This window comes from Gavia stellata, chromosome 8 (assembly GCF_030936135.1).
Source record: "Gavia stellata isolate bGavSte3 chromosome 8, bGavSte3.hap2, whole genome shotgun sequence".
Lineage (NCBI taxonomy): Eukaryota > Metazoa > Chordata > Aves > Gaviiformes > Gaviidae > Gavia > Gavia stellata.
Window position 1 is genome coordinate 14,654,387 of NC_082601.1, and position 72,089 is coordinate 14,726,475.

The 72,089-nt window shown below is 41.0% G+C and overlaps 1 protein-coding gene across 3 annotated transcripts; it reads right to left on the minus strand.

The window, feature by feature from the left end:
* Positions 1-509: 509 nt before the first annotated feature.
* RALB (RAS like proto-oncogene B) lies at positions 510-54,636 on the minus strand. Of its 3 annotated transcripts, none has more exons than XM_059820189.1 (5): positions 54,602-54,636; positions 9,415-9,571; positions 8,731-8,939; positions 5,757-5,934; positions 510-3,621 (listed from the first exon to the last, which is right to left on the minus strand). In XM_059820189.1, the coding sequence occupies exons 2-5, from the start codon at positions 9,526-9,528 to the stop codon at positions 3,502-3,504; spliced, it is 621 nt and encodes a 206-aa protein (XP_059676172.1). In that variant the 5' UTR covers positions 9,529-9,571; positions 54,602-54,636; the 3' UTR covers positions 510-3,501. The 3 variants fall into 3 exon arrangements, with proteins under 3 accessions (XP_059676172.1, XP_059676171.1, XP_059676170.1); XM_059820188.1 differs by lacking the exon at positions 54,602-54,636 and adding an exon at positions 28,796-28,806; XM_059820187.1 differs by lacking the exon at positions 54,602-54,636 and adding an exon at positions 27,649-27,703.
* Between the last annotated feature and the right edge of the window lie 17,453 nt (positions 54,637-72,089).

Sequence of the window (72,089 nt, forward strand, 5' to 3'; positions counted from 1 at the left end):
GACTTAGCCCCCGTTATAATGGGCGCTTGTCTCATACATGTTTGCTCAAACTAGAAGGAAGACTGGAGCACTCGAATACCCACAGACAAGCCACATACAGAAAATTGCATATGGCAGGAAACAGCTCCCTGACTTTATATTAAGCCATTATGTAATATTTGAATGCTTAAGTGCAAATGCATAGTCAAGTCTCACATGACCTCCAGCTTCAAACATCCAGTTACTTGCCTACAGCCATGCTCCAGAAAGATTAAGAGCACATTATACTGATGAAGAGAAGTCTTGGTCTTTAATTACCCAACGTGCAAAGGCTGCTAGAATATATCAGCTTCGATACAGCCTTCAGTTGTCTCAACTACACAGCATGGCTAGCAGGCAGCCACACACTCCCTCTTGCCGAAATCCTCTTTGTTTGATGTACCTGATCTGCAAGTACTCATTTACATTAGGTGCCAAAGCTCCCTTTGCTCACAGGAAGCATTTTTCTGTGCCATTTTTTGTTCTCTCTAGTTAACCCACCTGATGCTGATGTCCATTGATGCCCAGTGAAACACATCTGGAAGTCATTCATTCAAGGACCCTCAAATTGTATTGCCCTATTTAGAAGGGCATACATTCAGGCACTTCCACCATATGAGGTGAAGGCAACAGGACTCCAGTCCAGGGGAGCAGTTTTATTGCCTTCCTGGTGCAAGTCAGAATAATTGTTGCCTACTGTTATGAAGTAGCTGCCTTGTTTATCATGTTTTCAGCTGTAACTGGAAAGTTAAACTGAAGTTTGTCACAAGTACAGAGAAATACTTAAAAGCTGCTGTATTTAGTCTCCAAGCCTAGTCTTTCTGGAAAAGGTGACAAGCACAGAACACTGAAGAAATGCAGTATCAAGCCATGAAACAGCAAGCACCTTCTTCCAAGTAAGCCCACCTCAGTGGTAGAGCTTTATCAGTTAAAAAATAACCTGAGTGAGAACAGCACATGGACTGTAAGAACATCAGTGGGAGATTCACTGTTCTGAGTAGAAATTCATTTGTCTTATCAAATACTGTAAGGTACTTTAACCTTTAAAGCAATCAAAGGTCAAAGCATGCAAGTCTCTTGAGCCAATACAGCTGAGCTGCTCATTGTGAGCTTTGCCAAGTTCATTATTCATATAGCAATGAAAGCTTATTCAGTTTTAAGGAAAGCTTAGTCAGTTTTGTTAGTCACATTTTACAATCCACCTCAGAGGGGCTTGACCTAGATAAGCTCGTAATGTGAACTCAGCTGTCATTTATCCTTTAGGTTAATTAAGGACTTAACCTTTAGGTGTCAACTAAAACCAAACCTAAGTGAGTTGCCTTCCTCCAGAAGCAGACATTCATTTGCTGTATGCACAATGTGCACTCAAAAATGGACTTTATCCATGGAAGTTCAAGAGGAAACTTTGTTAGAAGTGTTACAGCTCCAAGTATCCCATTAGGTGCTTAGGCTTTAGACACAGGTGATACAGCTCAAGTGACAAGTTCTGTAAGCCAGCAGGCTCCCAGCCTCTGCTTCAAAACTGTATTGTCAAACTGGGTTTGTAATACAAATTAATTACACTATTCAAAGAGAAATATTTCCAGAATTGGTTAACCATTCTTTCTGCACATACAAGTTAAAATTAACAAAGAAGGAATTTAACTTGACAAGAATGAAGATTACAGCACCTTTTATTTAGTACAGTTTCCCCAATCCAATGAGTTGCCTGACAAGTTGAACTAGTTATGGAAGACAATGAGTTTGTGCTAAGTCCTTGTGAAACCTCAGAGCAACAGAGGTTCTGATGTCTAACACATCTTAGGTTTTTTTTCAAAGTTCAGAGATAGAATGCACAAGAGCAATCTAGTACATGTTAAATAACATTTTTCAACCTCAAATTACAATACTATTTACTGAACAGTACTCGCTACTCCTTCACCTCAAGAAAAAACACTATTTGTTAATTTAGTGCTGTAGTGTGCTTCATTGAACAACCACATAGCATATTCCTTTCACCAAGTAACTGTGTTTTAAGCATGCAGTTAACAAGCAAGATACAGTCACTGCTTTAAGTCTCTCTACTCCTTCAAAACAGAAGATAGCCGTAATTCATTGAGAGACTCCAGTCGGAAGAGACAGTTACTTTCCACAACAGTGACAGAAGGGGTTTTTGGCAACTGCACTTAAACCGCATCAGAAAGCTCAGTTCAGTCAGCTGACAAGAGGACCTGCTAAGTACTGACTTTTCCATTTCTAGTCTGGGTTTTGTTGATCAATACATGACCACCATTGCATAACTGACAGCAAAACTCAACATGCATCTCCATGTGCTAGGTTGCTGTGCATCAGAAATAGTACATATAAAATTAACAGTGAGTAACAGATGTGGTAACTGCTTAACTTCATTTGCTTTGACACCATACAACTCACTAGCCAGCTAATCATTGAGAGGTAGCATGTATGCCTCACCTATTTCAAGTCACGATTGTGTGATGTGACCCATCCTTACTCAAAGTTTTCATCTTCAGCAAGACAAGAGACAGATGGAGATGTTCCCACTTTTCCAACATGATCACAAGTGTTCCAATATAAACAAAACCAATGAAATCAACACTTTGATTTTCCACCATTCCAGTACCAGTGAGGGGAAGGATGATGGATGTAGAGTGAGTGAAATTGAGTCTAGCCACTATACATGGAAGAAACCCAGGACAGCATTTCAAGAAGATTGTGACAATATTATTCCTTTTGAAGAAAGTCTTACAGTCATTTTCTCACCCCATACCACTAATTTAAGGATGAGAAGACAGACCAGCAGGGAATGCATCTAGCCAGTATTTAAATATCAATTTTTGCATTGCCTAAATAAGTCTGAATTGAGTCCATAGGCTTGATTCATGAATGCTGTATTGACTAAACAGAACAGGGAAGAAAGTTTGTTTTGAGTTGACTCTCAAGTGTCAGTTGCTATTTCTTACATGGAGTGTGTGGAGGAAGCCAGCAGATTTCAGTGTAAGAAATATCAGTGACAACTAACAGAAGATGGAGACTCAAACCCTTTACCACATGTCATCTAGCTTTTCTGCAGTTTGCATCACCAAGGAGGGCAGCAACAGTGGAGAAAAAATGTTTGAACCTGAACAGCTGTGCTTGTTAAGGCCAGTAGAGGTTCAAGAGAAACATATTCAAAGAAACATTACAGTAAACTAGGACATTAATACGAAAGTACTTTGTATAACCAAGCAGAAGGATTGCAGTTCTGAAACTGTTTCTAGTTTTGAAAGACACTGGGAAGACGGCGCCCATTTCAGTTTAAGTAGGCATAGGTTTTGTTGGATACCAGAAATGGTTTCAAAGTTCTGTTTTCACATTTTGAAGGTGTGATATGCAAAACAAAAGATCAGGGAGTCAATACAGACTTCCTTTCATGAATCCAGCCCTATATCCTTAGTGGTATCTTATCCATGCCACCTGTAGATAGATATTTACAGTTCCCAAGCATCACAGTAAGCAACATCTTTCTTTAAAGCTTTTCTTGTTCTTGCCACTTTTCTTGCCATTCTTGTCTTTGTTTTCTGACATTTTCTTTGCTCTGATTTCTCTCATTAAATCAAAGAATACCTAGGAGGGAAAAATAAAGAAAGATTAAACAAAATCTTCCACCAGAAAGCAGATAAAAATACTGTATTCAGCAGCAAATAAAGATGTAGCACCACACTGTACCTAATACAGCAGGAATCTAGACACAGATACCAGTGACAAACTCAACATAGGAATTATGTAGCAAGTCAAGCAGTGGCAAGAAGTTGGACAATCTTACCTGTCTACTGAGTCATTCAACAGCCCTGTTTTAAGAGCTTTTTGTTGAGTACTGGTCTTGCACAAAAGTAGTTCATGAGAACATTTGTCTGTGCCTAGCAAACATTTCCAGGCAAATCACTCTTCTTAACTATGCAAAGCATTTAGTCCAGCTCTTTCATGTAGTTACAAGCACACTCTGCTCAGTAGTATTCTGCCCATTTTATAATTAAAAAGCTGCAGCATTCAAGTGACAGTGTGAAGCACAAAAAATTCTCAGACTATGTTTTAAGAAAGATTCAGAGAAAGTCATTACTCTGTTTTCTTCAAAATATAGCTGATTTCACCCCTGTATGCCTGATGCCCAGGTGCACACCATTTAAGATGCAATAGCTGTTTTACTGTAGAGAGCTATTGGAAAAAAATATTTTTAGGATCACAGGACAAGAGCTTAGTGTCTCGCTCTTGAGTTAGGCTTTTTTTTAAATGAGGAGCTACACAGGTCTTTGATACTTGGAAACAAGACCACACTACTGATCAGAAATAGAATAGTTTATAATTCAAAACCCTCTTAAGGTTTTTTTATTTTGCTACAGTGTCAATGCACAATCACAATGGTTGATAACTTGTCTTAACATACACAAAACAGTGCTTGTATAGAGGATAAGTAGTATGTCACACAAGGTAGTGGAGAAGGCCTATGAGAGCACATCTAGAACACCATGCTAGTATACTCCAGACACTGCTACATTGCTGTTAATCCAAACTGATCAGAAAGCGAGTTAAGTATAAAACAGGCTAGGCATTTTCTAGTCACATGAGACAGCTCATAGGCAAAAGCAAGTCTAGGTATTCATGTTTTACTACATCACACAGTTTATACATCTGACAGCGTGACTTTTAATAACATTCCACAAGTCAGAATGGTTCTTTACCAAGTTTAAATTGTGCTATGTCCTTTATAACCAAAAGGTCTCAAGTCAAGAGTTCCATATACACTGTTTTAACCAAGAATAAGATAAATGAGTTCCTATAGGTAACTTACGCACCAACAGCATTTCCATTAGTAAACTAATATAGACTAGAAGAACAGGAAGCTGTCTACAAGAACTTAGAGTACAGCTAACTGCAAATGTTCTTTGTCCAAAAAGAGGAAAAACTGCTTACAATTTGTAATCTTTAAAAAAGCAGATTACCAAGCCACACCTTTAAAGTCCTTAGGGGGCCCAACGGTAATTTCAGACCATCTTCTATGCATTTATGAAGTAAAAAAGGTACCCTCTTCTTTAAGAAACCCCCACTACACACAGAATGAAGGGGATGCTTGAAACTGATTTTTCCCTACTGGGCAAACACTCCATAGTCACAACTCATCTCTCTTCTGGAATAACCCACCACCACCGTTTATGCAAGAAGCCAGCAGCAGAAACATGCTGAGAATGTCTATGCTGGTCTCAGACAATCAAGTTAAAATGGAACAGGGACACAGCAAGAAGAGTTCTTCTCACAATTCAAAGTAGTTTTGGCAGAAAATAAGAATGAAACCTTTAACATTAGCCACACCATATGTAGCTTTGCAGGGAAGGGGGAACAATTTGTAAGTGATTATAGCTTGCTATTTATTGCTGTTACAATAATAGGACACAGCCTATAAACAAAATAACATACTTCAAGGAATCCTTAAACCCATTTACCCAATGTACTACTGGAAAGTTATTGGTTCAGGTACAAAAAGTTAAAACAAGACAATAGCATTAACTTGTACCGGGTCTCTGGCTCCTCTAAGCCAGGTATTTGCTTAAGTGTACGCATTCCAGTAAGTTCATTGATTTTTTAAAACCTAGGCTTTCAGAAGCCCAACTGTGGATTTGCTTTTGTCCCAGCAAGAGTCAAGAATTAGTCACTCAGCTACTAAACAAGTAGTAACGTTCTAATTGAGCAGATGCCATTTGTCTTACCTTATCTACATTCGCTCTAGTTTTGGCAGAGGTTTCTACATACTGCACACCCCACTCCTCTGCCTTACTTCTAGCCTCTTCTACAGGTACTTGTCTGCGCTCTTCCAAGTCAGATTTGTTTCCCACTACCAGCAAAGGGATTTTATCTTCTTCAGCCTTCACACGCAGGATCTGTTCCCTAATGCATCAGGTATTCAAAATAAAAATCTGTGTTAGTAGTAGCAAAGACCCACCCTTATCAGGAGTGGATCAAGTGGTGTTTACAACAGTACATTTCCCAACAGTTGAACACACACTTTAAAATTATTCCAAGTTTAACATAGTAATGCTATAAACTTTACACTAATAAAAGCCTCACACTTCCAAGAAGGCAGTTTTACCATTTAGTTGGTAAGTTTACTACCCAGGCTCTAATAAAGAAGAACTGTATGGCAGAAGAGCAAGTCACAACAGGAGTTCACACCTCAGTGAGGAAAAGAGCACAAGTGCCCTGTTTGGCAAGTTTCACCTTGGCATTTAGTCACGATCTTCAGTTTCCAGTCTACATCCCACCTCAATACAGGTCTGAGCAACATCAAGGCTTTGTCAAAGCAGTAGGTTGGGAAGAGCCTAAGTAGCTGTCAGAGATGATTCTTAATGGCTACCTAAACTTTACACAAAGGACAGAGTTACTAAATAGTGCTGAACTAAAATGCTAGCCACCTTACTCCTTCAAAGACTCCAGGAAAATGTTTGAACCATTGGCATTAACCCAGCTATCCTTTGTCATTCTAAAAGGACCTACCACCATCCAGGAAAGGAGACAGTGTGATGCATGTCAAAGTCTGTGCTATTATTGAAGTAAAACATGGCTTGAAGCTAGACTGACACATGCTGCTGTCCATCTAGGACGCTGGAAGAACTGTACCAGTCTACAGTTATTTTTAGATTGCTTCATTTTGTTATGAACAAGAGCCAAACTAGGCATGAGCATGGTGCTGCACCCCCTCATCCCACTGAGTTACCACACTACTTCAGATGCTTGCACTTTCCATCCACAAAATACCTGAATGTATGTAGAGTACATGAGAATCTAAAATAGTGTTAACACTGAAGCAGACATCCTGCTGCTGCATTCAGCTGTACCTTCACACATTTTCAGATTACAGAGGCACTGAAAGCAAACACTGAACGCATAGCATCAGCTGAAGAGCTAGGGTTTAAAGACAAGCCCATAGTTCATTCAGTACTCAACTTTTTCATGGTTTAAGAATCCTGGAAGTTACAGGATCAATAATAACAATCTGTAGTTTAGCCCATGATGCTGGTGACATACTACCCATTCCCCCCTCCTTCCATGGGAATAGTTTTCCAGGGAGCTGGTTCTTACATGTCAGCCTAACTAAATACTCCATTTAACTAATTTCACTGTTTGTTTACTTCTGACCCATTGAAAAGCAGGAGATTCTCCATCTCAAAGCTTTTAGGTCCTTCTTGCTCGTCTTTAGGGCTAGCATTGCTTTTTCATTGTTTTGTTGTGCTGGAATCTTGAACCAACACACAGTTAACCTAGTTACAGAAGTCTGACAAAAACCACAAACTGCTAAGATAAACACTCCTACTCCTTTTCATGCAAAGCCTTAAGCCTTGGTTTAACCTTATATTTCACTTAAGCACACAAGCCAAAACCCAGGCTGGGTACTTTCAAGGGTCTCATTTTCTTCCTGTTTTTGAGTGGTATCTGACTTTTCCCTCAATTTTATACTAGGAACAGTCCAAGTACTCAGTTTCACAGTCGTACAACAGTACAACTGTTTAGCTCCTTTAAGTGCTCCAGTTAAAGCAAACTGAGCAGAACAGCTCTGCTTCTGTCCCCTGTGGCTGTCAGCCTTTTGAAGTCTAGCAAAGTCACAAAAGTATTGTGACAGAGGAACAATATTTTTATACCTCTTAAGGTTATGAAGTCTCCTACTACTGTTGGAACAGTATAATATATTAAGAACCTGGACCAAAGTCCTAGAGTGCAAGGGGAGTTTGCCATAGCTTTAAGAAAACCCTAGAAACAGGTGTCCACCTTAGCACTAGCATTACCAATTAGTATCTGTTAACCTTGTACCACTGAAGCAAAGTGAACATAAGCCAGACTAATAAAGAGCTTTTATTCTGGCAAACGTAAGGCACTCTTAATACTTTCCCTATGTTTTGGGAAGTTTTATAGCTGTCCTAGAGAATCTCTGGATTACCTTCTACACTGAGACAACAGCTATTATCAAATAAGAGTTAGAACACTTGCCCCAAAGAACCTGGCTACATGAGTTCTGAGACTAGAACAATGGATTGAACACCTTGTTTTGGGGGGTTTTGGGTTTGTTGGTGTTTTTTGGTTTTTTTTTTTTACACTACACAAGCAGTTTCTGTGCTCAGTCTGGCACTGATTTTTTTTACAATAGAACTGCTAATCCCAAGAACAAAAATGGAAGCATTTACTACTAGTATTTGTCTTTCTAGGAATACATCTGTCTACAATAGTACTGCTTGGCTGCAAACCCTTATTTGGCACCAATCCACACCTGAGAGTGGAGGCTAATCCTTCCTTTCCTTAGAGCACCTGCTTCTAGCAGTAAGCAATACAGTGTCTGAAACCTGGCCAAAAGGCAGACTTAATTCCAAAAGTACTGCTCTAAGGTAATTAAACTTCACATCCACAAAGACTAAAAATTGGCTTGAATACGCATGTTTTAGGAGTCCAAGAATCTGTTACTTGCCTGAAGTTGCTGCTGGTGTAACGTACTCAGAAGTTGAAGGCATGAAGACAACTAGAGCCAGAGGCTGGATACCGTGGTTTAAGTTACCAGTTAGTGAGAGCAAAACAGTTGGGTTGCCACTTTTGAAAACGGTAACAGACAAAGGATGAAGAGCTATAGCTTTTAAAAAGAATTGTCAGAGCAACATAGGAACCAGGTATTTCTCTCTGTCTGGGAGAGAAACTACTTACCGAAACTCTGCTGTTGCTGTGAAGGATTCATGCTCTGTTATTGAGAAGACTAGAAGAAACCCTTCCCCACTACGGAAATAGTTATCTCTGATAGCTGCATAATCCTCCTGTCCTGCTGTGTCCAGAATGTCTATCTGAACTTCTTCGCCATCCAGAACTACTTTCTTTCTGTAGCTGTCAGCCTTGGTAGGTTCATAGTCTTCTACAAACTGAAGATAAGAAAGGGATTAGTGTTCAGAATTACTGTCAAATGGTCTCAGTATTTGCCCATATCCTTTCTCTTTCACTTCAGTGACATTTAAATTCCCAAAAACCTTCTCATGATTCAGTCAGCTACTAAGTTCCACTTTTTTTTACTTTTACTATAAAAAGCAAGTAATTTAAGCACTTAATACATCAAAGAGCCAGTCTGCCTAGTCAAGAGAAACTGTCTTGCTACATGAAACACCGTTCAGCAATTTCAGCATAATTTAATGGACAAAGACACAGTATAAGCTACCAGGAACCTGGTGGCATTATCTAGATCTCCCATATCAAGAAAAATCAATTGCATGTACTTCAGGTACGGGTATCTGAAGCTTCAACAGATGTAGATGACAGCATCCAGCTGTTGAACATGAAAACCTGCTCCATATTACACAGACATATACTTTAGTCCATTCAAGCTGAACCAAAGCTACTTACCTCATCATACATAAATTGAAGAGTGAGTGCAGATTTGCCTACACCTCCACTGCCAACCATAATTACTTTATGGAGGGCCAAGGAACTCTGGTTCTTGCTCTTGCTGGCAGCCATTATCCTGCTTGCCACAGATGAAGTGCCAGGCAACCAATCTGATCTGCAGAGAGAAGAAACAGTCACCATCCATGAGATTGGTGACATCATGGTAGCATGCAGGTAAAGCATCTCACTAGCACTGAAAGAGCAGATTAAAACCCTGCCCAGCAAGCCTGAAGAATGGGCCATTTTAACGCACTGGCAAGCAAACCATGTCACTGATGTCTACAATATGAGTAGGAACAAGGTATTAGAACAAATAAAAAGGTATTTGTGACAACAGTACCATTAATAAAAGTACCAAAGGTTTCTCAAAGCAGCTACTAGCTGAACAAATGTTCTTATTTGTAAGCCCATCCTACATGACTGCTATCTAGAGCAGCCTCCAAAGAAAAAACCTCACTTTCTCAAACAACATGAAATTAAGTGTTTTTTATTGTTCTTGTTATAAGGCTTTACACCTTTCTAAAATATTTCTTTAATGTTGATGCAGCTTAGTTTCAAGCTGGAAGCAGAGCTATAATTTATATCTGCTTATAGGTAGAAAGATTACTTTTGATCTCTTCCCTATGTAGGCTAAGAAAAAAGCAGAGATACACAGTAAACTTTGGCAGGAACAAGTTGCAAAAGCTTCCAGCAGAAAGTCTTATGACATGGCATTAGCATTTATTTTCTACTCTTCCTGCCTTTTGATGCTGCAAATCTAATTTGCTTTTGAAAAAAATAAAATCCTGCTTTACTGCAAGAAATTCTTAGTTCCTATTCTTCTGATGTTGCAAAGACATGAAGAGTAAGCTTCAATAGACAAGTACTAGCTAACAAGCCTTTGTTTGTGTGTCATGCAAACGCAGTAATTAAGTGCTGGAGACCTCTTAAAAATACTGCTTTTTTTCTTTAAGAGTAGCTGGACACAGTAGTTGTGTCAGAAACACAAGCATCAGCTGCCACACCCTGATTAGCACAGAGCAGCAGCTCTAAGAACAGCACAGGGACAAACACAGAAGTGACCAATACAAAAAGAGATGTGTCACCACTCAGGATTCCCACACTGAGAAAAAACCCAGAGATGCATACTCCAGATGCATGATGTTTATAAGGGGTGCTAGTGAGGACACAAGTGTCACTATCCAGCAGGACAACTAAGGGCCCAGCCGTTCATATCCTGGCAGAGTGCTGTAAGGATAACAGACCATTCAGGGAACACTGCTATGGAAAGTGGCTATACCAGCTTTGATTTACAGAAGTGCCCGTTATTCCAGAAGCAACAGGCCTACCAGGAATCTCAAACTTGCCTGAACATCACGGTTACTCCAGAAATACACTGGAACTGCCATATCACACCATCAAGTTCTACTGGATGGAAATACAAGGCCTACAGTAGAAGCTATAGAGCACTATATTGTAAAAACCTTCAGGATAACTAGCTGCCCTGAACAAAACTAACTAGGAACTAAAGGATTGTCAACCTATAAACATGCCATGGGATTATTTGACCTGGAAAGGACCTTTGGATGTTGCTCAGTCCAAACCTCTCCCTTAAAGCAGTTTGCTCCAAGCAATCTAGTTTATGTGCCCTGTGTTTTGAGGCTGACAATTCCCTCACCAGTCTGGGCAACCTGCCCTGCAGTACACTGATTGTGAAGATCTTTCCCCCTGTGTCATGACTTGATGTACTGAAAAGCAACAAATCAAACTAAGTTGTCATTGACTACTCATACAAGAACAGACATGCCAACAATCAAGTGCCCCCAGGACAGCATTTTCAAACATCTGAGCAGTAGTATTTTTCCATGCAGAGTATGTTACTCACACCTGTTTGCTACACACATTGGGTACAGTAATGCAAATTAATTATCTTTAACCATTCATTCTGGGATAAACACTGGTAAGTGAAGACATATTTTCCTCTGGTAATCTTCTATATTATGTTATGCATCAGCTCCCTCATCCAGGACACTCATTAGTACAGAAACGGGATGTGATAACTCATACTTTTCAGAGATTCTCCCTGTACAGCACAAACACACATTTGTGTTGGGGACAGTGAATTCAGCCATTACCCCAGAGATTCCAAACTAGAAGAGGATTGCAAGCTTGATTTTTAGTTCTCAGTCACCAGAGAGGCAAAAGTGGAAGAGAACAGAGCTCCCTGCTTGGGAAGTGTAGAAAAACTGGGAGAAAACACAACAGGTAGCATCTGAACTCCAGAAGTTGTTGCTGAAAGGCTTTCTTTGCTTATGGTCCGCATGTTCTACAGATGACAAACTAGAATTCAGCTTGCTTGGACATAGACACCTAAGGCATAAGAGCTACAGACTGACTACACAATGAGATAGCTTGGAGATTAAGTGTTCCAATAACAACACAGCTTGCTCTTAGTAAGTTGTAGAGCAGTTTATTTTGTCTTAGTTCAAGAGTGATCTGACTTTGACAGTATAGATAAGCTGCTTTCTGGAGAAGGCAAGTGACCCTCAGCAACTTTTCAGTGTAATCATGACTGGTTTTAACCTTTGAGTATTTCTTTAACAAACATCCTAAGCTTATTGTAGCTGCTGTGTTATTTAACACAAAGCTTTCAAGTTAAACATTTTTCTGGCAACACAAGCTTAGGGCAACTTAATAGGCAGCAGCACTAAGTCCACTGTGCCTATGCAACTGCAATAGAAAAAAATTTACTAACAGACAAGAGAGAAGATAGCAACTTTCTCCCTCCTGTCAATAGAGATACCACATCTTTACCTGGTCATATTAAAAGGAATAACTGCCTTTTAGGTAAAATTCTGACCACCTTGATTCAGTACAAGCTCATCATAGATGTAAGTAGAGAGAATATTTAAATTCTTCCTTCTCCATTCCACCTTGACACCAGCCAGTAGAAACTGCAAGGTCAGCCTTCAAACACAGTATTGCCTGACTTGTAATCAAAGTCTAAACAACACCCATCCAATAGCATATAAATTCACCATGTGATTGCATCTAAAGCTAGCCCAGCTCTTAATGACCAAGGTAGTTAACTTTCCCTACAGAGCTGTTACAAGTGCCACTTGAATCTTTTAGAGTATCAACACTATATGAACCCTCTAAATACAGGAATCTGCTCACAACACAACCCCGATGTTGTATACCCTCAGTGAAATGCCAGAAGCTTCACACAAGGCATCTCTTCTTTGGTGGCAACAGAGGGAGCATGGCCCCCTCCAGCTGCAGAATAGCCAGGCAGTACAGAACAAGGCCAGGCTGAAGCAGTGTGGTACAGGATTGACACAGGCAGCACCAGTGTTTACAAAACAACAGCACATCAGTGGTTCAGAAATGAGCACGGTGAGATTTTAATAGGAATACTCTAACAAAAAACAACAAGAGAATTCACTGGAGCTGTTTGTTTACTTGCATTTCCACCTCTGCAGCCCAAGACAGTTTACACACTATGGTTCAAAGCTCACATCTAACAGTTCCTTGAAGTTAAAAAAACAATTAACACAAGTGGAAGCTCTCTCCTCATCTTCAGTCATCTCTGAGTAGGCAAGGATGAATTTTTATCCTATTCTGTAGATTAAGCATCCCTGAGGCAGTCAAGACACTGACATTAACTCATCTGTTCCTTATAGAAAAGGAAGTCTTGGGAAATCCAACCACCTCTCATAAAAAAGTAGCAGCATCTAAAAGAACCTGTGATGACTGCAGTTGCTTTTAAAACATTATTCAATTCCCTTCAGTTTAAGTGAATGTAAACTTAAGGCCAAGTGTCTAATACACCTGGCTGAAGAGCCCACTCTGAGAAAATGTCCAGACCAGTCACCTAATTCTGTGATAAGTATTCCCTCCTCTCCCATATTGTTCTTTGCTCACTGGGAAGTAAACTGTACCCAAACAACAAGATTTACCATCCTCTGCCAGGAAGAGAAGCAATCCAGTCAATGGCAGTCATTCAATCCACTTAATTTCCATCTGTCATTCTACCCTCAGGTTTAATGACACCATGTTGAACTTTGTGTGTTCAGTGTCATAAGCTGTAAAAACCCTTTTGAAAGACTTTTTGGGGGTTTCTTCTGGTTACAGTTCATCCTGCTTCAAAGTAAAGTGCTAGAGAAAGCCCAGGTCAGAGCATAAACTTTCAGGCAGTCTTTCATCTTTCAGAAATTAGAAGTAATTACCTGCTTCATCTGCTTTAAAGATAAGGATTAAGTCATTGACTTGATAACTCTGATTTTTTTTGTAACAGGTTATACAAAGCCATATGCACAATAGGAGCTTTGTGGTGCTACTGAAAGATCATAGAATCATTTAGGTTGGAAAAGACCTTTAAGATCATCAAGTCCAATCGTTAATGCTCTTCAGATCAAGAAATGAAGGTTACACCAACAGACAGGTTGGCCACATGAAGCACAGCAAGATCTACAAATCAAACCATAGTGATTACTAAAACGCTGTTTTGACTTAGACATCTGAAGATCTGTACCTGGCCACAGGACTAATCAAACTGTGCCACCCTCAGTAAAAGAAATGTAACCCTAAGCTCACCAACTATTTCAGCCTCCCTTGTCTTACCTGTTTAGATTATAACATCTCCAGGTTAACTAAGGCCTCCTGCTGTAGAGAAACCTGCACAATGTTGTGTCATGCTTGGCTAGTCCCTTGAAACTGAGCACTTCAAGGCATTTTTTTTTTTTATAAACAACAGCTTTATAAACTCCGAACTTAAGCATCAGTTCACTAGTTTCTCCATCCTCTCCTCAGCCTAAAGAGTTAAACTGTTCAGAACATTGATAAACAGGATTAGTTTACCTAATACCAAGATTCAGAGACTACTACTTAATAACTACACATATTTCAAGCCAGGTTGCATTTTTACATCCCTTTCACCTCACCTGCATTAAGACTCCACCGTTGTACAGTCACTTAAAGAAAGGAAAGAGCACTTGTCACTTCACAAGAAAGGAACCCATTTTGCTACAGCCCACACAAATACATAGGAAAAACCCATGAGAAACTTCACTGCCCACCTGTTTTCCAATAACTGTTCTGTTACTGTAAGACCCCTCAAAGGCTTAACTGGAATTGCTTCTAGTTCTTCCAGTTCAGTGAGAGATTTAAAACCAAAATAAAGCTCTAAGCTCAAAACTGCTGAGATCAGCCCTTGTTCTTTCACCATGCAGCTGATATCTTTGGACATTTCTTTTCATTGCTATCCTGCCACTGAAAGCAGCCATTCTTTGGATTTTAAAACAGGATTCTAGAAACCCTTAGCCCAATAGCTTGACAGAGGAGTTTTGTTAAACCCTTCAGATACCTACTTTTAAAGGAAAATCTGGGTATTCAACCTATTAAAGATTTAATTATGATGTCATCAAAAGCAAGCACAGAAAGCACAAGGTTTTGCAACAGTATTTTAGTGATCCTCATTTATCAGAATATGAATTAGAGGCTTTGAGGTGTATGGTTCTGCGATATGCCCACAAGAATGCAGCCACAGAAATTCCCTGGATCACAAAACTAATTAACAATCTCACTGAGCTATGAATTGTAAGAGCTCCTCAGCTGTTCTGAGGTTATCCAGAAAATATTTAAATACTGAAATTCCATTAGCTTTCAATTGACTAAATGCTCCAACTGGTAATTTAACTATAAAAAAAACCAGTTTGAGATTAAATAGCATATTTAATGTAACTGAAATTTTTATGATATGCAGGCTAAAAATAAAAACGCTACTGTATCTTCTTTTGCTGTGCTAATATCTTACCTCTTGGCATGTCTCCAGTTACTGGTTTTCAAGCTAAACAGAGATTATGATGTGTTTGGCAGAAATTCCTGCTTGGGATATCCTGTATCCTTCCCCACATACTGCTGGGTGTTTCTCCCTTCTCAGTTGTCACTAAAGATTTTTCTGGGCCATGCTTAATCAGATCAGGGAATTCATGCAGCTTGAGATGTCTTGCAGAGCAGGATGGGGCAGCAGTTTCACAGCCCCCATTTATATCATCCAATGCTGCTATCACTATCCTCTCTTCCTCAGTCCCCTCTGCCCTGGCTGTTCAAGGCCATCTCCTCCTGTAGGAAAGCCATTCAGCATGGCTGACTGAGTCTGCCAGTCAGATCAGCAAGGTCACATGCCTCAGTACCACTGCTGATGCGAGGGAAGAAAAACAGTTTGTACAATGGAGGCCAAAGAAGGTAGAACTACTGCAGCCAAAAGGTTACTTATATTGCTGCAGAAACAGGGAAGGTCCCTGACCCTGTTCACACTATGCTCCTTAGACAGGTGTGCTGGTGCAGCTGACACCCTGCTGCAGTGTCTGGGCTGAGCCCTAGAGTGAAACCCAAGCCTGAGACTGGCTTTTGGTAATCAAGCATTTTCTCTGTGCAAGATCTATTAGTAGACTTGCAGTTGTAAAGATAAGGGCACTGGACAGGAAAGTAGAAATGCATTTGGAAAACTTAATACTTTATAAAATCAGGAGGAAAAGTAAGAATTTAGGGTGAGGAACTACCTTACTCTGTACGCATGAAATGTATACTCTTTACAGACTGGATCCTTGTTGGAAGAAGTGGCAGCCATACCCCTTTCCATGTTACAGGAAAAACTGCAGAATTAACACATTTACTTGATACACTGAAAGTTACAAGCTTACACTACAGTAGTTTCAATCAGTTAGAATTAGTTACTAATCCCACCCAAAAACCAGAATTGTATCTACATTTGAAAACATCGGCTGTCACAGCTACTCTCTAGCAGCTGCTATACATACACTGCTAGTTAACAGGCACAAGAAGTAAGCCCAAGACAAGTAAATTCACAATGTTGCAGCAGTTTAAGGTTAAACCAGACAATAAAGCCAGACCATGATTCTTTCCTATCTCTTACAAGGCTGGGGAAAGGATAAGCACAGGTTGAGGAACAGTTTTAATTCAGGAATTGTATTTCATCAAATTAATTTGATTAGAGTGTTAGCTTCCAGAAGAAGTAAGACTGCAGCCTGTATAATGAACTTGTACTGCAGGAGAATCCTTAGACTTGCTCATCTGGAGCATACCATATGCAGTATAAAAGCAGTATTTTAATTTACTTGTGATCAGGAGTCTTCCCTGCATGCATACACGAGGAAGCAAGCATTCCACACTGGCACTGGGACCCAGAAATCACACTAAAATATTCTAACACTATCAATAGCATCAGACATCCAGCCACTGGATGCCAGCCAGTTAAGATTAAGAATTCCTGCTAGTGATCCTAAGTCTTCATGCCATATCTTACTTTTCAATATTCCACACATTTGCATGCAAAGTCATCTTCAGCTCTCCTCTTCGATTAAAATTGTTTAATAAGATCAAGTGATCTTATTAAGAGTGGACTTACTATACAAAGGCACATGCCGTTATAGAGAGTAAGGTCATGAAGAACAGAAGACTCCCAGATGCATTGCTACCTTAACCAATCATTGCCCTAGCAACCTACAAAGTCTAGCACACTGTTCTTTGCTACAGGTTATAGCTAGACTTGGACAACCCTACCTTTTAAGGCTATCTTCAGATTCGGGTCACCAGAACAGCGATCTATTTTAACTATGAAATACCTGTATATAACTCAGCACATTGGCCCCCTGCCATCCCTGCCAAGCACAGCCCAACTTCGCTTATGAGTTTTCAGAGAGATGCATCATTATAGCTTAGAAAGCAGTCTGACAGCAGCAGGTATTTACTTGCTAGATAGAATTCTTAAATATATGCCTTCTCACATCACTCAGTAGATGATAATTCTAGATTATTCATTACAAATAAATAGACAATATCTTACATGTTAGCTATACTTTCAAGGTAATAACCTTGCTTAGAATAATCTTGATGTCCAACAAAAACTGGAACTAAATCCTATCCAAGTCTGCAGCAAGGTTGCATATTTGAACACAACCATCAAAGATTTAGTCACACGAAGGACTCATTCTGGTCAGTCTGAGCATCAGAAGAGTAGCAGTTTAAAGCAACCCTTTAAACTAAAGTCAGGTCTTCTGCCGAACTAAAATACAGGCAAATGCATACATATACCTGTTCCTAAGGGACTACATATCTGGGTTTTTTTTAGGATTCCCTTAGAGTGAAAGAAAGATATCTGAGTAACTTGTTTCTCACCAGTACCTAAGTAAAAAGTACTATTTAAGGGCAGTCCTTTCTCTTCTTAAGGCACTGCAGCACCCAAAAATCACTTGCATCTATGTTTGACTAAATAAGGCTGCAAAGGTCATGATATAAAGTTAAAGTATTAACAGCCAGTTAACAACTGTATAAAGAGATTATCACTGCATGTAGGCATCCCAACACAGTACTGTTCTGCTATACTGCAGCCACATGCAGTTCATAAAGCCTTGCAGATCATCTTAGTTAGAGCTTGATTACAGACACTAGAATGCAAGCTTTACTTCTGCTGCTTCATTTTGGTCTTGGGGCATCTTTACACTGATCTGTATAAAATGCCCATTTCATTACAATTATTCTATTTTTGTCACAGGCACATAGTGTTTAGGTAGGTGTCTCCATTTCCCAGCCCAATAAAGCAGTGCCTGTTTCCCCCCCACCCACTCAGTCTTTAGAAATGCAAAGACCATTCAACAAACAAAGGGAGGAATCATGGAAGACAGCATTAAAGAGACTATTAGAATAAGAGGACAGAGTTACACAAAAGCCTTTCCAATTTACTACCAAGCTAAGACTACGCTATGATACCGAGTTGATTCCTGCATAAAGAAAACACACAGCTCATCTCAAAATTGAGGCCAGGAAGTGGAAATGCAGCTACTTGGTTGTGCAGTAATGCATTTGTACAACTGCAATCCCCTAGTCACCTATGTAAGTCGTTCTAAGTGGACAGATGACACTAATCCAACTATGTTTGTACTAAATTCGTGTATACTAATGCATACAAAGCATTGGAAATACTTGCAAGAACAGAAGCTAATGGTTGTCTCCACTGCTGTTCCACTTTATCTGAACCATACTCTTCACAAGGTGAAGTCCCCTAGGATATGATGCATGGAAATAATCTACAGAGTGCTGTATCCCTACAGTCATTAGATGAGTCATCTCTACCCAGACTACCTCATGGAGGAAGGAGATAACTGGCAGTTTCCCCTACAGGATTCCTTATAGATCCTAACGGGGATCAACAAAAACAGAGACAATGTAATGGTGGGAAAACTGCCAATGCTCCAGAATGCATCAACTTCCCAGGGAGAGTACCATAAAAATCCATGTTAACAAGTCAACTGTGACATTGCTTAGTTTGTATTCATGCTGCTACAATGTCAGAAAATGCAACTCATGACTCTACCGAGGCACAGAGAGACCTAACATGATACTGTGCCTCTGTGCCTTCAGGAGATCATCACTATTTGGAAGCTTGAACTTCTGTCCTGAATGCAGCATCAGCTCTAGTGACACTGATGAATGCATGTGGAAGAGACAACAGCAACAAGGTGGAGAGATCTAGAATTACCCCTCCTCATAAGTACCTGAGCAGTTTGGTCCCCACAACATTGCCAATGAGAACAATCATCCTTTTAGAGCAGTAAGGAACTTGCACAACAGGCATCTTTGAGGATTAAGAGGCTACCACACTTGAGAACCTTTGTAAAACAACTTAAAGTACTGTTTATAGAATACTCTGCCTTTTAAAGCTAGGTTACTCCAATCATTTTGAAGTAATCAAAGTGAGAGTGTCCTCTTAAGTCCACAGAAGCTATGCAGCAACTGGAGACATGTTTAGGAGGTTTCTTACCTGTTCTGGTCTTTAGAGGCTTTTGACATTGTTTTCTAGAGATGGTGTGTACCTTTCTTATTAACAGCATGGTAGAATTGCAGTTTTAATGTTATTTTTAGATAATAATTCTTTTAGATTCTATCAGTAGCCTTGCTTCATTGGGTGCAACCCACCAGCTCTGCCATGTTATTGTAGCATCCTGTCCCATGTCAGTGACGAACTAGTTAAGCACAAACATGCTGCTTCCCTTCCCTAACCAGCAGCATTACTTCTCTTCACCAGAAGAAGCAGCAGGTACATCAAGCTCACAAGCATTATACACTCCCACAATGGGGCATGCAGCACCACCCTAAAGTAAAGTTTCTCCTGAGAAGTGAAGTCCCTCAAGGAAGGTCCCAGTCCGTCACAGTCCCCCTAAACTCTTGCACAAAAGGTTTAGTATTTAGATAAGGTAGTTACCAGTCAATGCAATACAGTTATTAATACTTTAAATTGCCTCACTGTTTCACAGATGGCACACAAGTATCATAGTTATACAGAGTTTTATGGGGGGAAAAAATAAGAAACCATCATCCCATTTTCCGTATTACTCAGAGCTGAGCAACTAGCAGATTATACATAACGCCAAGCAGAATATACTTTTTTTCAACAACACAGTGTTACCTGAAGTGGAAGTCATAAGACACTGGTGCCATTACAGCTAAAAACACTTCTTCTGTAGGAGATATCCAGCCAGATCTCTCCAAGCACTTTCAGGAAGCCTCTGGGTCTAGTATTAAGGCCCAGAAGACACATTGCAGACAGACTATAGCAGAAATGGATCTACCACACTGCTCTCATCCTAGCAAGAACTTGCTAGGAAACCTGATAGAAACCTTCTACAAGCACAAAGACTGAGTTAATACCATTAATCTGTATTACTATGCTAAGAGTTTGTCACTGTGGTGGTAACTGTCTGGTTGCCTAATTACTTAGGGCAAATTATGACACCATTTCTCACACAAGTCAACTAGGCTCATACCAGAGAAATGACACTCAGGCTACAGAGTTGTACAACAGCCTCACTCCCATCGACTTGCAAAGCATATTTCCACTATGCTTTCTTTGAAAGCTCATCCATGCAGGACCATGCTAGTCTTCAATACACAGCATACACCAAGTCCACCAAACCATTGCTAAGAGATAATGACATTTTTCAGATAGTTAATCTAATACAAATTTTTAATCAGATCTCTGGGAATATAGCAAATACAACAGACAAGTCAAATATCTCAATATCTCAGCTTACGCAATGTCTTAAGTGGCACACTAGAGTTCAAAATAACCCAAGATTCAAATCCGGTATCAGTACAAGGTTACACCACCATTTCAGTTCTCACTTCAGTGGATAACCTGCAGCTGTATAATCCACAAGGATGTTACCACTAACATTTATCTAGCAAATTCCAACAAATAGGGATTCAGCCATAAGCATGCTACAGAGTTGCAGGATTTAATTCTTCAGCTCTCATGAAATGTTACCCAGCCATGTTTCCTCCCCTCATCCCCTGTGCCCCGATCCTTGAGCTGTCAGAGCTAGCCCATTGGTTTTGCAAACATGGCACAGGACATTGCAGACAGAGGCCATGAGCTGCTACCACTGCTCCCCCAGAAGATGGATCTTGCTAGACCACGCTATCTTTAGTTTCCCCAGTGAACTGGATGCCTGGAATAAATTAGAAGCCCAAACACTTGTTTAGTTTGGCTTAGGTACTAGCAGCAGAAGCAACTGTCTCTGCCCATACAATTACACTTCTTGCTCCTTAACTGAAGTTAGTGTCTCAAATTCACCTCTCCATTTGGGGAAATGTACACCACTGTTGTGCTCACATTTGATGGAGGTAGGTGAATAATAAACCCCTACTCTCAGCTTACTCTTAAGCATAGAGTCCCACCTCCCCAGGGGCACTGGGGAATCATCATCTCCCTGTAGCCTCTGAAAGTACTACCACTATTTTAAGCACTCAACTGAAGGGTTCACAGATGTATACTATGAATCACTAAGCTCCCTCAATCAGGCACACCACACAAGTGCCAAGCACTGAATCTTTTCCCCCAACTTTCAATCAATGCATTTGCATCACACAAAGCAACAATAGTGACATTTAGCACTTCAGATAATTACTAGTTATCCATAATTCATCTGCTGCATTGAGTTGCCTTTAAACAGATTTCTTCACTCTAGTTTCCCCAGTCAGGAAGAGCGAATACCACACCAAGGTATCCAGCACATACAAGCAGCTACCTTTCTACTGGACTAAGAACAGATGTTTTAAATAACAAAAAGACAAGTAGTTTTCCAGTCTACTGTATTCACATACTTCATCTCAAAGTCAAAAGCAGTATTTCTATCTTTAAATAGAATCTGGATTATTACACCAGTACAGGGGTCACATGCAATTTCAGTATCCCTACTTTAAGTGTAAGTTAATAAAACTAAAAAGCTGTGGGGAGTTTCCCTCATGGGAGAAGAGCTATTCTTGGTCTCCCTCACAGAGAATGTTCTGCCTACCACTATGAAAGCATTTACAGCCAAACACATGCTCTCCAACCACAGAGCCTCCAGAGGGCTGTAGAAGGAAGAGTGGCACGATATAACATGCTTGTTGATAACAGTCTGCCACCCAAAACCATAGTTAACTCAGAACCACTTGACTTCAGAGAAATTAGGACAGATTTAGTTCAGTACACTTCCCTCTATGACCTAGCAAGTGACAGGTCACATTAAAATACAGAACCAATGCAGAATATAAACTATACATTTATCCTTGTGTGCTCTTTTGAGACATCTCCTCTCTCCACAGAGTACATTACTAGAATAAGAAACTACTATTCTGATACACAGCCAGCTCATCTCATAGCTCTCATGTCTTTCCTGGGAAATCAGCACAACAGGGTGCTTCTGTACACTAATGTGTGCTGCACGGGGAACAAAGAGGAGATGTTGGGGGTCTGTGTGTAGTTGCAGGGACCATAACTTCACTGGGATCACAGGCATGAGCTCGGATAGCTCTCATGGTTAGAGTGCTGCAGTGGATAGCTGCAGGCTTTTTAGGACAGACAGGCCAGAAAGGCAAGGCAGGAGAGCTGCCCTTCCCATGAGAAAAGCAAGAATGCACAAAGTTCTACCTAGGGATAGACGATGAGCCAGTTTATGGGTCAGGATTAGCACAGTCAGCAGACAGGCTCCAGAAGTGTCTTCCAGCCTCAGCAACACTACAATTCAAGTCTGTGCCCCTGCAATAGAGTTGCTTTAAATCTTATTTGCGGGGAGTCTTTGGAAGTGGAAGGCCTATTTGACCACTTGCACAAATAGTACAGCAGAGCTAAAAAAACTTACAGCAAGTCCTTCACAACTAACACTTAATTAGAAACTTTAACTAATATTTATTTACAAGAGTATAATAGGAGGCATGCTCATCAGATGATAGCTATTAATAGAAGGCAGTGATGAATACTTAAGGAAAGGGAGTGAGACAAGATCACTGCTTGATCCCTGTTTTACAAACTAAATGAAGATACAGATGTACAGTATCACCACCAGTCACCCTACTTATGTCGAATAGTTTTTTGAATTAGTTTGCTTACATTATAGCTTCAGAACAGATTCAACCTATAAAGCCTACTTTGACTTTAGTTGGCCTTATAAGACAAACTTAAAAGTAAATTCTCAATGAGCCTGCAGAATTGTTTAAAAAATTAAATTGCTTCCTAAAATGGGTTTTGAAAATGGGAAGGTAGAAAAGGTAGAATGAGAAATAGCACCAGTTTCAAGCACACATTCCTGTCTTTTGAAAGGCTATTTCTTTAAATCGCTTGGCTAGTCTATTTTATGATATGGTAGATAGAAGCAGAAGGCTACCATGAAAGTCAGTCAGTGAGACTTCTTGGTGACTACACTAATGAGAATTCCTTACCTACCGAAAACGTGATCTCACAGTAAGCCAAGAACATTAAATAGCAGAAGAGTACCATCATCGGGAGGAGTTTCTTACCGCAGCAGCAGTTTAGTGGAAAGGCTGTATCAGAGATCACTACATACTTCAGAAATAGTTCATTCTAATCAGGGAACAGCTTCCCCAATTAGCAAAACCACCTCTTTTCTGGTAAGCTGAGACAACTGGCATGCAGCTTGATCTAAAAACACTTCACTCATTATATGTCTGCTTTAGAGTGGTGCCCAAGGTAGTGCCCTGCTGAGCAGGGCAGCACTAACCTTATAAACCAACTCGTTTAAAAAAAGCCACTTTAGTGTTCTGCAACATAAGGGTCCAGAGTTCAGGTAGCTCCTACAATTAAACTTTTAAAGTGCTTTGTCATGTTTTGAATATAATCCTGTAATGCAGTATTCTACAATAATCTTATCTGTAAGGTGGGATTCATTTTTTTAACCTGTGATTTAAGCCACTAGCTTGCAAAAAAACTGTCATCAATATTAAATCTAAATTGGAAACATTCTTTAACACGGCCATCTACATGAACAAAACCATATCCAAAGTTGGGGCTAAGTCTAGGTCTCCAGTACTCTTCTGAAGAATGATCTTTTTCACTACAGGTAAAGATACATACAGAAAGAGCTAGAAACCGGAGAAATCACAGCATCTGCTTAACTCAGCATGTTCTCAGCTTTCCAGTTCTACACTTGGACTTCAGATGAGTTCTGCCACATTCTAAATTTAAGAGGAACATATTAAAGACTCCCGTTCCATTGCACTTTTAGAGGCCTAATACTAATATACATCAACTGACAGCAATACTAATTCACAGAGTAACAGTTGACAGGATTAAGGTTTTAACAAATGCTTTTAATAGCAGGACCAATTTTTCAGTCTTTGACTCATGATCCTGTGAAGATTCCCAGTCAGGACTGCATTTCCATTAAGTCTCATATTCCTGTAATCAACCATTATTTGCCCCTTTCTCAACCACTTCAGCAAGCATTAGTAAGGCTATGGGCTCAAGATCCCATATAAAACAGTTGAAAGTGACTGCTCTAAGCAAGCACTTTGTCACCACAAAGATTCAAATAGCTACTTACACAGCAGCCTAAATAACATTCTCACATTACATGACTTCATGACTCTCATTTTGACAGGTCTTGAAAAACACATTTGCACATCTCAGGCATAAGAGACAAAACAGATCCTCTAGTATTACTATTAAAGCAGTATTTGGAAGAACATGAAGAGACAAAGCATGAGTTATATGACTTATCTTGCTTAAATGACAAGATGACTTGATGTTTCTGGGGCAGGCATGGATAAAAGTTGCTTAGTCCTGTTTAACAGGCTAAAAGGAGCCATCAACAAAATGATTGCTCTTTGGCAGCTATCAACAAGTACTTTTAAAATATTTGCTCCATAGCCTCCCTATCAAGAGCCAGATATCAATTGTATCTTATTACAAAAGCAACAAAATTGATTATTACCACTAGGAGAGTGAAACACCCAAGATTGTTTGCTGACCTTGCCACTCCACACAATAGCAGGTAACAAGCAATGGAACCTTATCACCACTGCTTGACAGTGGTGCAGAATAGTTACCAGAGACATGAAGGTGGGTGAAGAGAGAAAACCCAAAGAACTTAAGGTTTTTATGAGCAGACTAGTACTTCGAAGTCAATACAGAAAGAGTTTGAGAACACAGTTACTAACCTGGTTGATAATTAGGATCAGCACCATTCTTAAGTCAATCATGCAAAAGTTACTTGAAGTCAGGCACACGGGGTGTGAAAAGCAGCAAGCACACAAGACCCACGCTCACCTACTTCTGTGGCCTCCCCAGCCACTGCCTTTCACTCAAACTCCCAGAGACCACTACTCCCATCGTGAGTTGTTTGCTCCAGGCACAAGACACCTACTGACCTTAGGCCCTGTTTGTTTGTCTTAATACCACTATGCACTTGCATTCCCATGAGTGCTTACTGCCTGCACAGCTGTTATGAGAAACATGCTCCTCCTTCAGTACCTCTGCTAAGAGGCCATTAATGCAGATTAATTCATTGTGTAATAGAAAGCAATTCACTTAATCAGTAGTCAGTCACGTGGAGTTTAAATCTAGTTAATAAGTTTAACTTGATAATTTCTTAAAGTGCAAGTATCCACAGCATGGAAAGTGAACAGAGTTTACAAAACAACAGGACAAGAACAATCTACAAACCAGATTCCCAAACCATGATGTTAAGGCTTGTTCTGCTACATCACTTGGCCACTTCTGCTCTGTTCACAGGACAATTCTGTTGCTTGTGAAGCCTGGTCTCCAACACTTCCCAGAGAAGCAAGCCATTTTATCCAGCATTTGGTCAAATAATAGTTAGTGCTTAATCAGTTAAGTTGCCACTGAAAAAACTTAGAGCCTGAAAGAGGCATTAGATTGCAGAATCTATATATCATTCAGGATTTCAGTGTGCACATCTGAGTTGTCTAGGCAGTGTCCCATCATTACTGCCTTGATTTGATCAAAGTGTCTCAACGGCTCTTCTACCCAGACATCCAGTACTACTGCACTGACAATTAGAGACAAGTTTGAGAGTTTTAAAGGGTGACCGAGAAAGGGTATTGTCTGGTCAAATTAAGCTTTCAGTTAAGAGGTTTTGTAAAGCATTCCAGCTAAATCTTTAAACTCGACATTCCTCTGCAGCATATACATAACACCAGTGAAAATAGGTTGGCTTCACTTTTCTCCAGGCACGCAAAACAGAATCAAGTTGGTCTACTCCAAAAGAGGTGTAGAACAATTTGCTACTAAAAAAGCTAATATAGGAAACTTATTTAAGGAATCGAAGAGCTTTCAGACTACTCCTGTAAATAAAATATTTAATACAGGAAGTAAATGTAAGAACCTCTACCATGGTAAGTTGATATCATCTGATCATAAGCAAAAAAAACCCCTAAGTTCAGTGTACAGGGGACAGAAGTGATTAAAGCAGTAGATAAAGCTATTTTAACAAGTCTGCTATAAGTGAATAAGCTGTAAAGATGCTACTGCCAAGTAAGATTGAGCTGTTGCTATTAAATTCTCTACAATAAAGTTATTTTCAGCCTTCAAGCAAACTACTTGCAAGAACCAGAAGTCTGGTTCCCAGTTGTTAGTTCTTCTCTCAGCTTTGATAATTTCAGCTTGGGAGGGACTTTAAGGCACCTAAAAAAAAGACAGCTTTTCCTGAAAATCATGGCTTTGAGGATGTCCTTGAACAGACAAGCACTTCCCTCCCCCTCACAAGAGAAACAAGGATCTCAGAACTAAAGAAGTAATGTAGAGAAGTAATGTTTGGACAGCTCAACAAGCAAAAAACTACCCAGACTGCAGACTTCAACTTTGAAAAAGGCAAGGCTGGTCCTAGTGCAGGTACAGTCTCCCTGCTCCCCTTCCCCTACAAAAATACCCATAGGTAGTCAAGACTAAGTCTCTGTTCCAGGATCAGAATTGATTCAACAGGGTCCAGCAGAAAGACCAAGTTAGGCCTCCACCAGCTGTTCAGGAAGCATGACTGGGCTGCTTTGTCCCACAACCACTCTCCGTGCCCTTCTCCAGGTAAGGTCACACTCAGGCACCACCTTCCTCCTCCAAGATCTACACCAGTAAGGCTGGAGGGAGAATAAATAGCAGCACAGAGAGAGCCTGGACAGATAACACAAGATCCCTCAGAAACTTCTGGTTCAGCCGAAACCGACAGTATCTCAAACCCTCCGTTTACCTCACACAGATGAAGAAACGTTATCACTTATCCCAGAGCAGCCAAGGGAAGGCAGAGAAGCCTGCACAGAAGGAATTCGCCAGAGAAAGTAACACTCAAGGCCAGCTTCTCCTCCCCCTCTCCCTCCCCCGAGCCCCACTTGTAGATACAGATCACAACAACCACCCAGCTCCGATGACTCCACCTCGGCCCCAACGCCACTGGGACGCAGCAGAAGTAGCCGAACTCACGAGAGAGGGGCTGCGGCGCAGCCGAGCCTCACCGGCTCCCACGCAGGCCCAGGACACAGGCTACACGCGAGGCACTGCTTCCCCCACCTCGCTCCTCACCCCCACAGCTTTCCGAGGGCCGAGGAGCCGCGTTCCGGGGCAGGAGGAGCGGCCGCGCTCCCCTCGCCCCACGCACCCGGGAGGAAGAGGGCTGCCCCGCACCCGCGGGTGACACCTCCCCTCCCTCTCCACAGAAAGGGGGGGAGGACGGGAATGAGGGGGGTCAGCCACATCCCCCGGCCGGCGGGCCCAGGCCCACTCAGGCCGCGGCCGGGACCCGGCGGCTCCCGCCTCCCCTTAGCGAGGAGAGGACAGGACAGTTGAAGTCCCCGCAAACCTGAAGCGGGGAAGGGGCCGGGGTCGCTCCGAGGCACGCTCCCTCTCACCTGGGGACTAAGACCCGGTTCCGCGCTGCGGCTCCAGCCCGGCGCCCGGCTCCGCTTTAACCGCCGCCACCGCCGCCCCCCGCGCTCTCATTGGGGTGCCGCCGCCCGCGCACCCCCGCCGCGCACTTCCGCCCTCGTCGGCGCCGCTCCCGCCGGGCCTGGCAACCCGCGAGCACGCGCCCGCCCCGGCACCGCCTCCTCCGCCCGCCCGGGGGTCACGTGGCGCTCACGGGCCAATCGGCTTGTAAGGCGGAGGGGGGGCGGGGCGAGGGAGTGGCCGCTGGCGCTGAGGCGGAAGGGCGTGGGGGTATGCGGGGGCTCTGCCGTGCAGTGGGTGCGCCTCCCGGGCACACCGGTTGTCGGCGGAGTGTCTGGAGGTGTGTTCGGGCTGCTGAGGTGGCGTTTGGCCCTGTTCGCGCCGGGTCCAGTCCTGTCAACGGGAGCAGCCAAAGAGCAGCAAGAAGGGGCTGCCCACCCCACTACTGCTTCTGCCTGTGAGGGAGAGGGGCCTGTGGGGAGCTGCTGTAACGTTAGTTCTCCCCACAGTCCTGTAGAGAGCCCTGCTGGGGAGGCCGAGCCCATAGACCCTACAGGCTCTGTTTTAACCCAAAAGAGGTTAGGAAGGGCTGTGTCTTAAATACATCACGTATTTTAGTGCAAATTCTACTGATGGCGGCAGAAATTAAGAATTCTGAGCTTAAAAGGCAAAGGAATGGAAATGCCCCTGCTTCTCTAAGTGTTGAGGGTGCTGAGTGCTTTATTTTATTAAATCGTTGTATGGCAATACTGTTGTGTATGTGTGCGGCACAGAGCAGTTTTAACTGCTCAGGAAAAAAAATGTACCGGCTATTTCCGTATTTACTGCAATTCTTTCTTCAAAATCTATCAGTCCCCGAATCCAAATTATCTCTGCCCAGTTCTAATGTTACCAGTCACTGTCAGACAAAGCTGTCTTGCCAATTACAAAGGAAAACATGCCTTTTCTCTCTGCTTTAATTTGGTTAATTTTTCTAGATTTAAATGTTGACCCATTTAAATTCCACACACTGAAGTTAGAGTGAATATGTTGGGTAAAATTCTTCCTTCCAGAAAAACAGCGCTTTGCATGATAACACCCACTTTAGGAAACGATGGAAGTCATTATTACCAGTGGTCTCGGGGTGTTCAGATCCTCTGGGACAGAAGTAACAGGTTAAATAGTTGTGTTAACGCATGCTTTCACATTGGGCCTCTTTGTAGCCTCCTACAGAAGAGAAAGGGAAAGAATTAATTACCTTCTACCACTATCTGTTGATGGCTGTGTGAAAATGTATTTCGAAATTGGAGAGCATAAAAAAGGCCTCTCACTTAAAGTAAATGGAAAGAAAAAAAAAAGCAAAAAAATAGCAATCCAGCTTTATCAAAGTGATAAGTGAAACAATGGCCTATTGCCAAAACAAAATAAAATGGAGGAGGAGGAACTGGAAAGCGATCTACTGTAACCTGTAATTTCAGCGTTGGCAAAAAATGTCAGGAATTGGAAAAAGGAAGTTACAGAGGCAGGAAAAAGTAGGTGTGTGGCTCTGAGAAACAGCTGAGTACTTCAGGACTGCATAAAAAGGAAGTATTTTCTGAATTTCTCCCGTCTTGAAGGAAACCAAGTTTTCTGCACTGTTGATATGTTTGACAAGGATTGACATCATACTTGCATCGTCATCAGTTTCTTCTCCTAACTCAAGCACCAAATTTTAGTTAACCCCTTAGGTGGAAAAGTGACTTTCTTTTTTCGGGTTTGTTTATTGGGAAAGGTCCCAATTCCAGTAATTCTTCCCTGCTGCATTATAGATTGTCTCAGATTAAGAACAGCATCAATATTCACTCTGCCTTAGAAGCTGGCAGACTGAAAGCGATTTACTATTTGATGCCATCCATGCAGAGAAGGAATAAGCAGAGAAATAAATACTGTCAAATGTGAAGGAATGTTGTTTCATAGCTAACGCTTAAATTATCCAAATCTTGGTATTTCTAGGATTATGCATGAATTGTTTTTAAGATAGATTTTGTGCATTTGTGTGTAGTCCTAAAAGAAAACAAGTAAAAATTCATTAGAACTGTTTCCTATTTACTCTGTAACTATGTGTCTCCATGGCCATCTTTCATGTCCTGCAGGCAATGTAGTGGGACCAGTTGCTCTGATGTGACTATTCACAGAAGATAAATATTTTCAGCAAATCATATCTATGAGATGAAACTACCAAGAACCTGGGAAGATGGGTCTTTTCAAACCAAACACAGTATTAGCCTGCTGCCCATACCACAGTGCTGACACTTCCCCTTTTCCCTTGTAAAAAAGGGTTGAGAAATTAACCACATCCATCCTGCTTTTGCAAATTGTTTAGGGGAAACCTACTTCTTTGTAGTAATCCAGTCATGAGAAAGAACATTTGTCTGATGCCACTTTTTGAATCGTTATGCATGTAGCCTGGGATATTCTCCATGGTTACCATAGGTGTTATAGATATATTTTTGCTTCAGTACTTTAGGAAGAAAAATTCTATAGAACAATTTAGGGGAGAAAATTCCTTTTGATTGTCATTTATATTGCATTTATTTTCTTCTAAGTGTTTTGCAGACAATAAATGTTCACTGTCTAAACAAGTAAAATTTCAGTAAAATGGAAAAATTTATCTCCAGCTTTATCATGCCATAATATGTTTTAAACTGCAAATTCTTAGAGAAAGGGACAGTATTTTTGATGCATGTATTTAGTTTCTAGCCCACTAAGAATGTAACAGGGCACTCTGTGTCACTGCTAGAGTCATGAACAACAGTAGGTGTGGTGGGATGACTGAGCAGCAAACATTTTTTCTTTGCAGAGATTAAGACTCATGCTTCCCTTCTGAGCAGTTCTATTTTGTAAGTAGAAATGTATTCTAGAAAGATGGTTAGCTGAAACAAGAATTAGCTGAAATTAGTTCTGGAAACCAGTAATGGGAAAGATGTAAAACCCAGGTGTATAGCTCTATTTGATTTTTACAATTTTTTTTTTTTAATTGTGGAAGTAATTGACAAAGAAAATCAAGGAGATGCATGTAAGGAATTAAATGGAAAAGATGGTAGTAGACCCATTCCTAGTAAGATGGGTGGTAGACCCCCAAATGTAGCCCGAGTGCTGCAGGGAAGAGGGGAGCTGTGCGAACTTTATGGGATGTATTGATCAGATCCCAAGGATTACCATATCCACCACTGCTGAGGGGAGAGAGACTAACATTGTTATCTCATCTCCCTCTTCTTTCTGACAAATTCTTGCTAGATGGGACTGGCAGTTGCCTTGGCCTCCATGTTTGTCATTTACACTTATACAGTGTTTGTGTAAAACCACCATCTGCATACCTAGTTCTCCTTTGACAGTGTTTTATAGCATCTCTGTCTTTTTTTTTTTTTTTTTTGAAGTGACTACAGGAGGAACAAGGTAAGGAGCCAGTTAGGAAAAATGTCTTTGAGGAACTATAAGGCCTAGCAGGCTGCAAATGATGGACAGAAGGAATTCCCTGTTCCTGCAGGGAGCATGTAGTAGTAGTCTCAGGGGTAAAAAGAAAGGTATATAAACTGATGAGGAACTTGGAGGGAGGATCTTGAATTGCAAGGGAATCAGTGCTACCTAGGAAGTCAGTCTTTGCAGATTTATTGATGTCCTTTGCAGTCTCTGGCAATAACAGAAATAAGAGGCAGATTCTCTTCTCTGCTGACATCTGAATGCTGAAGAGGGACAGCTGCAGGACAGGTACCTGATTCACAACTTTTACCCTAGCCTCAGTTCACAAAAGACTGAGAAAAGAACTGTTGCCAGTAATAACCACAGAGAAGTCAGGGGTCAGTGGAGAAAGAAGGGGTGCTGCCACATCTCCAGCACTGAGGCTGAGCCAGTAGCATAAGAACAGGCTAAAGCAGCAGGGAGGCTTTGTCCCTCTCTGAAGGAATTCTCAGTTACACACAGCCAGTCCCTTGTACCACCTCTGCAGCACAAAGCAATGGTGCAGTGAAGGTAACCAGACCCATAAGTTTTTATTAATTTATTCAATCCAAAGCCACTGTAATTTTTATCCTACTTTGTAAACCATTTTTTAATCAAAATGAATGCTAGCGTAAAACTGGGGAGAACAAAAGAAAGCTAATTGGGGAAAACAGAAAAAAATGCTATTGGATTATCTAGAATGCTGTGATGTCCTTTTTGTTCTCCAAATACATTTTTTGTATGTGCAGACTTCAGCTGCCAGAGTTAATCTAGGCTCAGATAAGTTGTCAGAAGAGGTACATGTACATAATGTGCACTCAGACAGAGTTTGTTCTAAAAAATAATTTAGTCAAAGATTATTTTCTCTTTGGGCATGGCTAGTCTAACAAGAACTACATTATACAGATTATTTGTATACTTAAGAGAATGAAGCTGACCTTGCCATGATTTATGAATTTCAGCATTCAAAAACCATAAAGCAGTAAACTAAAATATATCAGAAACAAACAACAGTAAATGAAATATGACTGTGGTTTTGGCCTTGTAGGAGTTTATGATGTTTTGACTATATAATGCAATTCGTTTTTGTTACAGACAGCAGGAAGTCACCACACTAAAATAAAGTTCACTGTCAAATCACCTTTCCATTTCAGATACAGCTGGGATTTGTCAGGTTCATATCACAAGGTCATTTTTAAGGAGATTCTTACTGACATTTTGTGAGGCAAGGGATTTCACGTTACAGTTTTGCAAGTGTTACTCTTCTGATCGTCATGATTATCAACCACATGACAGATTTAGCGCCTGATCTTGGAGCCTTTACAGAAGGAGCTAAGTTTATTGTAAATATCTTGATAGCCAAGAATCAAAAAAAGAAAAAATAGAGACTTGTAAGAGGTCAGGTAGTCATATTCCATGGACCAAAGGCAAGATCAGTTATACGTATGTAATTTTTGTCATGTATTTTTTGTAATGCAGTTAAGATTGTGGTATCATCAGAGCAGTTTATTTAAAATATTGGATTACTTTATCATAAAAAAAATCAACAGCATTTACCTTAAATGTCACTTACTGCAGTTTACGCATGTTAATTAGTTGCATACTGGACATAGCGAATCAGTTATTTTTTCCTTTTTGCATCAATCTGCTAAATATTCAAAAATCATTATTTTTTCACTCCTCAGAATTCTTTTCTTCCTTAAGAGAACACCTGTTTTTTAAGTTGTTTTTTATAGGTCATGTTTCCTAATTGCCAGTCACTCTCTTCTTTGGACTCCCTCCAGCTGGCCCACATTTCCTGAAGTGCACTGCTGAAGCAGATGTATTAATTAAAGCTTTACCAGTTATATGTAGGGTAGAAAGCATACTTTAATGTCTTACAGATAAAGTTGAATGTGATTATCATTATCACACTGAAGTCAGTTGTGTAAAAACTGGAATTATTTCGGAAAAAGATAAGGCAGGGGATTTTTTCCAGAATAATAAGGCAGCTAACATTATTGCAAATTTTGCTCACTGAGTTGAACAGTGCTACCTTGCTGAATAGCTGCTGTTGGAGATTTGAGCATGCTTAAAAAAATTTCATGTTAACGGATCTTGTATCCCTTATTTTTTAATCAATTTTTCCAGATGAAATTATTGACAAATAAATTAATAATGAAAATTACTGACTTTGATAGCAACCAGCATTCTAGCAGGGTGAGATCAATACTTCAGAAAGAAGATTTGTCAATTAAAATTACATAATTTTTAAGTACCTGCTTCTGTCTGCAGTCTCTAATTAAGTTGAGGTAACTTAGAATGTGGTTAAAATGTCCTTCTGCAAATTAAAACAGAGCATTTTTTATGCAAACATATTCTTACACCATAAAAGCCCTTCATATTTAGTCTGCTATCTTCATTGTTATCAATGCAGTTTTCTCTTTTCAATGTTTAATTGCAACATCTATTGCAAACATTTGGGAGCTTTGATGCCCCTTTACCATTTAAGTGGCAATAGAAATTTTTTTTTTCCAAGCATCTCACAATTTATAAGAGGGATCTTGGGACCTGAATTTTATAATAAAAAGTGAGTTATTGTTATGATAGTACTTTACTTATTCATCAATGGCACACCTTCTAGAATTAACTCTGATATGACTCAGTGGCTAAAAAATCAGACTTTTCTTGCACCTCTTGAATGGAAAATCTCTTCTGGAAATCCAAGTTCGGTATGAAGTGGTTTGGTTGGTGAAACCAATGGCTACAAATGTTGTCTACCAAAATTCCTCTTCAGCTGCACTTTGCTACAGATTCTTTACTCCCTAAACTTATACAATATAACACTTCCTTGTTCATTAGTTGCTGTATTTAAACTCAGAGGTGAAAGCCTCAAAAAAGTGGGTAAAGTGGGTATTGTGGGAAATCTGCAGGAACTTGTTCCACCAGTGAAGTTTATGAGGGAGTTTGTGTGTCTATGAATACGCTAATGTAAGTATCATATTGTTATGACATTACTTTATTCTCAGTTATAGAGCTTTCTAAGAACATAATACAGTCATGTGATAATATTGCTGCATTTGAGAAAATGTTCACTATTGAGCTGTTCATATGTAAGTTTACACAGCATTCTTCTCTAGAAAAGACATGCTACTTGTGGTTGATAGCCTAATTCAGTCTACAAACAGCCTCTCCTGTTTTTTCGTGTTAAATCGATAAGAGTACAATATGCTTTATGTTAGAGGATTAAGGAAAGTAATTTGAAAATAAGCATGCATCGTATCCCATAACATTCTGGCTTCAGTTTTGTCTTTTATCTTTCCAGTGAACAGTAGCACATACTTAGGATCTGTCAAAAGAGTCAGAGATTAACTTCTTAGAAAAGACTATTTGCTAGAAGCTAATTATGTCAGTAGTAGCAATTTACTATTCAACATATTAATAGAGTAATTAATAGTCAACCTGTTAACTAATTAATAAATAAAATGTAAATCCAAAATAAGTATCTTTTCTGATGCAATTTACATTAAGCTTCATATTACTTTGAAAAAGCTTGGGAGGAGCTGTATTGGTTTGTGGGGTCCTCAGTCTGCAAAAGTAATGTACCGTGGCCAAAATGTAAGTATGGGACTCCAGCAGACACTGCAAGCTCACAGCCCAAGCTTCTCTTCAATCCCCAAGTTTTTTGATTTCATTGTGATTTATTTCTGGAAAACCATAAAAATAAAACAGAAGCACCACGTCAAGCTATAAAACTGAAATAATTTCCAAGAGCCAGGAAGTTCTGCGTTGAGACTTCTGATACTGTGGATAACGTGAGGAAGCAAAAGTGCAATATAAGGAGAAAAGAGCCTTTGAGTAGAGAGAGAAAGAGAGAGAAAGAGAGAGATATATGCATATATATGTGTGTACACAGTCCTCTGTTACTACCCCACCTTCTCAGGTCCTCTTGCATAATAGGTACGAGGCTCTGCAAGTGGAACCAAACAATGACGAGGATGAGGGTTCACCTGGCTTGGAGGTGTCACCAAGGTTAAGCTGGCCTATGCCCTGCATAAAAACAGCTTCCATGAGGAAAAAAAGACGGGTCATTGCCATAGGGGGCTCTCTCCCGAGGGGAACAGAAGGCCCGATATGCAGACCGGACCGACTTCTTAGGGAAGTCTGCTGCCTCCCTGGGGCCCGGGTTAAAGATGTGACAAGAAAACTTCCTACCCTGGTACAGCCCTCAGATTATTATCCATTATTGATTCTTCAGGTAGGCAGCAATGAAGTTGCGACAAGAAGCTCGAGAGCGATCAAGAGAGACTTCAGGGCCTTGGGACGACTGGTCAGGGAGCACAAGTGGGGTTCCCCTCCATCTTTCCACTGGCAGCGAACGACGAGGGAAGAAACAGGAAGAGCCAGCTGATCAATACCTGGCTCCGAGACTGGTGTCACCGGCAGAATTTTGGATTCTTTGATCATTGGTCGCTCTATACGGCACCAGGCCTGCTGGCAACAGTTGGGGAACGCCTGTCTCTGAGGGGGAGAAGAATCCTGGCACAGGAGGTAGCAGGGCTCATTGAAAGAACTTTAAACTAGATTTGAAGGGGGGGAAGGAATAAAACCAGGCTCGCTGAAGATAAGCCTGGGGGTGGCACGGCAGTGTTTGAGGGGCGCTGCGCTGGCAAGGACCTTTGAACTGCTGTCTCGACAGAGGTAGGGGATGGGGACCCATGCGGCAGCAAAGACGTAGGAGTTGTTGATGTGCTGGAAACCAGGGAAGCACCTGAGATCAGTCACATAGGAATTAGGGCTTCTCTTCCCCAAAAGCTGGCAGGATCAATAGCCCAGCTAAAATGCGTCTATACCAATGCACGCAGCATGGGCAACAAACAGGAGGACCTGGAAGCCATTGTCCAGCAGGAAAACTGTGATATAGTGGCCATCACAGAAACAAGGTGGGATGACTCGCACAACTGGAGTGCTCCACTGGAAGGCTACAAACTCTTCAGAAGGGACAGGCAAGGAAGTAGAGGTGGTGGGGTAGCCCTGTATGTCAAGGAGTGTTTTGATTGTCTAGAGGTTGACGATGGTGACGATAGGGTTGAGTGTCTGTGGGTCAGAATCAGGGGGAAGGCCAACAAGGCAGATATCATGGTGGGAGTCTGTTACAGACCACCCAACCAGGATGAGGAGACAGTCAAAACATTCTATAAGCAGCTGGGAGAAGTCTCACGATCGCTAGCCCTTGTTCTCGTGGGGGACTTCATCTTACCAGATGTTTGCTGGAAATACATAATGGCAGAGAGGAAACAATTTCGGAGGTTCCTGGAGTGTGTGGAAGATAACTTCCTGACAGAGCTGGTGAGTGAGCCAACAAGGGAAGGTACCCCGCTGGACCTGTTGTTTGTAAACAGGGAAGGACTTGTGGGGGATGCGACGGTGGGATGCCGTCTTGGGAACAGTGATCATGAAATAATAGTTTTCGATTCTCAGAGAGGTAAGGAGGGGGTTAACAGAACTGCTACTGTGGACTTCTGGAGGGCTGACTTTGGCCTGTTTAGGAGCCTGGTGGACAGATTCCCTTGGGAGGCAGCCCTGAAAGGCAAAGCAGTCCAGGAAGGCTGGACACTCCTCGAGAAGGAAGTCTCATAGGCACAGGAGCAGGCCACCCCCATGTGCCAGAAGATGAGCCAGTGGGGAAGAAGACTGGCCTGGCTGAACAGAGAGCTTTGGATGGAACTCAGGAAAAAAAACAGTAAATACATTAGCAACAAAAGGAGGGCTAAGGAGAATCTTCATCCTTTACTGGACGTGGGGGGAAACATAGTGACGAAGGAGGAGGAAAAGGTTGATGTACTTAATGCCTTCTTTGCCTCAGTCTTTAATAGTAGGACCAGTTGTTCTCCGGGTACCCACCCCCTGAGCTGGAAGATAGGGACAGGGAGCAGAATGAAGCCCCCACAATCCAAGGGGAAATGGTTAGTGACCAGCGGGTCACTTAGACACCCACAAGTCTATGGGACCGGATGGGATCCACTCGAGGGTACTGAGGGAGCTGGCGGAAGGGCTCACCAAGCCACTTTCCATCATCTGCCAGCAGTCCTGGCTAACCAGGGAGGTCCCAGCGGACTGGAGGTTAGCGAATGTGACACCCATCTTCAAGAACAGCCGCAAGGAGGATCTGGGGAACTACAGGCCTGTCAGCCTGACCTTGGTGCCGGGGAAGATTATGGAGCAGATCATCTTAAGTGCCATCATGTGGCACGTACAGGACAACCAGGCAATCAGGCCCAGTCATCATGGGTTTATGAAAGGAAGGTCCTGCTTGACTAACCTGATCTCCTTCTATGACAAGATGACCAGCTTAGTGGACGAGTCTTTACTACCTAGACTTTAGTAAAGCCTTTGACACCATTTCCCACAGCATTCTCCTGGAGAAACTGGCTGCTCATGGCTTGGATGGGTGCACTCTTGGCTGGGTAAAAAACTGGCTGGATGGTGGGGCCCAAAGGGTTGTGGTGAAGGGAGTTAAATCCAGCTGGCGGCCGGTCACAAGTGGTGTTCCCCAGGGCTCAGTACTGGGGCCAGTTCTATTTAATAACTTTATCAATGATCTGGATGAGGGGATTGAGTGCTCCCTCAGTAAGTTTGCAGATGACACCAAGTTGGGCGGGAGTGTTGATCTGCTCGAGGGTGGGAAGGCTCTGCAGAGGGATCTGGACAGACTGGATCGATGGGACAAGGCCAATTGTATGAGGTTTAATAAGGCCAAGTGCCGGGTCCTGCACTTGGGTCACAACAACCCCATGCAACGCTACAGGCTTGGGGACGAGTGGCTGGAAAGCTGCCCTGCAGAAAAGGACCTGGGGGTGTTGATTGACAGCCGATCGGCTGAATATGAGCCAGCAGTGTGCCCAGGTGGCCAAGAAGGCCAATGGCATCCTGGCCTGTATCAGAAACAGTGGGGCCAGCAGGAGCAGGGAGGTGATTGTCCCCTGTACTTGGCACTGGTGAGGCTGCACCTCAAATCCTGTGTTCAGTTTTGGGCCCCTCACTACAAGAAGGACACTGAGGTGCTGGAGCGTGTCCAGAGAAGGGCGACGAAGCTGGTGAGGGGTCTGGAGCACAAATCTTATGAGGAGCGGCTGAGGGAACTGGGTTTGTTCAGTCTGGAGAAGAGGAGGCTGAGGGGAGACCTTATCGCTCTCTACAGTTACCTGAAAGGAGGTTGCAGAGAGGTGGGTGTCAGTCTCTTCCCCCAAGTGACAAGTCATAGAACAATAGGAAACGGCCCCAAGTTGCACCAGAGGAGGTTTAGGTTGGATATTAGGAAAAACTTCTTCACTGAAAGGGTTGTCAGACATTGGAACAGGCTGCCCAGGGAGGTGGTGGAGTCACCATCCCTGGAGGTATTTAAAAGATGTGTGGATGAGGCGCTTAGGGACGTGGGTTAGTGGTGGACTTAGCAGTGTTAACAGTTTGACTCGATGATCTTAAAGGTCTTTTCCAACCTAAACAATTCCATGATTCTATGATTATATATATATTTTTAATTTAAAAGTTGAAGCCATTGTGATTAGACACAACTAAAATCATGTTTAAGGGTCAGAAATGCTTCTTTTTCCCAAATTTCATTGGAGCTACACTGATTCACAGCACAGAGAACTGCATTATGTACTCACAAGAAAATTCACCCACCCTTCTACCTAAACTAATCTCCTCAAAATAAATGACTGAAAACCTAAATTCATCTGATATTTGTGGCATAAAAGAAATTGTTTGCTGAACAGCAGTGAACCTTTGCTTTAATTTGGTCTTATCTTTTCCCTTTTATTACAGGGCCATGTTTTAAGACCTTGCAAGCTGTGTTATAGATTTTCTGCCCTAGAGCAAATTGGGCAAAGAATGGCTTTTTTGGACATTTTTTGATCAACTCCAGCTTATTGAACATTGCTATATCTTGGCTTTCTCAAATCTTGTTTACTTGATTTGACATTATCATAGATCAGAGCAGAATCTGTATACATCATATACTGCAGATCTGCACCTGTACTACTGCTGTGTAATGCAAATGCTGAACGAATTAATTTAAGAAGTTCCATTCAATCAGAATGAAAAAATAAAGTTTACAGTAAATAAGAAATAAGCCCAAGCTGTCTAAGAGTCTTTCAGAACTATGATTGCCCTTAATCACACAAACTACCTTTGCGTAACTTTGAGATATTTAGTAAGAAGCTTTACACAACTTTTCAATAAAGTAAACTTTCACTTTTCAGAATTGCTTCTCTTTATTCAGGCATTAATTTCATCCTCAAGCTGGATTTCCTGAAGGGCAACAACAGACGTTTATCTTCATTTTTTCTCATCAGACTTTCAATAGCAGAAAATGAATTGGTTTGCTCTGGCTCACGTAACTATATTTATTCCCCTTATAACCCTTGTCCTTTTTTAAGGCTTTCCTTTTTCTATGCAACAGTTCTCTAACATTTTAAATGGAATTACAACCAGGTCATAAGACATACAAGGCCTGCTTTTCCCCTACTTTTTTTCTTCCATACTGATTACTATCTGTGAAAGCATCTGCAAAATGCTAAATGGCAATTGATACAGATTTAAATCACTACAGAAATGGTCAGATAATGGAGAAGGTGGCCCATAATATAAAATTTGAATTCTCTGGAAGCAATGCACAATGCATCAAAATTAATGTGGAATCTTTGAAAACAGAAAATGGAGAATTAGCCCAGAAACTAGTGGTCTGATTCTAAGCAGCACCATCTGACACATTGCTGTCTCTGAGCATTGGATTTTATAGTGATTTTTTTTATGCTGTTTTCAGTGTCACTTGGTTATTTTCTCTTTGCTCTTAGCCTTGGATATTAACAATTATATTATTGGAATGAGAGAAGGGATGAAAACTGATTAGTTAGGGAGACTATTCCGCAAACTTTTAGTGTCCATTGAGAAATCTGAGTTGCCATAAGTAAGTGAGGTGTTTGGTGGTGCATGCCAAATTAACTGTTGGTCTCAGGACAGTTTGTATAGTGTAAAAATCAACTTTATATTGAAGCATTGTGATCATTATTTGAGGTGAACAGAAGAAGGAAGTATACTCCCTTCAAGAACTGGTTTCTGCAGATAATGAGTGGTATCTGCATATATACAGTATAAGGGAATAAATAATGTTTTTTTCCTTCTGCAGATCAGTAGAAGACTTCAGTCTGCAAACCTCAAGCTTGAACTTGTGGGTCGCTGTAAGTTAATTGATAAGGTTAAAAACTAGCATTGGTCATTTATACTGTGCCTGGTTCATAGAAATAGATGGACGATGCCAAGCAGATAATATAAGCCTGCCCAGGGAAGCTAGAGCTGTAAAGGCACAGATGCCACCAGTGTAGTCAATATAAATTGTGATATCTTTATGAGAGCAATGACTGTTCAGTGTGTGCTGTAACTGTTAGAAAAGATAGATCACTCTTGCTTGTAGTGTCTCTGGTTTAGGAAATAGTATTCCATGCAAAATGGATCAGCTTTAACAAGGACTAAATACACCCCTTGCCTAGCATAGGATAGTCTTTGGCTTGCTATTTGGGGCATTTTCCTACTAGATATGGGCTCAGATCCCCTTAGAAGAGGAGGAAGTTGATGTCTGGTTTACTACATGCTAGATAGATGCTGTATCCCCTAAGACCTTGCATACAAAGGATACATCTTCTTCCTGCGATTTGAAAGAAAAGACTGCTACTCTCTTCTTCCTTCCCTCTTTCAATTTATGGAGAGGGGCAGGATTTACAAGATACTCTCTTCCTAAGTCATCTCCTGTCAGCTTCCCACTGAACTTGTTGCCATGCATAGATTACATTCAGAGAAGGGATCTGAGAGTGTTACTGAATCTTACTGTATTGGCTTAAGAGGCTACTTTCCCCAAAGCCTGCCCAGTCCTTTTGTCAAAGGTCTTAAGAGAGCGGTAGATGACAATGTTTGTAATCTTAGCTCTTCCATTTAACTGTTATAATTAATTTAGGGTGCAAGACACTTAGGACAGCTAAGAGGCAGGTACACAGCTGGGAACGGGCAAAGTAAATGGAAGATCCAAAATGTTTAACAATTTATCTTTTCTTGACAAATGCTTTAACCCAACAAGTTATTTCCTTGTAAATTTAGAAAAGATCTTTAAATAGATCAAGCCTGAGATATTATTATAGTCTTGTGGCAGCTGCCACTTCCTTCCAAGAAAGGGCAGCCCTTCATGCTCTTTGGAAAGCAAAAATGCTATGGATTTGTGCATTGTGGCTGAAGATACCCATTATGTCAAATGCAAAATGCAATAGTCATGTCACGTCCATGCTAGATTCAGCTTGATGTAGTTCTGCCTTTTCAGTTTCTTTTCACAGAGCCTAAGCAATGTGGCCACCTGCTGAATCTCTCTTTTGATTAGCATGTAAAGAATCCTTTGTTTGGATCAGCTGGACTCCTTTGACTTCTCAACACTGAAGGCTCAGCAACAGTTTCCTTGTGCCGTTTCTTAAACCTCCCCAAGGGTTTTCTGGGGATAATTTGGGAAGCTTTCAATTCAGGAAAGGATGGTTAAACTCAGTTCCTTTTCCACTTAGCTGATTTGTACTTTCTTACTTTGTTCTATGATGTTAACGGAGACAGGTCTAAGCTGCCATTTCTGAATACAGTCTGAATCACGGCAGAAAGAGTTGCAGCACTACTCTGCATGTAGAGTTCAAATTTCCTTAAACTTCAGGACTCATCTTTAGTAATTGTCTAAAAATGAGCTCATCTTTAGAATTCTTTCTAGAATTCCTTGGCCAAAGAGAGCTGTGATTCTTGCAAAAATTTTCAGTACAGTAAGCCACAGCTTGCTTTTCTGTCATGATGGTTCTATGTATCTTCATAGAAGTTTTGTTTCTTAGTTTGTCATGCAAACAACGCAGTTAAAAAGCAGAAGCAGGTAAAAACTGCAGCATGAAAGAAATTCAAAACCTCTTGATGCGGCACTATTTTGCAAATAGAAATAAAAGGTTCACCTAGGACTCTTACCTGTGTTAGAAGAATTTATTATCTGCATTGAAAGATAGGAATCATTGTAATATGATTCCAGAGGGCCTTAAGAGACCTCAGATACATGAGTTTATTCTAGTTAAAAGAAAATGAGATTTATTCAATAGCTGTGGGAAATACACTGTCTCATCCCCAGAATTTTCCAGCTTGGTTTAAAGCTGTCCTCATGGGGTGACTCCACACACAAGTTCATTCTGCCTTGTAGTTTAACTGTTGGCTTTTGACATAGCTGTTGCATGACACAGGTGAACTACCTGATAATTATCAGGTCTTGCTTCTCAGAAATAGGTATAAATCAAAAGTAATCTTTCCTGTCAGCTCCAAAAGCTGCAAGTGTAAAAACAAGTAGGTGTGATTGCCATGCTTTGTCTTTGGTTGCTGCACCTACAGCATCAATTTCACCAGCAACTTTCATCTCCTCCCTTTTAAAAGCTTATAATAGAAGGGCTGCTCCCCTTACCATGTTAGTTGTAATAAATCTGCAGCTGTCATAAAGGAGGATACTGCATTATTTTACAGATTTCAAGGTCACAAATCAGCAATGAAAACGGCTGTGGAATTTATTTCTCAAAAAAGATGGTTTCCATATCCCTCAAGCTAAATATATGTTCCTTTTGGCTATGGAAGAAATAAGGCTTTTTATGCTTTTCTGGCCAGCAAATGGAGGCCCATGCTCACATACCCCTGTTAGAGACTTCATCCAGTACAAAGCCATCATTGACAGGAAGACCAGCCTCTAAAGACGACCGATAAAATGTCTTTCAGCTTTTTTTGACACACATTCCTACTTCATCTAGCAAATTTCCAACAACCAAGCTTGCTCTGTCACAGGTTTGGATCATGGGAAGACTCTTGAGCTGCTGCTAGAAGAGGTATGAAAACATGCTGGTCCAGATTAGGAAGTGCTGGCCAGCGGACAGAGCTACGATACATTAGGTGGCACCACACTTGTGGCTACTCCTGGTCTTACTTTAGATCCACACCACAGAGCTACTTCCTATTTGTATTTTGGTCCCCATGAACTGTTAGCTCCCTGAGAAGCATGCTTTGTGTTCCAGGATGAGAATTTGAGTCAATATTTATTCTTACTGATCGATATTAATTCTAGCTCCATTTTTGTTAGATTCCAAACTTTCAACTATTCATTTGTCAGTAGAGTGTCAATGGCTTGTTGCTCCAGAACGTAACTCATTTGTACTCTCAATTCACCAACGCAGCCTTTTTCAGCATGCCAGATAGACTGCTCCAGTTAGTTAGGCAGCTAGAACTTTCATTCAAATCCTAGGCTTTGAGCGTAAGCTTTTTCTCATAAGCTCCTGATGATTTCCAAATCTACCAAAGTAGTTTGCTGGCAACCTTATTTTAGTTATATAAAAAATGTTTTAGTTCCAGTTCTTATTCTGTTCCATGTACAAACATTTCATTCTAATTCTGCCAAAACTTTGCCCCTCTTGTTCTAGTTCCTGGTAATAAAATGCATAGCTTCCTGGTCTGCATCCTGTTAGTGCTGACACAGGCTCCTAATATCCAGTGTGGATTCATCCCCCCAAGGACAGGAAATACTCTGCTTTGCTCATTCAAATCTGACCAGAAATAATGTGGACTAAGTTTTAAGAGGGAAAGTTTAGCTAAGAGCATGAGAGTTAAGAATGTAACAGTCGGAGTTATAAACACAAAGGGTAGAAATATCAGAACTGGCTTTAAAGTCCTTGATAAATGGTTACAGTAATAGTAATGAAACATAGCCTGAGAATTTAGCCTAACATCAGCATTCTTCTTTGTATGTTTTTCCTTTCTAAGGTTTTTGTTGTTTTTTTGCTGGTTCTTTTTATGTATTCTGGTCTATATGACTTGTTATTTACATTGGTTTGAGCATATACCAGTTTCAATTTATGTTATTTAACAAAGGTTTTACAAGTGTTTTTGCAGTTTAATGTTGCTGATAATAACTTGTGTGTGGAGTCACCCCATGAGGATGACAGCTTTAAATCTGTCGTTTAAGCTGCCATTTGTGTCAATTTGTCTAAATGCTGTACGTGGTTAACAGTGGTTGGTTCTTGAAAATATTAATATTACAAAAACTGCCTGTGGAACTGGCAACTTCTAGACAAGAAGCAAAGGACTACTAGGACATGAGAGACCCAACTCTGACGTCCCTTTCCAGGTCAGAATAGAATTGCTTTGTCTTAGGCGATATGGCAGTTCAGTGTATAAAGACAGGCCGTTGTTTTTCAAACTCTGCTATTTAGTCACACTGAATACATTTTAAATTCACAGGTTAACAAATAGTATGCAGTAGTTGTGCAGCTGAAAGGATGAAAGTTCTCAGCTGAGGATTTTAATGGGACATGGCATAAATATTTAAGTTGAGGCGTAGCATAAAAAGGTGAAAACTGTCCAAGTGTGCTTGATAAAGGGAGACAAAGACAGGTAGGTCCTCAGGTTCTTAATTTTACAGCTCCCTTGAGCAAATTAGGAAGTCCAGTATAGGAGAGTGAATTTCAATGGGCACTTTTCACACCCGTATACAAAATCATGGCTTCTCTTTCCTAACCAAATCTGAATATCCTTCTGCTTAAACAAGGATGGGTAAGGGATTTGCTGTGTTAATAGGGACTCTCTAGCTGATTTAGCATGACTAGGCAGGATGCTCTCCTTCCTCTGAGCTTGCTAATGAGTATCAGGAAGAATTGCCTTCCTTCCCGGCGCTCAGCTTGCTGCCTCTATAACATCCCCTGCCTTTACTGGCAGGGCTTCCTTGCCAGATTCCAGCACAGATATGCACACACTGCTAAAAAAAGGGGGGGGCCCAGCCATTTCTGATGGGTGTAATAATCTTATTTCTTTCTTCTTATCTGTTGTATATCATGCATAAATAACTGCCATGTTTTACCTAGTGGTGAGTGTATTTTGGCTGTGAAGGACTGATCTATAATTAACTTTGTTATTATAATTATTATAGCAACATAATATTTTGGACATATAGATTAATTAGTTTTAGAAAGCAATCGTGTTGACACCTTAGGGCTTGAAATACGCTGTATCAACAGATCTGAATATGTTCACAGTTGTAGTGATTTTTTTCAATTCTAGCTGTCATGTTCACATGTTTCACCCCTGTAATAATGGACTTTTCCCACTGATGACTCAGAGGAAATAGCCTCTCCACCCAGTCTTTCACAGAGTAAAACACAGCAGTTTCCCAAATTTTTCACTGCAAAAAATTGCTATTGTAAAGCAAGAATTTAATGCAACCCCAAATACTAGCATAAATATGTGATCAAATTGAATTTCATGTAGCTTGTGACCTCGTTTGAAACTGTTGTGGCCTCACTAGTTATAAAAGTGCCTGGTTTGGGAACCACTGCTTTATACACTGATAAACAGCAGATGTGCATTTCTGAGTTATATTAGCAGCCTATAGCACAAGGCAGCATAGAGTCAGCATGTCCTGAAGAGACGACTAGGGTTATTTAATGTTTGCATAGTCTAAAATCGTGGGAATGAATCTATTAGATGCAGCATTACTGGCCTCCCATCCCCTTCAGTCTTCTTTGTATCAAGAGCTATGACCATATTCCATTCCAGTGACTTCAGCACCAAATCTGGATTTACATTGGGATGACAGAGTAGAATTTGACTGCTATTCAAGGCAAAGCTAATTTGCATTGTAAAATTACTTCTTGTTTCCTTCTTGATCTTCACTAATTTGCATAAAGTTACAGACATATATGATGCCTTAAAGGTGCATAAAGACAAACGCCCCTTCCCTGTAGAGATTACAATCAACAATAAGAAATAAAAACACAATATAAAGAACTACTGCCAGGAGGCAATAGATTCTTTCCATGGACTATGGTTTTCTATGGGACATGCATGTGCTTAGTAATTCTTAATCTACAATCAGTCCCAGTTAAGTACTTTGTTTCTTTTAAAGATGTAAATAGCAACGCCTAGTGGATTACCATAGAAACACTTTATGGAAGAAATGCATTTTAGGAAGGATTTAAATGAAGATAGCATTGTGATTTCTTCCAAAAGACTTATCAGAAAAGAATTTACAGCAGAGAAGAATAGCTCCTGCCTTTTCATCACAGTTACTTTCTGAAAAACAAGTACTGAAGAGAGATAAGGAAACTTTCTTGTAGACTATTCCTATTATCAAATAGCAACTTCACTCCACCCTTCCCTTGTATTTAGCTTCTTACAGAGTGCCTGGAGCTGCAGTTTTGTTACAAGACTACCCTCAGAAAAATCCCCTGCCATTATCAGACATCCTAACAAAAGAAAGAAATGTATACTTCTTCCAAAGAGGAAAAATGTAATTAACTGCTATCTATCAAAATCAGGAAAGGTACCCCTTTAGCTTGAATGAAAGTTAATGTAGGTTTTCCCAGTACTGTAACTGGCTGCATGTGCTGAAACCAAGCCATGGACACATCCAGTAGCAAGCTTCCTCAAGCAGAAGTTTCAGCTGAGATTTTCATCCATCTCAATTACTTAGAGAGTCTCCCTGAAGATAAAGTAATTGTTTCAACTTGTATTTAAGTGAGTGCGCTCAGTTTTGGTAATTCATACATAGATTATGTTAAAATTAATCTGATACAGTAATTCTTTCCATTGGCTTTTAATCTTCGTATTAGCTCAGAATGGTGCCTGTTGGCACTAGCGAAAAAGCACTGCTGTCGACTCCAAGGACAGCAGCTTCTTTTCAATCCCCAACAGCGCTATGCTTCCTGAACTGAAGGAAGATAGGACCCAGAACCAGCTGAATGTATCCACTTGAATAAAAAGCCTGCAAGATTAACCCATAGATCCTGTATCGTTGTAAGCATACAGAATTCACACTTACTGAAATTATTTCCAAAATTACAAGAAAATCACAATTCCTGCAGTTGTGCAGGGAAATCGAGTCATGCATCACATGCAGATGGCCAAAGAAGAGAGAGACACAAATATAATACAAAGAATACAAGTATAAAGAAAAGAAATGTATTGTCATACATTCCTTCTCAGTGAGCAATACCTACAGCGACGTTAAGTGTATTAATAGGATAGTCAAGCCCCAGAGGCTGCATGAGCCAGATCCCCGTTTAAGGACAGGCGATTGACAATCAATAGCAGCTCATTCAGACAGAAGCACAGCAACAACTCATCTGTATCAGGGTGCTGTTCTTGCTCACCTCTCAGAAACATGGGGAAGAAGCATCCTCCCTCCGTTCCTTCTCTTTGGGATAAGGCAGTAGCTTGCTCCTTGGAATTTCCATAGAAAAGGTGGTTGGTTCAGGCCAGACAGATCCTGCAGACCAGATTTGGCCAGTGGGCTGCATGTTGAACCATGCTGGTGAAGAATTTTCAAAAGTAATCTGTGTCAGCCTGACTACATCCACTGACTGTGCTGTGAGTTTGTCCAATGCTTTGGAAATCACCGTCTGTATCTGGACAGAGACTCTTATGCTATCCTCAGTCTTTGTGCAAACCTTCTCTTTGCAATAGGACACTCTCTGCTTGTAGTAGGCCTACACAATCCTCTTTCTACAGTCTGAGACACTGGGCAACATTAGAAAGGAAATTGTCATCACCCAAGAACTTAACAGACAGCTTATGGCTTTTGGAGTCATCCGTCCTTACCAGAAACAAACAGAGACCAGTATGAACAAGCTGAAGAATTCTATTGAACTCATAATTCTGACAACTCTAGCCAGTTTTATTTTTCCATGGTTACCTTATTTGTTGTCACGACTCTCCATTCTGGAACAGAAACGCAGTGGACAAAGCATGGGGTTAGGAATTTAGTAATTTAACTGCAGCCTTAACAGTAGTTCCTACGTACTATGGCAATGTGGAGATGGTTGTGCAGTATTACGCAGGAAAGAGTTCTGCATCACAGTGCTGAGGTGGGAAAAGTACTGTTCATGATTGTGTTTCATACTGTGTTGCTACAGTATAGTTTTAGTAAGGAAAATGCTGTAACCTAAAGGTTTCTGTCAGTTGGGCATGCACTTCGTTTGTAAGACTATGAGAGTAGAAGGAATGTTCATCACTCAAGTTTAAAAAGTGCCTTTTGAGTAAAAACAGGGTCTTGGCTGACTGAGTCTGAGACAAGCAGGACTGAAGGAGGATGGCATTTAGGTCACAGTAGTAGCAAAACTAGATGAGAAAGCAGAGCTTTAAAAAGTGTCCCAGATGGAAAGGTTTGGGCTGGAAAGGAAATGAGAGGAATGGAGGGTGCTGCTTACTAAGGGGAGGAGATAGGAAACAATGATGCTATTGTGGCAGTGGAGCTGATGAAGGTCAGAGAAGATAAGCTCTAATTTGCATACTTTCAAAACACTCATGCAAAGTTGGTGGGGTTTTTTTAGTGAAAGACTGGGGCCAAGGGACATTGTGGCCAGCGAGTTTGCTGTATTTATATGAGCTGTAATCTACAGTGCTTTAGTTTTTCAAGTGAAAAACAATGCCTTCAGCAACTTTATGCAAAGGATATCTGCTTTGCATTAGACTTGCGTATGCCTTCTGAAGCATTAGCTATAAACCTGAAGATCTGCACTTTACAGGAAGCTCTGGGAGGAGTCTGTCCAAGCTACGGTATCTGGAGAAGTCACTGCTGGACATGGAACAGGCAGCAAGGCTGTCAGGTTTAGCTCTCAAGAAGAGATACTAAGCAGAGTATTTCCACCTTGAACACATGCTTTTGTGACCCCCAGTTGAAGAACTGTGCCCAGTCTTTAACCAGACATGAGAGACAAGAGTCCCAAGGGCATGGGACCATAGCTGGGTCTTGTAAAATTAATGGGGGGAGCCCTACAGGGGGAACCCTGTTAAGTTTCTTTTACAGAAGTTGCTTATACAGACCTATCTCCTAGGAAACAGTAGTTGTCCACATTAACATTCTTTACCTAGTGCTAGATATATAGAACGTGCCTAGGTTCACTGCTGTTTAGATTTCCCTCCTTTAGCATTCCTACAGCTTGCCAGAATGTCTGCTTCTGCAGAAACAAAGGTTAATTAAACACATCCGCCCATTAGAGCAAGGAGTGAACATTACAATCTGGCCCAGAGCTACCTTCTTCAGCTGTCAGCACTGAAAGACACTTGGAACCACAAATTAGTTCCTCAAGCAAAACTAGTTTCAGCAGAAACTGCCTGTTTTATTGAACAGAGAAGTCCTTCCCCATATTTACAGTTTCAGCTTGTACTTGCCTTGCTGTACCTAGTTCCAGCAAGGTATTTTGCAAGTGGCATGATCCAAGATTTTTGGATCTTTATAGTGCCATGATTAACACATAATAAGGAATGTTGGAAAAAATGTACCTTGCCTGCATTGCTAACTCCACCTTTTATAATTAATATAATTTAAGGTAACTGATACTGGATTTTTTTGTTACTTGTGGCATTCCTTACCTTTGTACCTTTCACTGTGCTTGCATAATGAACTAAACCGGCCAACTCCCTCATTATGCATTTCTTTTCACTTTCTTTTCCGTTTCATTTTCTGGCTCTGATGTATAAGCACCATATTACCACAAATGCTTTCTCAATTCTGTGAATCAAATCTACATAATAATTTATTCTTTATATTAACTCTTCAGAGTAGTACTATGGCTGTACCTCAGTTTCCCTCTCACTGTTGTATGGGGAATGAAGGCAGACAGCATATACCTTTCACAAACATGTACTGTTACCATGCCTATAATCCCCACTGCTTGAAGAACTGACATTCCTAAAATGTTTTATTTCTGTGCTGAATCAACACAACAAGGCTGCGATAGACCTATTAAAGAGCGGTGACTAGTAATGAGATTCCTAAGGTAGGCAGGACACATTGAGGTTTTCGCTGAAAGTAGGATCTTAAATAAAGTTAATTATGTAAAATAGCATGATGTCTACTTAATCATAAAGGCTGGCTTGTTTTCTATTCTCTTCAGTAATAGATGAAGCAAGTATAACTCTCTCTACATCCAAAATGCAAGGCCCATATTTTTCAGAGCTCTTCTAAAATGCGATACTGTATTATGCATCCTCCATTCTCATTCAGATTACCCCAAACAATTTCTGATTTTCTCAAGCTGACTCATTCTTCATACCTATTAGCTGAATTGTTGCTGAAAAGGATTCTCTGCCCATGAACTGTATGTGCATGTATTTAATTTCTACTGGTTTGGTTAGTTTTGCTCAGACACACAGATCACAAAGTCTTCTTTCCATTCCCAACCTGGAAGAGAACACCTAGGTACATTATAATTTCAAACCCTGTTTTTCACAAATATTATCTAATGTTTGATTAAATTTTTCAGCTTCTCAAACATTATTACCATTACGTTTGATGGGTTAATAATAGGAACTATGGATAAAAGGAGACATGAGTGAAGAGCCACAGAAAAAATTGCAATTATTTGCATTGCTTTCTTGAGTTTGGTTTCAAAGTCTATGAAAGTCAGAGAAGTGTATTCTTTGTCCACTTCGTACTGGACAACTCCTGCCTGGTTTTCAAAAACCCATTTGAAAGGCAGCATCTCTAAGCCCTGATAGATGGGCGGAGACGCAGTGTTGTCTCGCAAACCGCTCATCACTTGGCATCAGGCCATTTTCTGAAGTCTGTGAGAAAAACACCTTAGTCTCTAACAGAAGCTGAAAGCAAAGTTGGAGCAGTACTCTGACTAATATTGCATGGTTGATTACTGATGACAGAGCCCTAGTGCCAAAGTGTAAAATATGCTTTTATATTAGTATTTTTATTTAACTAAATATTTTAGTTAATATTTTAAAGAGAAGATAAACCCAAAAGGAAAACAACACGGTAAATTAGAAGTATTGACCACAGAGAGGAAACAGAATGGACTTCTTGGAACATCTCTCCCTGGCTTGTTACCTGGAACCTTCTGTCTAGCCCCCAGTTCAGTAGGCAAGATGTGATTCTCTTCCTCTTTACAAGTACAACATGTTAAATTACTTTTGATTTGTTTCCATAAATACAGCATGCCAGTGCTTACAGACTGATTTTACCACCTAGGAGCTTTACTTGCATTCAGCAATGAAGCACTTGAATTTTAAGGTATTTTGTTGTTAAATTGCATTTAAGTTGGAAGGCTGCGTACACAGCAATGCCCTATTCATTACATATGGCAAAAGCCTTTGCAAAAATCTTGGAGCTGACCACAGCCTTGTGCTGCTTGTCTCACACACACCAAAACCACTATATGAGGCAAAGCATTGTATAAGGGTGTGTAACAGACAGCTGTCTCTATAGCCAGGTTTAATAGGAAGCAAGCCACGATAATATTATTTCTTCATTCGCTCTCCTGAGCCTCTTTCTGTCTTATGCCTATGTACATCTTTTCTGGGCCATTTATTCTTTCTTATACTGAAGAACACTATCGAACAGGTAAGATAGTGACGATTGGAAACATTTATATATGTCCTATCAGCGTAAACAAATATGTGGACTATACTCAGTAAAGCTATAAAGCTGCTGGAACACACTATTAGCCTGAACACAGGTACTATTAATTTAAACATGTTTTCAAGGATTGCACCTCTTTATGTACCAGTCTATTCAGAGATGACACAGCATATAGTTCAGAACTGCACTTCTAAGCAGATATTCCTTCAGACGCAATTTTGTGCTTTAGGCTACATTTTCATCTAGTCGTGACAGCGTAACCAACCAGCAGCCTCTTTTGCTTTCTGTGGGGCAATAACTATGCTCCATTAATTAAAGCTATGGGTATTATTAAGTGGAACTACTGCTGAGAGTATGTAAAAGAGCACTGCTACACTGACAGCAAAAGATTGCTCTGAGTTTTCAGTGTGTTCCTTATTATTTTGTGGAGATCTGCTTGAGTGTATTTTTTGAGTTCAGGATCATTGTAAACAAAACATACTCAGCTGATATCTGAAGAAATATCTGAAGCAATATCTGAATGAGAAAGACTAAAAAAGTCCTAAGCAAGGAAACCTTTTCCAAGTATTTCAGCTGCTTAGGTGATAAAAACATAATACTCCAACACAAAATTGAGAACAATTATTTTAATCATTTAAGGAGTTTGTTCAACTTTAGAGTTAAGTCTGGTTTGATGATTAAAATACAGGGGAAGGAACCAGAAGACATAAACTCTATTTTCAGCCTTAGCACTGACTCACTGTGTGATATTAAGCAAGTCACTTAATTTAACTGTCTCACTCTCTGTCTCACCTGTAAAATGAGGGAACCTACCTCACAAGTTCTTTGTGAAATTAATTAATTAAACATTTGCTGCACACCTAACATTTCTTGGATGTAAGGTGGTGGAAAATTTATTATTAAACACATATATAAACAGGATACAAGAGCAGAGCTGGGTGGTTTCTATAAAGGAAACTCACGTCCCTTTCATCTTTGAATTTTTTAAGCATGACAACAAAATAATTAACTACAGGAAAAACTGTGGGTGAAGCCCTTGAAAAGAGTTTAGAAATTGAAAAAAAAAGCATAGCCACAAACTAGACAGACCAAACTATAACTAAGAATAAACATACTTTGCTATTCTTCAGTAGAGTGCACAATTAAAAGGCTAAGGTGAGTTTTTCTCTCCTATGATATATAAGCAGATTTACATCTAATGGAAGTGAAAGGCAGCAGAATTAATTCTGGAGAAAGCAAATAATAATGTTTCTTTAAAAACCCATGTTTTTTACTGAACTCATTGCCACACGATGTTGTTGGAACCAAGATCTCAGTGAATTCGAGAAACATTTATATGGAAATGTGAATATCCCCTGTGATATTTTATGAAATGAGTTAAAAAACCCTCATGTTGCACAGTACAAGTCAACTAATAGCTGATAGGCATTAAAAAAAAATCTGTGAAGCCTATTCGACAGCTGATCACTCTGGACTGACTTACAACTGTATCAGAAGCACCTAGTACAGGCTGCTGTCGGAGGAAGAAACCTGGAGTAGGTGCACTAATGGTTGCCTCTAGTACAGCAATCTCGATGCTATTGAGGCTAGACTGAGCAGCACACGAGCACATCTTTAGCATCCTTCTACTCTTTTCATAACTATGTTGTAGAAAATGGCAGGTTTGTTCTGTCATAAAATGAACTACATAAGCAGCAGAAGAGGGTCCAGCAGCTTTTAACTGAAGAGTTTTTACCTCACAATGCAGTTTAGCAGATAACAAAAAGCAATGATTTTTACTAACATTGTGCTGTGACCCTATGAATGAGCTGATGAAAACCACGGTGAGCAAAGAAAAAATGGTTGAAGTAGTATGATCAATGACATATTCAAAGGTTATGTGTTTCCTGTACAGTTGCTTGCCTCCCCAAAGACCATTTGGGGAAAGGACACAACTTATTTGCACTTTTCTGAAGCCAGTTATTGTTATCTTAAATATTCACAAAAATATCACAACTGCTTTCTGTTGGTTCCATTCAAAACAGAGTGAGGCCTTTATGTAAAGCATGGTCATAAGTATTTTACAACTTTGGAATGAAGTTGGTGTTTGGTACTCTACCAGGGCAACATGCACAGGAAAATTCAGATTTTCTATCCTTTCAAAAACAACATTCCAGGTTAATAAATAACTTCTACAATATCATTTGGTAGGTACAAATGCAAGCCGATTATTCACTTTCTTTGTAACATTTTTTACACCGCAAATTCTGGATCATACTATGTTATTCATACAATAGAAATATAACTATAAATATATTACTGATATATTTAACAACTTTCTACTACAGTAGCATTGCAGAGACACCTAGACAAAACCTTAGGCCCTCCACCAAGAATGGCAGAGCCTTTAGCTCTGCATTTCAGAGCCAAAGACCAAGATGGAGAAGTGCAGAAGTAACAACAACTACACGGGTTATGTAGTTATACTAAAAAGAATCAATGACTCACTGTTAATGTTTACTTGGCCTGTATGCTTTAGGGATGAGTGGAGATCAGTGCAGAAAACTAGCTCTTTTATTCTCCTTTTATTTTGCATATTACTAGCTAGTACTACTGCATTCATTAAGTCAAGCGAGATTAAGAATAAATGAGAGGTGCTTGTCATCCAGCATTAATACAATGCCATATGCTCATGCACAGCTGCTTGTGTATACATTTTAGCAGCTGTTTTTTCCTGTCTGTCCACAGCGAATGGGTATGTTGCCTTGCAGAGTACATGTACCTTGGCCCTTTCCTACACCTAGCCCACACCTTTAACCCAGTCTCTGCACCCCGAGAGCCTCACAGGTTGCTGCTATCCCTTTTCTCACCCCAGCTGGGCCAGGGATCTCCTTTCTCTTCTCACTTCAGTGATGGAAAATGACAGCAAGTTCTCCTTTCACTTGTATTTGTGTCCCTAGCTGCGCTCACATGTAAACACACAGAGAAGTCATCTTTCTCCGATACAGCTTTACAAGTTTGCTTTCTTAGCTGATACTCACTGTGCTTAAAGGGTCGTTCGTCCCAGAGCAGCAATTTCTTACGAGTATGAATAAGGCAGGCAGGCGGATGATGGCATAAGCAGCTCCACTAGAGTATTACAGACCAATTCACAGGATGACTGTAGCTGGACTCCTCCTAGTGCCTCAGAAAGCTGCAAGAAAAGGGAAGGGCTCAGGATATGATATCACGCACTCATTCTAAAAACAAGGAAACTGTTGTAGATGCTTGAAAAAGTAACAGCTTAAAAATTCCTGAATGGCCAATAACAGAAAATTAGTTTTCTGCTTCACCTTCCCTACCCTCCCCAGTGAAAAGTTTCAATAAATACAAATTGACAAACTTAGAAAACAATATTTACATCATTACTAGGACTAGCCTAAGAGATGTATAACAGCCGAGCCACCCCAGAGCATTGCTTAGTGTTGCCTGGCGTTGTCTGTTGTCTGTGCTTATGTCAGATATTAAGCTTTGAGCTTGTTGCCAGGTCTGTTCAGGCAAATACACCGGTCCCCAGCATAGCTGGCTCTGCAGCCACAACTGGGTTTGCGTAAGCGACCAGGGCCCGTGTGTATCCACTCCTTGGCAGTACCCTGACTTGTTTATTGCCTTTTTCAGTGAAAGTAAAGTCTTCTAAAGCACCTAAGTAACTTAGGATTGCAATTAATATTTCCTAAAGCAATATAAGCAAACAGGCTTGTAAATCTCATGGAAAGTCAATGTGATTTTGTGCAGATTTGCCGGGGTAAGTTTTACTCCTCAGATCCCTTTCTAATTGCAAGCCTGCTTTAGAAATAATAATCTATTTACAGGGCTGTATTATTATAAATTTATTTCCCAGGTCATCATTTACAGCCTTTAAAAAAGAAATTAATAAACTTTTGAAGCAAAGCAGATGTCCTAACTCAGCACAATTGTTCTTAACCTGGATTTAGCTTTGAAGTTTGCTGTTTCTATTTCAGATCCAAAGAAGCACCTGTGTGCCTGGAAGCTTGTCTGTTCTTTCCAGCTTTATCAATTGGCCTAATAAGTCACTCATTTTTCTCTGAAGTTGTCAGGATATTTTTGTTTCTATTATAATCCCATAAAACACTCTCAGAGGAAAATTTAGCGCAGCTTCAAGCACACAACATTTTTATGTTGTGTTTGGAATTGCTAAATTCTCTGTTACAGCAGTCATTGTGCTTGCCTTTCAGATTTTTTTGTGTTAAAAATTTCCTGTGATATTTTTCATGTAATTCATCCCAGATTCGGGATTAAGGCCACCCATGAGTGGTATATTGTAGTTTACTATAATTTTCAAGCTCCTGTATTGGCTTTTAGTTTAACGGCTTGGATTTTGGGGAACTTTATCACATTAAAGCAGTTTAGTGATTGGGCATTTTATGTGTCAGTATTTGTCAGTACCCTTCTACTGAGCTGTGCAACAGGGTGTTGCTCTTGCAGCTCTATTGTTTAAACAGAAATATTTTGCTGCCAGATTTCTTGTTCTATTTGTGCTGTTTGTTACTGGACTTTCAATTTCAGGAACAACTTCTATTTAAGAGGATAGTGGAAGAACAATACTTTATAATATAGTATTTATTAAACAGATGCTGGTATTACCAATGCTTGTTTATCCAGTGGTGATGCGTCTCTTAAATAAAACAGCAGTAGCAGCAAAATAAACTGGAACACAGAACCTTTTTCTTCATAAAGATTCTAGGGACTTTTTAACTAATTGTACTTCTGAATCAAGGATCAATCATCTTTAATTGTTCTGTGTAGTAAAGGATAGTGACTTCTCAAATCGAGCAAACACAAATTGTTTGTGAGGTTGAGGACTGTGAATTAAGATCACTAATACATTCACTTAGCAGAATTTGGGAAGGCCCTTCTCAAAAACTGAGATACAGTTTACATTTACATTTCTGTTCCTCTGCTTTCACCTTGATTTTTAGTAGTACTATAAAACCTACATAGGTGATCACCTGGATTTGAGAAGATGCCCCACAACAGCATAGACTTGTCACAGCTCCCGGTTTGATTTGGCCATTTCATGTATTCACACACTGGAATGCAAACCATACTTTTAAATGTTCAGAGGATGAGGGAGCCGGAACTGCTGCTTGCGATGAAGGGAGCAGGGGTACCTCTGGTCTGGTCCTACTCCTCTCCAGCCCCTCAACAAGGTTACTCTACAGCACACATCTGGCTGCAGCACCTGGGTCATCGCTCAGCCCGAGCTCCGAGGAGGTGGGGTACTGCCTGCATCATGCTCCTATCTCAACCTGCAGGAAATAAAACAGATGGTACCTTGGAATATTCCAGCTGAGGATATTCTGAAGACAACACACACATTAGTAACCAGGCCTTGAGTCCAGACAGATGAAGCAAGCCTAGACTAACCACAGGCATGTTGGTATTGATTCTCTTCTTGGTTCTCTACTGATTTTAACATCCATCTGACTTCATCCTGAATTACTTCAGTGCAAACAAGATGAAAAGCAGACTAATTGTCCACAGCTCTGTTTTGTTGTATTTCTTTTTCTTCTTGCCAGAAGACCATCTTTCTCTTAGATTCTTGCGTGTTGCTTCCTTTTCCTATTCTCCTTCAAGATTTAGTTAGAATTATGGAATCATGAAATAATTCTGATTAGAAGGAATGACTGGAGATCATCTGGTCCTTTACCCACTCAAAACAGGGCTATCTTCAAAGTTCGGTCAGGTTGCTTAGTGCCTTGGCTGGTCCAGATGTGAATATCTCCACGGGTAGACATTCCAGTCTCACTGAGCATCCTGGTTAAGGGTTTGACCATCCTGACTGTGAAGTCGATATGAAGTATAACTCACGTTCCTCTGTGCATATATAAGGCTGGGATGTTTTCCCACATTAACATACAGCATCTGGTAGTAAACCTGTATGGAGAAGTAGTTTGAAGCTTGGGAAAGAGGTGGGAGGGAACTATAATATGGGGAAATGAGGAAAATCCAAGATTTTAGTTTTATAGAAGGCAGTAAGAGAGACAGTGGCGAGCAGGAGTAAAAGGGATCCTGGCAGGGAGGGAGAAAAGAAGGGCTGTTTCACAGGTCAGGCAAGGTTGAGTGTGAGAGGATAACTTGGATGATGAGAAGGCAGCAGGACCATAACTAAAATGGTCACCACCTCCAGATGTGGGTACCTCTTACATCCCTAAATAAATCTTCAACAGTGCACCATAGCTAAAAATATCTTGCCAGTTCTGGCATGAAGTTGATTACAGGAGCTTGCACATAATTTTGCTTTCTTAGGTTCCCTGTGCAATTTCAACTGGATAGTACACTTCACATTTAAGACAGCACAGATATTTTGGTCTGCTACTGTTCTGTTCCAAAGAAAGTTGCCTTTTGTAGGAAGAGGTACAGGTCTTGCAGCATACAAACATAGACAACACATGATACTTCTACTGGAGTTTGTTTATTGATAAGTCTGGTTTCAAGCACAATTGTCTCAGAGATCTCTGGACTAAAAGATGCTTTATAAATATATGCAAAGATTGCTCTTCGTGACAATACCAAGGAGTTGGAGCAGTGATGAGAAATTTTAGTAGTGAGCACTATGAGGTATAAACCATTTTCCAACACTAATAAAAAGGAAAAAGAGAAAATGGAGAAGAATTATTTTCCTTTGCTGGTTATTTAATTGCTCAGGAAAATTCAGTGTGACTGTTAAAATTGCTCTCAGGTGTCCAAGAGCAACACTAGCAGCAATTGTGTTTTGCAGTAGCATAAAGAAAAGAGGAATATGGATGTGTGAAAAGATGAGAAAGTTCTTTAAGAAGGGTAAGAGGAGTTTGTGTTCCTAAGAACTAAAGTCTAGGTGATTTAGAATAGGAAATCACATTTAGTGATGTAAGCATGTTAACTGATGAGTCCTTACAATACCGTTGTGACATAGGGAAGGATTATGCCTTGTTTTGACAGATGGAGAAACATGAACAGAAAAGGGTAAGTTCTTACCAAGATCCTTGCCAGCTTCTTTCAAAGTAATTTCCAAGGAAGATCTTTCCCTGCAGAAAACTTGTAGCTACAGACATGTCTCCAAGTTTCCCTCTGTTACTATGGGAGAACAGAGGTGGTCGTAGGTGTTGAAGCTACTGGCCTGGCCTTTTTTGGAGCTCTGACTGGATTATAATTTGAACAGAGAACAAGCAGAAAGAACCTTTTGTATATGATGACTTACCTTGGCAGAGGAAGATTAGTCAATGGAAATTTGTGTCTGCCTGTACTAGTTAGTAAATACGCACCCATCCCTGCATAAGGCCAGGGGCAAAGCACTAGGGCAGCAGGAGTGGAAGCCTGAGGTGAGTAGTCATAGCTTTTTTGCTGTTGGCACTCCATCATCAACAGAAGTAAGAGCAGAGGAGTCCTAGGCTGATTTCCAGCATTGTAACAGACCTTACGCTTGAAGGATGTCAGGTGCCGAGTTTCAGCTCTCCCATTTACCCTTTCTGCTCACGATCTGTGCAAGGCATACTCCAACCTTTCCCCAATGCTTTTCACCTTATCTGGGGTCAGTACAGGACTGCTAATTTTTCCTAGATCTTTTCACACGGGAAATTATTCAGTCTAAAGCTCATGTTACTTTAGATTCATTTTGTACTGCCCTATTAATCAATAAAGTGGTAATGTGGTAACCAGAACGTTGTAGTGGCAAAGGTAAGTGGAGATTTAAGAAGTCATTACCTTCCCATTCAATAAACATGCGTTAAAATGCCAGCCCACTTCTTTTTCTTCATTCTGGTAGCTGACCACACTTGCAGCAGGGTACTTCATATGGTCAGGTGTACCTTGGCTTTGCCATTCTTTCCCAGAAGTGTCTGAAATAGAGAGACTTGATTGTTTGCCAGCTAAAACAAATTTAGTTCATTTTTCCATAATACTGATAAATGAAGTTCGAGTGTTGTCAGCAATAGCGTTTTGGTGTATCTGTGTTCATATCCTAAATATAGCCCTCACAAGAGGTCCAAATAGAGAAATCCTTTGGAAGCTCTCTTCATTGCAACTTCTCTCTACAATGAGCTATTGTTGAAACAAATCTGGAGATAAATGGGCCCTCATCAGTATAACTTCGTACATGCTAGTGCCCCTAAAACTTCAGGAGTTTAAAACCTGCAAACTCTATCACATAAATAAAGGCTGCTAACTCCTCTCTCTAAAGAAATACTTTCATTAATCTTAATGATGCAGGGGCTATCATATACTCAGTGTGTTCACTACTCATTAATCGTAGGATGTTAATAAAGTCCCTGCTTCCAGTGTACCTTGATGAAACAATAAACTCTGTAAATTCAACCCCCCACAACATCAGCCTGAACCACTGGACCCGATCTCTGTGTCCCAAGCTCCTAATGCAATCTGAGCAGTGTTTAAGTAACTGTTCCTATATCATTTTATGGCACATATATAGGCTGAGAATGGTGTGAACTGGTGTGACGGAATGGAAGAACACTTCGCTTGCTTATTCACGGTTTTCTTAGTTTCACCAAGGCCCACAAGCTTCTAGTTTAGGCTGTTCAGAGGGAAAAAGGAAGAAAAAATCCACTTGTTTAGCAAAGGATTTTCTTTATCATCACTTCGTATCCTTAAAAAAATCCTCCAGAGTTACACATCTTGGCAAAATAACAAGTCATTTGTCTTTTCTCAGTCTGATCTCACTCCTGTGGCTTCCAGGTTTTATCAGCATCTCAGGTGAGACAGAATGCCTCCTGTTGCTCTCTCCAGATTATTTGTCTTAATATTTGGCAATGATTTGCTCTCATTTGCAGAGAAGCCTCCTTTTTTTATATATAGGCTGCCTCCTTTAGTCATATGCTCCAGCCAAAACACTCCAGCTCCATCTGCATAAATTGAATTAGTTGTTTTGTGGGTTTAGGATAGGAGTGAGAGACATTCGGAGATGACAGCCCTTGATTGCTTGATGTTGGTCTCTCAATTTTAGTTACTGCAGGAGAGGTCAAGCACTGTCCCTGGTCTGAGCAGCATAATAGACTGACATAGTCCATCTGGACTTTCTGCACAGACTAGAAAAAGACAGTATGGCAAACCTAATGCAAACACAAGCTCGCAATACAAAAACAGCTTACAATTCGATGCAGATATTTTTGCTTCTACAATGAGCATCTCATCGTTTGTAATAAAAGTTATTGTGATGCCACATAGTTATTGGTTAGGTTAAGAACAAAGAAGAGAGAGGAAAACATGACTCAGAGCGGGTTACTTGTTAAAGAAATTAATCATTTAAGTATTAAAACAGGAAATGCAGAGAAAGGAAAGTTTACTTGCTTTTCATAGTTATTCTTAGTCATTGTAAGTTATCAGGTATCACCTGGTCTAATTAATCACATCCTGAATTACCATGCATTAAATAAGTGTGTTCATTTGGGAGAAGAAAAAATGTATGGGGTTGTGTTGTGTGATTTGTCTCTGTTTCTTATCCCTCCATCCTCCACCCCAGCTTCTCCTAATGAAAGAGGATGCTATGTCCTCCTGAAAATAGGTAGCAAATACATTTTAACCTGTGTAAGTTTCAAAGTCAGCTCACCTTTTCACAAGAAGGTAGAAACACAAAAATAAAATTCATCACAAATTATTCGACTCTTAGATAAAGCCGTTTCATATACTCTGAGAAAGTCTTCAATTTAGTCTCATTTTCACTGAATTGTCTACTTTGCACAACAATGTACCTTTTTAAGCATAACATCTTCATTTGCTATATTCTGTTGAGACACTAGATGTCCCTGGTTCCCACATGAAGCTCCAGATATGAGCAAATCCATGACTAGTCAGCGGGAGTAAGTTGGAACTCAAGCACTGCAGAAGCATGTTTGTTTTCACAGCATGCAGGGATTTTCTGTAATAAATGTCGGTCCTTTGAATCATGCCACTGGGTGTGATTCTATAAATCATGGCAATTCCAAACACTGATGTGCCAAACACACAACAAACCTAATTGCATTTGGACAAAGTGTATGTATGGCAAATACAAAAATCAGATGAGTTTGACGAGAATAGATGAAGATGGCATTGAGCAAAATAGGCCACAAATCAATGCATCACAGAGTAAACTGGCTCATTCCATTCCCAACTATTCATTGACAACAGCATTTTCCATATACATATGTTATTACAGATTTTTTTGCTATTCATGAAGTAAAATGGCACAGTTTTTCTTGGCGGTCGGACTAGATCTTATTTATTTAAAGCACACATTTGACGGTAGTCTAGTTGGGATATGGGTGGACCATACCACTACGTGGATTTAGATAATTACAGACTAGCTGGGAAATGGTCACTTCAGTATCAAACTGTCAATGTTGGGCAACGTAAAACAGGCATGATACCAATAAAGACATTTGATTTACACCGGTGACGGTGAAAGCAAAGTCAAACACTGCTCTGAAGGAAACAAAATGTTCCACTAAGTAAATATTGTCAGGAAGCTGCTTGCAACTGCCGGCGAGCTGTGCGACTCTGTCCCTTCCTGCACCCTATCTGCCTTTAGCAAGTTTCCTCTATGCACACAGACCTGACCCCCATTAGTTAATTTATACCATCAGCACTTTGCAAGACCCTTACACAGAAAGTGCTGCATCTCTAATTCTGTTTTGGAAACTCTTCCTCAGATTAGGACTCGCTTCCTCGGCATTTTAAATTCATGGATTGGGAAGGGAAAGGTCACATCTAAGGCAAAAACTGGAGAAACTCTTCCTCCAGATTAGTTTTGCTTTTCAAGTCATGTGAGTGGTGGCAAATTACATCTGTATAAAAAACAGGACTCCAACAGCCTTTTCGCCTCACCAAAATGTTCGTGGCAGAAGGTCACAGCATTTCTTTTCCTAGTTGTTTTTGAGATTGGTCCTGAAAAACAAGGGTGCTGCCATTTTTCAGTAAGGATACATACAAAGGGTTCCGCCACCTCAGTGTTACTATTCTCCTAATATTAATGCCACTGACTGAATGATACAGACTTTCATTGGTAATTAAGTATCAGATCATGGTGCATGCTCTCAATGTTATTTACGCTTTTAATGTCTGATTATTTCAGGAGGAGCATAAGCATCTAAATGCCTTTATGAGGCTTGGTCCTGTTCTTAAAAGATTAAGGGAAAAAATCATGCAGTTCTCAAGAATGTATTTGTTTGTCCAAGGCATTGTCAAAGCACGTAAGAACTAAAACCTACACAACATGCTTATGTTCTTCTCTACTTGAGGCCTTTGAACTCTTCTTGTTCTCCCTCCCAGCTGTCTTCAGTTTAACTCCACTGGAGTGAGCGATTGTTGAAGAGACGGCGTATACAATGCATCAACCATTTCTGGCCCTTCAATTACTGCATTGTCTAGAGCTGCTCAGATGATAGTTAATAACAATCTTGCAATTAATATACTACGTACGGGTGACCAGCTTCCACTAAGCCATCAACCAGTGATACCAGAGAGGGTCAAATCCAAAGTCCAGTGACCATCAGTGTGAGATTTTCATTGTTTTGTGTGTGATGTGTATCAGATTGTTATTTCCACTGATGAAAGATAAACCATTTTGGGGCTAATAAATCTTAGAGTTCCATATAATCCCTGGTGTTCTTTGTAATGCTTAATAGCTCTGCTCTCACCAGTTATCTAGCTTAGTCTGAAGCTAAATTTTTTCTTTCATAGGCTAATACATACATTACACAGAATCTCCTTTCCCCTCCTGCTTACTCTCGTTGTTGGCCATCTTTTTAATAGGAAACTGAGAAATAAGAAATGGAGAGAACAGAATGACCTACTGAACCGATTTCGCTCCACGGCATAGCTGACAGGAAAACGGCCGCCTCAGCTCAGGCTTCCAGGAATGGAAAACCAGATGTTTCTAGGCTACATTTAACAGATGTTGTTCCAGTTTGAAACAACATTTTAAAATGCAGATCCCGAGAGTTTATGTATTTCCAAAGTATTCGAAGAATGGGAAAGTGGAAATTTCTTGCAAGTCTTCAAGTAGTTCCAAGCATGCCTTTTTTCTTTCTTTTTTTTTTTTTTCCCCCTTTATCTTTCCAAATGAACTTCTCCAGTTTAGGATTCCTGTGGCTGATACATACACCAGAACATGTGTTGGTGCCTACATGCCTTAGATAATCAGATCAGGTAGATTAACACTGCCATAAACTTAGCATGTGACCTTGGGCAAATCACTTGATTTCCCTGGATCTCAGTCCTCCACTTGTCCTACCTAGAGCTCGTAAGCTCTCCACAACAGTGCCCCTCTCAACTACCAGTATCTACAACAGCTAGTGCGAAGAAACCGTAATAAGAACATAGCCCTGGGGTATTACCATAAAATAGATTTTAAAAATTAAGTTAACTACCAGTTAGTTATTCAGTAAGTGGTGACAGTACATAAAAGAAAGTGAGGGGAGACACAGGTTCTTTATACAGTAATTGCAGACCATCCTGCCAACTGTAGATGCTGTAAGTCCCAGTATAAAGTGGAAGGATGGAAGGGCAGAAGTGTGAGAAGACAGTGTTTTCCATCCTGTTCTCTGAATAGATTCAGGTTACTGTGTTATTCAGCCATAACAGCCAATGCTTAATTTAGAGCATCTTCCCAGTGTGACCAAATTATGCTAGGGCCATGATGACCCTCAGAATAAGGCAAAACCAGGGAGGGCAGGAAAGATGTGCTGAAACATTCTTACCCTGAGCCTGCCAGGTTTGCCTCTGAGTACGTTTAGCACACGTACAGGAACTCTTCTGTCAAGAATCACAGAATTAGTGTGATATTATTCTTATGCTACAAAGAGAGAATTGAAGTGACGGCATACAAGTGATAACCAAAAATACACATTAAAGATCCCAAGTCCATGGAACTGTGCATTTCCCAAGAATAAGCTTTAGCCCATATTTACACAATTTCCTTCTTCCAGTTATGCTAAGTAAATCACAAGAGCTGGCTGTGATAAAACACTCTAAGCACTTCCTTCCCTGGCTGAAACCAGAGATATGCTACCAGCCCCAAAATAGAAAATGCCTCAGCTTAAATTAATTACTAGCTCTCTTGTTGGTTTTGGTGGAAGTGAAGGTGGAGAAGATGACTTTGCTGAAAGAGCTCTTGGACTTATCAGACATTCCTAATATTCAGAGTACTGTACAGATTTGGGGGTGGGGGAACTGAACCTTTTTACAGGGGAGAAAAGTGTTACCATCTATACCAACTGAAACAGAGCAGAAGCACAAAATTCATCAGATATTTCCCTGGTGTTCAAATGTATTTGCAGAATTTTCCTGGTATTCTCCCATACATTGGGAGAATGTATTAATACATAACATCCATTGATACATAACACATGTACAGTACATTAAGGCAAATATGTTACCTTTATTAAAGAGCTATTGTGGATATGATTCTATTTCACTAGAGAGCTGAGATAATCACCACTTTTAAAAGGTAAATTGAGTCTAAATTTGTTTTCTTATCAGAAAACGAAATACTTTCTGAAAAAAAATTGACTTTCGGAGAATGACTATTCTGTGTGAAAATAGTTGAGCCATTTTTCAAATATTTCAAAACAAAAGCGTAATATTTGTGATTAGAAATGACTGAAAACATTCTCCAAACATTTTAAATGTATAGACTGGAAACTTGAAAACAAATACTTCAAATGGTGACTTTTGGAATGAATGATAACTTCTTGTTTTACAGCCAGCCATAGAAGAATTTTCTTCTATCTTTATAGAATAGTGTGTAGAATATAGCAGCCTTAAGGGTAAAAACACTGGCATGTAAAAAAGCATTAAGGTCGTTAGAATTTAGTGTAGCCTCTAACAACACAGAAGAACTGAAGCTGAGTGCCCTTGGTCTTTCGTGGCCACAGCCGCTGTGCCTGCTCCTTGTACTTAAGTTTCATAAATTGTTCAAAACTTTATCGATAGAATTAATAGCCAAACTGTCTTTTCTCAACATCTGGTTTGTATTCTTCTCCCAGTTATGCTGGTGCAACTCTAAATTAACCTGAATGCCTTATGTGAAGCCACTCCAAATTTATGACGGTATAAAGAAGTGAACTTGGTTTTTTGTCTTTACAAGATGTCTGTATTTGCAGCCAAATAAAATCCCACAGAGTTACATACTCCGTGGCATAAGAGTGCCATCCAGCGGCAATTCCCAAATCTGTACTCGCCGGGGACATCCCCGGAGAGAGCACTACTAGCCGGTACAGGTTACACTGCCAATCTGATAGCTGCAAATCCAAACTCCCAAGTAGCTATTGCTAGGCTGAGAGGAACGTTTCTCTTAAAGATTAATAACTTCTATTTTTTTTAAATCAGTTTTCCATATTGAAGCAGTTTAGACAACGGATGTAGATTGTTGCTTGCTTGAGAGTAGGAATGTGCTGAAGTGGGAGGCTCCTGAGCTAGCTAGGCTTGGAAGCAGTACATACCACTATCTTAACAGACACTACATCTCAGCTAATAAACTCTGCTACTTTTCAGCCCCCTCCGATGGCACGGCCTTACCCAGTTCTGATAGGAACATGTCATTGCTAATTTGAGCATCCTTGCACAGAGAGCTTCACCACCCGCTCTAGACGTGTCCTGTGCAGGGGACAGAGTTGAGAGTGAGAGCGGTCAAGCTTTGAAGTTGGTTTCAGGTGAGTACTTATGCACCCAGACATCAGTGTGACTGCTGATATCTCCGATCTGCAAAGAACTGGCCCTGAATTCAGACCTCCCACTTCCTGGATAAATGCTTTACCCGCTCTAGTATATCATAAAAACGGCTTTTTAGAGGGAACGGGCACAGCTGCATTTGTGAAGACTCAGTCCCACCGGCATCCATTAGACGGGTTTGAAGATTACCTCTTGAACGGAGCCGCTCTGGGGGCTTGTATGGAGTAACACATGGTTTTTAGTTCCTGATTAAGTTGAGATATGAGTGCGTGCCAAGCTGCTTAGCCCTGTTGAACTGGTGCAGATTTGGGCACTTACAGGGAGGCTCTATACAGCAGAGTAGTTTATGTAAAAACATGTAAGGTGGCTTGGGAATTTAGGCATGATGCAAGGTCAGACACAGCTCACTGGAGTTTTTCACCATCTCTGTTTTAGATTTAGGAGCTCAAATTCTGCCCTGAACCCTTATTTTTTGGATTTGGCCTGTAGCCAGTAAAATAAATTCTGGTTAAAACCCCATGTATTTCATGCAGATTTTACTGATCTACCTTATTCCCTGTCTCACCCTCCCCCCCAGCTGTAATGTTTTCCTTTGTAGTTAACTGTATCTCTTTGCAATGCAGATGCGTACGAATGATTATGAATGATTCATGGATTTGTTTGGCCTGATTGCCCACAGATTAAATCATTTTGTACAATGTTCCTGTTAGTGTTCTACATTCATCTTACTGCTAAACAGAAATTAAATTATCCGGGGTTGTGGGGTCACCCTTGCAGATAATACTTGCAAGGCGCATACTTGCAAGGCAGAGAGCTCTTCCCAATGAGCAGCTGTTTCTGCAATGGTCTCTTCAGGAAATGTAGAAACGGGAGAAAGGATTCTTTTATTTCTAGGTAAAATTCCATTTTGATGCATCTCTTGCGCTAACATGTGAGATGAGATACCAAAGATTCCGCTTGCTCCTATGAGCAATATAACAGTGGAGTTTCTCCCTCTAACATTTGTAAGAGACCAGTGGGCTACATATAAAGAAACTGATAATTTTCCATAATTTCTATGGTCTTCTACTTCTTCTACTTCACATTTCACTCTGTTCAGGAATGATCAGGTATGTACTAAAATGGTACAAATAAACTATTTTACCTAGAATAGGCCTGGCCCAAGTAGTCATATTGAAAATTATCTGAAATATTAAGGAGCATGGAAAGAAATTCTACACAAACATTTTCAACTGAAGAATAAATACTTGGATGCTGAAGATGACACTCACTCTTCAGGACTAAAATTAATACAATTTGACCTATGAATTTAGTGTGGTACAATTGCTTTGCGACTACGAAAGTAGGAGACCAGTAAATCATCTCTTTGTACGTTTTGTACCAATCTGGTGTTATAGATATGCAGTACAATGAAACAAAGGGTCATTTATGTTTCTTAGTTCCATAGCAGATAAGCCACAAAAATATATCCTCAGACATTTTCAAAGAAGACTGATTCCTTTTCTGCTAATGAAACCCACCATTCAATCAAAATTTACGAAAAATGCTTCAAGTCCCCTACTTCAAAACAAAACAGAACCCAAAAAGCTTATTACCAGAAACACAGGTATTATTTGGTGTCATTGGGATTGATACTGTTTCCTTGCATTTGACCTGTAAAACAGGACAAATCTTTGGCCAGTCTTTTCTCAGGTAAGCTGTCTTCTCCTAGATAAGGTTTTACTGCTGGCTCCTGTGCACAGGTAGAGCAACCTTATCTTCTTGGAATGCGAGTGCTCTGTCATTGCAAAAGGCTGCAGTAGGCAGTTGCAGTGACAGGATTAATATTGACTTGTTTTTCAAGCAAAGCTTTGGAGCAAAGATAGGATACAGAGAAGATCACAATTTACATTTTCTGAAACCTTTTTTGAGGCTTGCTATTTAGGAAATAAAAAATATTGATTGGGAGGGTGTCTAAATTTAGTGAAGCCTTGATACTTTTCAGATTGATTGGACTAGAAATGAAAGGACAATTGGTACAATCGCATCCATCCAGGGTGCAGACCTCAAAGGATGAGCCAAAACAAAGTGCTCCCTGCAGATACATAAGGATCTGCCACCTCCTGTTTCCAGTGTGGACAATATAACGACGGAAATAATTAGTTAATCTTTTGTTTAAATAAAGCGTTTAGGGAAAAGGCTAAAAATAAACACTGATTCATTCCTTGTCAGGGAAGTTTCTCCTGTCAATTATCACATTGTTACTGCTGTTTTTAATCTAGTCAGATGGTGAGATTGGCAATCCCTTCTGCAGGGGCTTCTGGGTGTTATTGTGTAGAGAATCTTCCTTGAAGGGCTGATTACTGCTTTTATGGGAGCCAGTGGGAGTTTGGCCACAGTCCTTCACGCATGTTAATTTGAGGGACTTCCAAATGTTAGCTAATGATCTCAGAGTTCTTTTTATGAAAAATGTGTGGGTTTGTTTTGGGGTTTGGGTTTGGTTTTTTTTTTTTTTTAAATTCCTAGCAGGAGGCAATTAAGAGGGGCTGGGGAAAGTTCTGCGCTCTAGTTCTGAACTGGCCTCCAATAATGCCTCAAGTCCTAGCGTGAAAAATTCAGAAGCATATACTGCTACCATACTCAGATATATTATACACAATATATTACAACTGAAGGTATTCATATTATTCATATAGTCCAGGCCACATGCTTTGCATGGCTATGGACTGGGTGTATGTATTGGCCTCCACTTACAGTAACTTGAAACAACAACTACACTCTTTCTTTTTCAGGAGCAATACTAGGAGGAAAAAGCAGTAGCCTCCACGCCAAAGCAGGAAAACATGTCAACATGGAAAAGAGAGGCACTCGTGGGCGGGGGAGCTTCATTCCTGACTGTCTCATGAAGCCTTATGTAGCTGTACAGGAGAAACAGAGAGGGAAAAAAAGCAAAGCCGGTGGAAGCTGGAGCAGATGAGCAGAAAGCCAAGGACACGAGTCCGAGCAAGTAGTGGGCCTGTGGCTCTGAGGAGAGCGTACAGAGAGGGACCTTCGGGCTAAATGCTGACTTAAAAGGGCTTGGAACCGAGCGCAGAAACAAACAACCGCTCTCCGTGCTCCCCCCGCTCACCAGCAACAGAAAATGGTTTGTTTCTGGCTGTGTTCAGGCCAGAGACACGATTTTATACATCCCTTGCGAATAACAGGGCCATGGCACGGCAGTAAAGGGCCACGGCGCGCTTCTCCCGGCGCGGTACGCGGCCCGTGGGACCTCACAACCACTCCCCGCAGCCTCCCGCCTCCAGCACCACCCGCCTCCCCCCCGCCGCGCCAGGGGACCCCGCAGGCAGGCGGATCCGGTCCTGCCCCCGGTCACGGCGGGCACGCCAGGGCCGCGACACCCGCCAGCTCTTCCCGGAGCCTGTCCCCACCGGGGGACGAGCAGCAGCGGCGCGGGCAGACGGCAGCGCTCCGAGCCGCTTCCACACCCCGCGGTGCCCGCGCGCCGCCGCCGCGCAGGCTCGGGGCGGGGGCCGCGCCTCCCCCCCGCCCGCTGGGCCCGGGCTCGCCGCCGGCTCCGCCGCCCTTGGGAGGTGAGAGGGAGCCGCGGGAGAGGGTGCAGGCGGGCGGAGGCTCCCGGCTGCTACCCGAGGGAGGGGGCTTCGCTCCCGGGTGCTGGCGGCCAAGCGGGACAGGCCTGCCGACCCCCGGGCCCGCCCGCGGCAGCGCCCCTCGCCTCACGCTGTGCCCGGCGGCCTCCGGGCAGAGGGGCCCCGCTGCCGGCTGAGGGCTGCCGGCCTTGGCTCCCGCCGCGGTGCGGGCCGCCCGAGGGGGATCCCTCCCGTCACCTCCGGGGTTGGGGACGGGGACGGGGGTGTCCCCGTTTGATGCCGGGGCTGAGGGGCGTGCACGGTATGGTGTCCCCCGGGGAGGGCAGACCTGAGGGGAGGCGGTGGGTGACGCAGGGCCGGGTTTACTCCTGGCCAAATACAGGCTCATGAGACTCTTATTTTTCCTTTTTTTTTTTTTCCATGCCCTGTCAGAACCAAACCCCAGCTGAGGTGGCGATCAGTAGCACCCAGAGAGCAGAGTGAGGTGCGGAGGTGAGGCCTGCCTGGGGCAGGGGCGCAGTAGGAGGGGCGGTGGGCCCCAGTGGCACCTGATACAGCCAGAGCCACCCCAGTGCCCACCGAGGAGAAGCCAGCACCCGAGAGGCTGGCACTGCCGCCCGGAGAAGGGGAGCAGAGGGAAGGTGGTGAGGGCACACAGCTCTAGTACACACAGAGTAGCACAGGGAACGCTTAGACGGCCTTTCAGTACACAGAGTTGTACTGCTCTACAACACTAACGTTGTACAGCTGCGTGCAGTTGTACACAAAGTTGCTTTCGCCCAAAGGTACGAAACAAAACAAAGCACATGAAAGGAAGGAAGCAGCGTCAGCGCTCTGCAGCCAGGAGATTGCCGGGGAAAGGGGACCTGCAGCTTCCGCGATGCTGCGCAGGAGGTCTGTGGTAGGGCCAGCCAGAGCTCTTGTTCCCTCGCTTCTAATTTAGGAGATTCACCACCCTCCTTTTGCGCATTCCCTTTTCCACAATCAAAGAGCATAAAGCAATAAAATGCCTTCTACCGAGCAAAAGACAAAGAAAGAAATGCAACCATCCAAGACCCAAGCCAAAGTGCATCTGGCTTGGGATGAATACTGGACCATGTTAGCTGGGAGTGAGGATTTTTCAGAAAGCCAGGCTCCAGTCAAAAATGGACCCTGTCATTCGACGTCTGAATATGAAAACAGCTTGTAAAACGTTTTTTCAGGCTTCTAACAAAAGAGTTGGTCCTTCTTTTGCTCTGGTATCTAGGCTACATTGTGCAGGCTCATGCATATCACTGGTTTTATTCACATGAGTAATTCCATTTGAATTTGGAGCGACAACGTGTGTGTGTAAAGTTACTCATATGCTTTCTATCTTCTTTATATATTGAAATTATGTGGGTTTGTATTTTTTCCACTTGCTGGTGCAGCCCAGTAACTGTTGGCATCAAGGTTATTGTGAACCACCACGGTTATTATTACTGTTTGCCCGCCTGACACCTTTGTTTTCCTTGCCAGACTAAAATCCAGCTATTCCTCTCTATGCAATCTATTCCAGCTATGCAATTGTATCATCTATTTTTATGCAACCATTTTTTCACCTGACTGTGTAAATTCATCTTCCCTATAAAAGATCCTTTTTGTTCTCAGTTTTTCCTCCAGTCATTACTGACAGTCTTTCCAGTTGTGCCATCTGATTCTTTCTCACGCAAGTCTCTCATGACTTCTCCCATACTGTGTAATCTAAATTCATACTGATTCTAACATGATATCTGGATGTTTTAATATTTGCCAGCTGGAACATTTTATTGTTCTCATTGCCAAATGCCCTCTCTTTCCTCCCTCATATTTCTTCAAGCTACAGCTTCTGCTATTCTCATAACCTTGTACATCTTCTCTACCCCATTGCTCCACGTTCGTCTAAGGGCAAGATGTCTTGGAGACAAGTAAAACACGTTGTCTATCTTCCATGAAGTGTGGCATTAAGTTGTAAATGTGGCTGAGTGTTTTATAAGATGTTGCTTTTCCTCAGTCAGGAAATATAAAGAACAAACAAGTAAAATTCAGTGCATACTTTTTTTTTTATGGACGATAATAGCTTTTCACTGATATACTCTCAGCTGTCAAGTATATACTATAGTACTCTAATTCGTGCCTGAGGAGAGTAGGCAGACTGGCGCAGCCACTGACTCCTTTGTCAACCAGAGTCTTTCTTCTTAACCTAGAAATTTTTCTGAATTAGCACTAGTAGAGTCTC

Coding starts and splice junctions, on each gene's coding strand:
- RALB (XM_059820189.1), bottom strand. CDS start 9,528: ATGGCTGCCAGCAAGAGCAAGAACCAGAGTTCCTTGGCCCTCCATAAA. Junction 5,935..8,730: donor ACAGCAACAGCAGAGTTTCG/GTAAGTAGTTTC, acceptor CTGATGCATTAG/GGAACAGATCCTGCGTGTGA. Junction 3,622..5,756: donor CTAGAGCGAATGTAGATAAG/GTAAGACAAATG, acceptor TTTCCCTCCTAG/GTATTCTTTGATTTAATGAG.